This window comes from Triticum aestivum, chromosome 5A, assembly GCF_018294505.1.
Source record: "Triticum aestivum cultivar Chinese Spring chromosome 5A, IWGSC CS RefSeq v2.1, whole genome shotgun sequence".
In the NCBI taxonomy this organism is placed as follows: Eukaryota; Viridiplantae; Streptophyta; class Magnoliopsida; order Poales; family Poaceae; genus Triticum; species Triticum aestivum.
The window spans coordinates 597191536-597262440 of NC_057806.1; the positions used below are offsets into that span (position 1 = coordinate 597191536).

General features: G+C 46.0%; 5 protein-coding genes across 6 annotated transcripts; 4 read left to right on the forward strand and 1 right to left on the reverse strand.

Annotated features, from left to right (window-relative positions):
- The first annotated feature begins 1710 nt into the window (after positions 1-1710).
- On the forward strand, positions 1711-2572 carry LOC123105141 (uncharacterized). The gene is made up of 2 exons (XM_044527144.1): positions 1711-1938; positions 2039-2572. The coding sequence occupies exon 2, from the start codon at positions 2058-2060 to the stop codon at positions 2415-2417; it is 360 nt and encodes a 119-aa protein (XP_044383079.1). The 5' UTR covers positions 1711-1938; positions 2039-2057; the 3' UTR covers positions 2418-2572.
- A 381-nt stretch (positions 2573-2953) lies between these two features.
- LOC123105140 (transmembrane protein 147) lies at positions 2954-8487 on the reverse strand. The gene is made up of 7 exons (XM_044527143.1): positions 8255-8487; positions 5876-5945; positions 5256-5318; positions 5054-5168; positions 4427-4542; positions 4211-4335; positions 2954-3421 (listed from the first exon to the last, which is right to left on the reverse strand). Exons 1-7 carry the CDS (start codon positions 8329-8331, stop codon positions 3301-3303), a joined length of 687 nt encoding a protein of 228 aa, XP_044383078.1. The 5' UTR covers positions 8332-8487; the 3' UTR covers positions 2954-3300.
- Positions 8488-22744: 14257 nt separating this feature from the next.
- LOC123105142 (probable transcription factor RL9) lies at positions 22745-28747 on the forward strand. The gene is made up of 6 exons (XM_044527145.1): positions 22745-23520; positions 23660-23736; positions 24133-24181; positions 24340-24613; positions 27799-27907; positions 28344-28747. The coding sequence occupies exons 1-6, from the start codon at positions 23118-23120 to the stop codon at positions 28566-28568; spliced, it is 1137 nt and encodes a 378-aa protein (XP_044383080.1). The 5' UTR covers positions 22745-23117; the 3' UTR covers positions 28569-28747.
- Positions 28748-38869: 10122 nt separating this feature from the next.
- Positions 38870-39634, forward strand: LOC123105143 (uncharacterized). Its single transcript, XM_044527146.1, has one exon. It carries the CDS (start codon positions 39118-39120, stop codon positions 39349-39351), a length of 234 nt encoding a protein of 77 aa, XP_044383081.1. The 5' UTR covers positions 38870-39117; the 3' UTR covers positions 39352-39634.
- A 7913-nt stretch (positions 39635-47547) lies between these two features.
- On the forward strand, positions 47548-53039 carry LOC123105144 (proteasome assembly chaperone 2). Of its 2 annotated transcripts, none has more exons than XM_044527147.1 (8): positions 47548-47762; positions 47861-48026; positions 49901-49959; positions 50078-50196; positions 50285-50519; positions 50598-50721; positions 50975-51067; positions 52820-53039. In XM_044527147.1, exons 1-7 carry the CDS (start codon positions 47703-47705, stop codon positions 51052-51054), a joined length of 843 nt encoding a protein of 280 aa, XP_044383082.1. In that variant the 5' UTR covers positions 47548-47702; the 3' UTR covers positions 51055-51067; positions 52820-53039. The 2 variants fall into 2 exon arrangements, with proteins under 2 accessions (XP_044383082.1, XP_044383083.1); XM_044527148.1 differs by lacking the exon at positions 52820-53039 and adding an exon at positions 51169-51479.
- The last annotated feature ends 17866 nt before the right edge of the window (positions 53040-70905 follow it).

Sequence of the window (70905 nt, forward strand, 5' to 3'; positions counted from 1 at the left end):
AGCTCAATGGATTTATCGGAAAGAATAACTTTGAGGTGGTTTTGTACCCTACAAGCAATTTCATCTTATGTTCTCCGCGATAGGAACTTTGGAGTGACTTTTGTTGCACGTTGAGGGATTGCCATATGATTTAATTATGTTATCATTGTTGAGAGAACTTGCACTGGTGAAAGTATGAACCCTAGCCTTGTTTCCAAGCATTTTAATACCGATTTTGCTCACTTTTGTTACTTGCTACCTTGCTGTTTTTATATTTTCAGATTACAAGAACCTATATCTACCATCCATATTACACTTGTATCACCATCTCTTCGCAACTAGTGCACCTATATAATTTACCATTGTATTGGGTGTGTTGGGGACACAAGAGACTCTTTGTTATTTGGTTGCAGGGTTGTTTGAGAGAGACCATCTTCATCCTACGCCTCCCATGGATTGATAAACCTTAGGTCATCCACTTGAGGAAAATTTGCTACTGTCCTACAAAACTTTGCGCTTGGAGTCCCAACACGAGTCTACAAGAAGAAGGTTGCGTAGTAGACATCAGTGAACTTGAGAAACACCCGGGATAACTTGCTTGATCAGAGAGGAGCTACGTTCAATCGCGAGGCATGGGAGAAGAGCTGGTCATCTCTTTGGAACACCAAAGTCCCTGGGAAAATTATAACTTTCCTTTGGAGGCTGGCAAAACATTATTCGCTATCGGAGGACATGCGCCACCACAAAAATATGTGCAACGCGGATTTTTGCCAACTTTGTGGAGCTGCCGATTCCTGGAGGCACTCGTTGATTGATTGCACAACTTCGAGGTGTGTTTGTGCCTTAGGTGATGAGAAATTAACTGATCAAATTGTTGAGTCTCATGAACCCAATGCGAAAAACTGGCTTTTTAACATGATGGATTCATTATCACATGCGGAGTTTGTGAAGATGGTTGTCACTCTTTGGGCACTATGGACCGCTCGTCGAAAAGCAATACATGAGTCTATCTTCCAAAGACCAATGTCTACCCACCGTTTTGTCTGAGAGCTTCATCCCCGAGTTGGATGGCCTCAACATTGCCAGGACTTCCACTTCGGCAGGACGTGCACTTGTAATACCAATGAGAAGCTGTTGGAAACCCCCTCCGAATGGACACGTTAAAATCTATGTAGATGGGGTTTTGTCCAATGATGGGCGTGTTGGAGCTGCGGCGGCAGTATACAGGGATGAACACGGTCACTGCCTTGGGTCCTCATCAATTGTTCCACCCGGTGTTATTAACCCTACAGTTTTTTTTTTGCGGGGAAACCCTACAGTTTTAGAGACCATTGCTTGTCGTGAGGCTTTAGCACTTGCGGATGATCTATCTTTGGATCACTTGATAATTGCTAGTGTCTACAAACCGATTGTGGATGACATCATAAAAGGGGTAGGAGGCCCTCATATCACAGTCGTCAAGGAGATAGATAATAGAAGAGCACATTTTACTTGTTTTGATTTTATGTTCGAAAGTCGTGCTTCAAATGATGAGGCTCGCAATTTTGTAAAATTTTCGCTTATTTCCTCTCATGACCCTCTTTGTATCCCTTTGAATATTGTTCCAAATTACTAATAAAGTATGGGATCCTAAAAAAGAAGTAAACTGTACTACTCCTAGGCCAGCGTGTGGATTCCACGAACGACTCTCGCGAAACAACAAAGGGGGAAGCATGCACATGTGGACCAGGTCCGGCCAATGGGGATCCATCTAGCCACCAATTGGACCTTCTCCTTTGGAGGAGCAAGGATAAACTGCCCTCCGGCCACCGCCCGTTGCCTCCCGCACCTTATCCTCCCCTGATCCCCCGTACAAAACCACTCCTTCCTTTCCCTCCATGTGACCCACCCAACCCCAAGCACCGCAGCCGGCCACACTCCCTCCTCCTCCTCCTCCTCCAGCTCCAAGAACTCCAAAAGGTAAGCGATCCAAGCCGCATTCCCGTACCAGATCGCAGCTCGCCACCAATCAGCTGCGGATTACTCAGTCCTTGCTTTGTTTCCGTGGGTTCGCGTGCAGGTTCAGCCGAGCTCGATCGATGGCGTCGCTCTCCGTGGCCACGCTCCCGCAGCTGGCCGGCGCGCCGGCGGCGGCGGCGGCGAAGAAGAGGTCGGGCGTGACGTACGTGGAGGGCATGAACGCCTACAGCGGCCTCAAGGGGCTCAACAAGGTGACCATGCTGGGCGTGCGCAAGAGCGCCGACTACAAGTTCGCCAGGATCGTGGCGTCGCTCAGCCCCGCGGGCAAGAGGCGCGGGGGCTCGTTCGGCGCGCAGTGCAACGCCGCCGGCGAGATCTTCCAGATCGCCGTCGTCATGAACGCGCTCACGCTCGTCGGCGTCGCCGTCGGCTTCGTGCTGCTCCGGGCCGAGGCGGCCTACGAGGAGTCGGAGGAGTGAGTGAAACCCAACCCACCGCCGTGTGCCTGCCCTGACCAGCCGTTTCAGTTCGGTTCAGGCTGCTGCTGTTTGGCTGGCGCGTAAGCCGTGATATATAAAACGTGATGTATGCTATTTTACATTTGGTTTTGTATCAATGACAATTGATTGATGAATACCCCGGAAACACATTTTTGGAGGCTCAGCCCTGCAAATTTGTCTCGATTGTCCGCCGCTTGTATGATTCTTCTCTAGAAAGAGTACACTTCGAAAGGGAAAATGTTCATAGGTCATAGTGCACCATTGTCTAACAACTTTCAGACCCAAAGTCATACATACTTGGTAGTAAGGTGAGAAATCTGAAACAACAGTGTACTCTCTTCAGGCTTGGAGAATAACTACAAGATTTTCACCCGCGGGGCATTCGATTCACAAGAATATGCCCATGTTGACCTTAGTTTCTTAGAATTCCTAGGAGGAATACACTTCGAAAGGGAAAATGTTCTGCAAAACTGATAGCACAACATTCAGAAGTCATAATGCAACATTGTCTGACATCTTCCTGAAACGACGGTGTATTTTCTCGTAAATCTGTGAATGTCCTGGCTTCAGACTAGCAGATGCAATGCTATTGAGCAGAATATGCAATACACAGAACAGGGAATAAAGGTGCTACGTTTTAGCTCGATTCCTACAAGAGCACCTGTTACAGTGGCGCTCATTAGATCATGTGTTTCTGCACTATAGCAGACAAATAAGTAAAACGTTCTGCTAAAGAACCCTCAAAAAATAGTTATGGTAGTGGCAAGGCTCTAAGCAGCATTCTAATTTTGCCCAAGTACAACAAGAGACATCTCGGGAGCGCCCGATCTCCGGTAAAGCTAGCAGTGCTTTGTTCTGTTGATTACATTGGCCTCTGGCAAGCCGAGAACAGCTGCCAGCTGATGAAAGCCATAACCAGCGAGGAGAAGACCTCGAAGCCGACCACCTTGGGAGTCTGCCACTCCAATGATCTCCGTAAGTAACTGCAGCATCGTTTCAGCATGTTTAGCAGCGTGAACAAGAATGAACAAAAAATAATTGAATAACATGGCCGTGAAAGTGCAGCACATAAACAAATGGACCAAATGGTGATGAATACAGAACGATGTTTCAACTGAAAACAGGTAGAAAATAATTTGATCATTCTAAATATTTTAGTACGTATCCACTAAAAATGTCAACATGAGCATGCCTGATTTGAAAGAAACTGCCCTAGTAAACTTGGCAAACAAGTGATATTACTTCCAAGATAATATTTACTCAAGTTGCAATGGCTTGTGATGTTTCATACACATGCTATTGTGCAGCACACGATAGGGCTTTACTTCGGATACCATTAACTGAACTCTCTGTGTGTCCTAAAATTTCAGTGGTCCACAAGGAGAGATAAAGTTCTAAGACAATCATTACTGACTTGTAACTAAGGATATTCCATGGATAGGAGAGATGCACCGACTTTAGAGTTAGCATGATAGGACTGTAATGAAATTTTGGACAAGAATGGCAGTAGGTCAAAAGTTATATGGAATACAGCAGAAATGTTTGTGGATGGATATATTTTTCTCAGATCCGTATTGACCACGTGTAGGAGGTAGGTATTAAGCCAATATACATAGATTGACACAAATCCTGCAAGATTTACCAACATCTACTTGCTAGTACTTCATAACCAAGAACAGTTTCTCAAAAAAAAAGGAAATAAGAACATCAACATATGTTGAAGCATGATAATTATTCTTTTTGAGGATTACTGCAGATAGAAACGGGATTACCTGGTGATAGATGGCATTGTTGCCAGAAGCAGAGCACATGCATAAATTATTGGAATTAAAGTCCTAGGTTTGTTCTTCCTCAGCCACATCAAGGATCCTAATGCGGCAAGGGAGAGGGTCATCACCTGCAGAAGTACAAAAGTAAGTCTTCTGAAATTAGGATAATCAAAAAAAGGAAGCTGACATTATATTTTTCACACTATATAGTAGCATTACAAGATTGGCATTTGCTTCGAGCCCTTGGAATATGTACTCCCAAGTAAATTCAAGCCCTCGTGCCCCAATCCAGAGAGGTGCCAGCCGGTGCAGAACTGAATCAGCAAAAGCCCAGCCTGAAACCCCAAAAAAGTCCAATAGATCAATGGTAGTCAAGATAAGGTTAAATTGCAGCTGGAAATAAGTCGAAGTATTGTATCACTTCCCAATTTATCTGGAGTAACAAACTTAAGGAGGCCCAATTCAATTTAAATAATAAAGTGAAGTAAGAGCATTCAATTTCCTGAGAAACGCTATCAGTAGCCAAAATAAGCATGTCTCTATTCTTTCAATTGTGTGAATGACAAAAGCATGAACACGAAAACAAATTTCAGTACAGCTAAAAGGCAAGCAGCAATTACAAACATCAACATCAGAAATGCATCTGTTTATAAAAAGGTTGACCAGCACAGTATAGAAGGAAAAGTTGGAATTTAAAGGTGTAGTGAGGAAGGTGAACATACAGAATGGAGATGGGAAATAAGATTAAAACAAACATATGTGACTATCGATGAAATGTTATAATTTGACAAGACACACTTCAGCTAAATGAAATCAGAAAGTGAACAAGCACAACTACGAACTCACCAAGACCAACAGCCTGGAACTTATGGTTCTGGGAGATGTTTCTGTGGGTCAACTGTGTCAAAGCAAAATAAAGGCCAGCAACATCTATAAACCCAATTAGAATTTTCATTAATTCCTGCAGGGTTGAAAATAATCGGAAGATTAGATACACTGGCAAACAGGGTAAATCCAGGCATGTTTTGTCAAAGTGCGTAAAATATACCTGGTAGGGATCAAAGCTATCATTCGCATCAGGCACTTTGAGGAATGTTGCTAAGCAAACAAGCTGCCATTATAAAATAGCAATGGTTAGCAATCCCACAAATCTCTTCCATGCAACTGGTGATAAGCATAGAAAACTATATGCCAAAACTAAAACATAAACTAGGCAATGTAAAACATCATGTGGTAATAAAAAGAACCAAGAATAACAAACAGGCTAAGCTGACAATATCAGGATGACAAGCTTCAACTTGTACTGTGATTTTTGGACAAACAGGACTGCATAGCAGGGAAGATAACCAGTACAAACCATGAAAATTGAGATGCCATTTACAACCTTTTAATAATAATGGAATTTCAAAGAAAAAAAATCAGCCTGCTGAGTGGCATACAACCCTCGAACGATCAGTTTGCTGTCAAAACTGGTACATGAATGTTAGATAAAGAAAAAGACTAGTTGAGTGGTCATTCCAAAGAAATATTAATTGTAGAAGTCAAGTAGTTGGCAAGGGCACATTGATCAAACAACTAAAAAGTTTCTCAAGCAATGACAGATTAATGAATGGTGGATTGTTTGGGCATGTCAATCATGGTACTAAAAATCCACAACTAGTTACTCACCTTTACAAGTGCTGCTCCCAGATAAACAACAGCTGCTTTTACACTAGTGCCAATCGTGTCATACTCTGACCTGCAAAAGGTAGTATGGGAAACTTATTACTGCTTTTACACCAGTGTTTAATGCAGCAGATCAATACCTCATTTATGGTTCTTATTTCGATGAGTCACACACGATAGTATGTGAAAGTTATTACTGGACTACACCCCTTAACCATTGGTACTTATCTTTTAACAATCACACACTAGTGTGCAACTCTTATTACTGGAGTATATAACCCGCTCATCAACCACCAGAAGGGACATATGGAAGTAGGTTGGCAGCGTGCTTCCCATATACAGCAGCCTCATCGCCATCATAGTATGCATAAAGAACCTGATGCATGTTCAGCAACATCTGGCAGCTGACACCATGCCCTGGAGCTGCACACAACACTGCTTCCACAGGAAAGACATGGGTTTCCACCTGTGCTGAATGCCACTGCCTATACAGATCCATGGCACCCACTGTCATAATTGGTGGGAAGTACTGTAGATTGGTAGTTGCCATAGAAGCACGGGCAAAAAGAGCAATGTGCGCAAAAGGGAAAGATGTTGATGGTGTATGCTACCATTGATGATACTTCAGATGCTTAACAAAATTGCAAGATGGTGTAGATAATATGGGTGCGTGTGATGGGCTGATGATTGATCATGGACCTATAATAAAAAATATGTGGACTAGCATTTGTGCAGGCCAAGCTAGGTCTTGCCGTTTAAAAAACTACCTGCTGGAGTCCAGATAAGTTAGAGATCATATAGTGTAAGATTTATTTACAAATTTGCTAAGTGATTCTTGGATGATGGGGAGGTGGCAAGATGTGTAGTAGATATTTTTCAAAGGTTGTTTCTGCTGATGCTTTTTCTATGTGTGCCGAAGGATGTTGTTCACATATGAAGGTCATACCACAATGGTTTGCTGTTTATTTTTTGTAGTGCTCTGATTGGTCGTGATCAGAAACTTTGTTGAACTGAATTTGCCCAGGACTTGTAGCATGTCTTACATAACTCACAACTCACACTTGTAACATTCCAGGGACAGGCTAATTGTCATGCATGACTAATCGAGTAGGCAGCTTTGGAGCTTTGTAACTGTGCTTTAGTATAATGCAAACTTTGAAATTCTGTGAAGGTGCTTTAATAGAAAGCATACTTACTGTAGTCACAGCGGCGGCGCTAGGAGTCAGACCCAGTGATGTCAACGCTATATACTTATGCAATATGTGGATCAGCTATAGTTAATCACAAGCCTATTAGTGCAGCTAACCCAAATTTTATGTTGTCACTTGACATCACAAACAAGGACTAGCACCGCCACTGTGTAGTCGTATACATTTGGAGTATTGCTAACAAGAAACAAACCTAAGAGTAAAAATTATCCGGGCGTATGCCTTGTCTATGATTGACGCAACTAAACAACATTTCCATAAAGGAAAAGAATACAAATTGAAAGGAGAAAGTGCCTTCTAGACCTAGCCCAAAAATAAAAGCAAAGTCTTCTTCCACACTCTTTGTAACCCTTGGTTGCTCCTTGTGTGGAATTAGTGCCTCTGTCTTACAAAGTAAAAATGAAAAAATAAAGGAAACAATCATTTTTTTGTTTCAAATCAAATCTGATTAGCTTAGTATTGGTTGGGCGTTACACCAATTACAAATAACGGTGTCTACTTAAATACAGTTACTACCTTCCTAGAATTATTATCAATACTTCAAATGTCTTCACCGCAGCTAGAATGTGTTACAGCTTCATATCACTATCAGACAATCGCATAGTAACTCTTTACTCAGCACATGGATAGAATTACCATGTATTCTCTTGTTTAACTAACATCAAGTTCTTGACGAGGTTCGAGTTCATTACTCAGAGCACTTCATATTGTTAGCGTGCAACTCACACAGGCAAGTCTTCTACTGTATCATCTTCCCATCCAACTTACAAAATGAGCTACAATGCTCTGAACTTACTTGACAGTAGAGGAGACATAAACCACACTAATTATGACTAAACCAATCAGATTCAATTCGAACAGCACAATTCAGCCGACAAAGCCCAAATCCAAGCGAACATTTCAGTAGAAACTCGTCTACACCACGCATTAAACCAATACCCTCCTAACCCTGCCTCAACTGAGCAAAATTCACTGAAACCGCACTGATCAAAACCCCATCCGACGAGCCAAAATCGCACGCGGAACCAACAGTGTCCGGCACTCCTACTCCGCCGTGCCCGGATCACGCAACCAAGCAAGGACCAGACAGCTTGACGGACACAGATCTAACACGTTTGGGATACGGATCTCGTGGATAGAGAGGGGAGGAGGGGGAGAGAGGAAGTTAGCTTACAGGGGGGTGGCGGAGTAGTAGACGACGTGGGGGCCGAAGGTGAGGACCGCGCAGTTGAGGAAGTGGAACACCGTCATCTCGTCGGCGTCGTCGTCTCCGGCGCCTGAGCAACGGCGAGGTCGAATCGCCTGATGCTGCGCGACGATTTCGAGATGCAGCTGGGTAATGGGCTCGAGATGGATCCGGTCGAGCTCTAAGTAACAAACACGCTCGGCGCACGTGGATTGGTTCGTGGGCTTCGCTCTAGTCGACAGGCAGATGGGCCTAAATGAAGTGCTACCCCCCTTGTGTTAGAAAAAAACAATATCCTACTGCCCTTCCCCACAAAAAAATCCTATACCCCTAAAAAAATGTTAGAAATTCCTTAAGAGAGAGTCAATCGAGAAATGCTAAAAAAACATAAAAAATACTCCCTCCGCAACAAAATCTAAGACGTTTTTTATGCCCTATACAAAACCAAAAAAGTCTTACATTTTGACATGAAGGGAGTACTAGTAATTACTAAATGTTCTTTGTTTATGGTAAATGCTAAATGTTATGCTAAAACAAAGAAATGGCAACTACCCTAAGAAAATGCTAATGTTCTAAAATAACTGAAGACATATTAAAGAGACAACACACTCTCTAAAGTACAGAAAACTTGCGTGTTGCTCACTCGCATATGCTAGGAGAGAGATGTAGAAGAAACACAATGGACAAGAAACTATCCCGTGGAAACCAATAACTCGGTGGAAACATCGAAACCCAAACATGAGCCATCAGATCTAAAACGTGGGTAGCTTATTGAATCTTGTGTTTTTGCATACAAGCACCCACAATGCTAGTTATTATTTTGCACAAAGGATCTAAGCTTTTGTGAAATATGCGGAATGTGTTTGTGGGTGAAGCGCCCCTAGATTTTCATATCCAACGACCACATATGAGTTTCCATGTTTCCACTGAGTGAGTGGTTTCCATGTGATACTTCCTCCACAATGCCACAATGGGCATCTTGATGTTGTCTTGTTTTGCTTCTTTAAGAGACGGTTACATAAAATACAATGACTTTCGACCGAGCATCCCAAGTCTTGATTCGTTCTTAGTATTGTACTTCTCATGGCGAGATGTTAAAGACGCAGCTTTACTTTTGCTGATCTTTATGGTGTTTTCAAGTCACTTTTTCATGGTCTATTTTCTAGGTTGAGGACACGGTGACTTGAACCCTCGGTGAAACTGCAATGCACATATAACATGTGTCACCTTTGACAGGAGAACCCTCATTTGGGGTTCTCTTTACTGTCTATATGAAAAATTAAATGCCAAAGATGTTTTGACTTGACATAAGTCAGTATAGGAGTTGTGAAGCATGTCGTATTTGACAAACTACTACCATCGGAGAGAAAAATCGATAGAAAGATCACCTACCGATAGAAAAATAAAAGATGAAGGTAAAAGTAATAGTTTTTGTAGTAGGGTGGAAAGAGTTTAAAAAACATTGGACACACAAGATAGCATCTGTTGTCTACACATGGCGAGTGGTGAGGCATCCGACGGGCGCTCCGCCAATGGAACCCCCACCCTACTCCGAAGAAAATAGAACTATATGTGTGACAGTGTCCTCTTGTTTCACAAATCATATCGATAGAAGTGACTTGTCTTCATACGAAGAAACAAGCTAGTTAGGACCAAATTGGCTATGAGAATCAGCCAAGCCATAGTCCCTAGCCGCCACAGAAGGGGAGCTCCATTATCGTATGTTTCTGATGGTTTCCCTCGTCTTCGGAGGTCTCTCAAACACCAAGAAGCAAGGAAATTATAGGTATTAACATTGGGGGATAGTTTTAGTCCCTTTTATGTCATATTAACATATTATTGGCGATAATCTCGCCGTGATGTCGTACAGATGAAGTCTTATGACTCTATTACCATCCTAGCATGGTCATAATGGTTAGTTCATCTGCCATGAGAGAGCCACAGAAGGCCTCATCTTAATTATATGGACCTTTACATTGCATGCTGCAATGCACATAAAGCTTGTCAACGTGACCGACTATATATAGTCAGACAAAGCATCATCGGCAAATATCTATGCCTATTGGACGAGGCGACGGCCGAGTTGCATACTGCAACATCGGATTCCTATTTCGTTTTTGCCCTTCCGTTTTTGTTTCGATTGTTACCCAGTCTAGCATGTAATTGGTTTCTATTAATCCTGCTTATTTAGATAAAATGAACATCGAGTACAAGCAGATAAGGGGTAGTTTGAATCCACAAATATACAAAAAAGCCTAAAGAAAGAGGGAAAACAACTAAGATTCTTAAGCTTTACAATTCTCGCCAAAGCCACAATTGTACTCGTTGTGGTTGCGCCACCATAACTCTCGTCAATGATGGGCAACATAAAGAAATTCAACTAGGAAGCACTTGCAAAATGACATGTAGAGGACCAAATCTTGTTGATTCGCCACAATAGAAGATCATTGTGTATGATGAAGATGTTGGAAATATGCCCTAGAGGCAATAATAAAAGGATTGTTATTATATTTCCTTGTTCATGATAATTGTCTTTTATTCATGCTATAATTGTGTTATCCGGAAATCGTAATACATGTGTGAATACATAGACACCAACATGTCCCTAGTAAGCCTCTAGTTGACTAGCTCGTTGATCAACAGATAGTCATGGTTTCCTGACTATGGACATTGGATGTCATTGATAACGAGATCACATCATTAGGAGAATGATGTGATGGACAAGACCCAATCCTAAACATAGCACAAGATCGTATAGTTCGTTTGCTAGAGTTTTTCCAATGTCAAGTATCTTTTCCTTAGACCATGAGATCGTGTAACTCCCGGATACCGTAGGAGTGCTTTGGGTGTACCAAACGTCACAACGTAACTGGGTGACTATAAAGGTATACTACGGGTATCTCCGAAAGTGTCTGTTGGGTTGACACGGATCAAGACTGGGATTTGTCACTCCGTATGACGGAGAGCTATCTCTGGGCCCACTCGGTAATGCATCATCATAATGAGCTCAAAGTGACCAAGTGTCTGGTCACGGGATCATGCATTACGGTACGAGTAAAGTGACTTGCCGGTAACGAGATTGAACGAGGTATTGGGATACCGACGATCGAATCTCGGGCAAGTAACGTACCGATTGACAAAGGGAATTGTATACGGGGTTGCTTGAATCCTCGACATCGTGGTTCATCCGATGAGATCATCGAGGAGCATGTGGGAGCCAACATGGGTATCCAGATCCCGCTGTTGGTTATTGACCGGAGAGTCGTCTCGGTCATGTCTACATGTCTCCCGAACCCGTAGGGTCTACACACTTAAGGTTCGGTGACGCTAGGGTTGTAGAGATATGAATATGCAATAACCCGAAAGTTGTTCGGAGTCCCGGATGAGATCCCGGACGTCACGAGGAGTTCCGGAATGGTCCGGAGGTGAAGAATTATATATAGGAAGTGCAGTTTCGGCCATCGGGAGAGTTTCGGGGGTCACCGGTATTGTACCGGGACCACCGAAAGGGTCCCGGGGGTCCACCGGGTGGGGCCACCCATCCCGGAGGGCCCCATGGGCTAAATGGGGAGGGGAACCAGCCCATAGTGGGCTGGTGAGCCCCCATTAGCCCACCCCATGCGCCTAGGGTTGGGAACCCTAGGGTGGGGGGGCGCCCCACCTGGCTTGGGGGGCACTCCACCCCTTGGCCGCCCCCCCCCCTAGGAGATCCCATCTCCTAGGGCCGGCGCATCCCCTAGGGGGCCTATATAAGGGGGGGGGGGGCAGCCGCACCCTTGAGTCTTGGCGCCTCCCTCTCCTCTGCTACACCTCTCCCTCTCGCAGTAGAACGGCGAAACCCTGCTGCGGTGACCCCTGCATCCACCACCACGCCGTCGTGCTGCTGGATCTTCATCAACCTCTCCTCCCCCTTGCTAGATCAAGAAGGAGGAGACGTCACGCTGACCGTACGTGTGTTGAACATGGAGGTGCCGTCCGTTCGGCGCTAGGATCTCCGGTGATTTGGATCACGTCGAGTACGACTTCCTCATCCCCGTTCTTTGTACGCTTCCGCGCGTGATCTACAAAGGTATGTAGATGCAATCCGATCACTCGTTGCTAGATGAACTCATAGATGGATCTTGGTGAAACCGTAGGAAATTTTTTGTTTTCTGCAACGTTCCCCAACAGAAGATTGGCAATCACACGAAGCATGTTAGCGAGGGCACCACACTAATCTAGACAGACAACTGCACCAGTATCGTGAGGCCAATTCGATGATATTGCTAAAAAATGCTTGAAAGGGGAGATTGTTGAGGAAGACGATGTTGTTGATGATGGCGATAGAGTCATCCCGACGAGCATCAAAGAATCAATCCATGAAGATCGACAGGACAAAAAATATCAAGCTCCTCGGCAACACTGCCATACCAAGTGTTGTCGAGATGGAATCAGAGCCAGAGGACTTTTGTGCAAGATAACAATGTCAACCATGATACGGAAACCTAACCAAAGACTTTCTTTGCTCCCAAAGAGAGATGAAAATCATCTCCCCGTCGCCCCGGTGTCGGAAAACTAGAGGGAAGCGAAGATTCGATATGTCCCTAAAGCCTAAACACCAAGAAGAGCAGCTTAGTGTTAATTAACAATGACGGATCGTGTGGCCTGTAACTCTTTTCTTTTCTAACGAGAAAAGCAGAGCATCTGCTATTCCTGGGGAAATGTGGACACTTGTACAGTTACGCTGGTTGGTGTATCCTCAGTTCATGAGTTCTTCTCTTTTTTTTTGCGGGTGCTCAGTTCATGAGTTCAATCGATGCTTAGCTGCACAACGTGGCCAGTGCCCAGTGCCCAGTGGCCTACACCTGGATGCACTCATGCACTTAACCGAAGCGCGGACCGCCAAATGACTCGTTTTTGAACACCTGGCGAGCCGCGCCACTGTCACGCAGGTGGCATGGCCGCTACTCCTTGGACGCGACCGCGTTCTCGCGTAAACACCGCATCTACACCCCGCGTGTTTGAAGAAGACGCGACGAGGCTCCTTTTTTTTTGCGGGTGGACGCGACGAGGCTCCTCCGTGGCCTCGTCACACCAGCTGCTTCCGCCTTCAATTTTGATCGACGAGCTGACACGTACAGATAGTCGGACGCTAACGGAGCTGGCAGCGACGAGATCCGCTTGGATATCCGTGCAGGGCCGGCCCTGAGGGGGGGCAGCAGGGGCGGCCGCCCCGGGCCCCCAGGATCGAGGGGCCCCCTCCCAGGTAATTACGTGAATGTAAAGCAGCCCATGAGCGATAGCTTCACGTAGGAAAAGAAGTAGCCAGATTCAAATAGAAAGGGACGGCAGGCAGCAGCGTACACATGTAAATCGCTTCAATCAGCGTACGATCATGACGGAAAAAAGAGCAAGTACGCACATAAATCACGTTGTGCCGTTATTATTACGACGAGACACTCTCTTTCAGCAAAAGAAAACGATCGTGCGACATCAGTTCATCCCTAATTTCCTATTCTCTGTTTCATGGTTTGAAAACTTCAGATCCCAGGTGGCGCAGGGCAGACCGGTCTCCCGGTGCTGAACGCAGCGACGACGCAGCACACACATCGCCGAGCGCCTGCCACCAGAAAACGCCATCGCATCGTCGCCGAGCGTCCAGCCACTGACTCCGATCTAATCAATCCAAGGTATATTATATTATAATTTTCCTACAATTTTCAGTAAAACTTCGTGCTAGAGGAAGAAATAGTTTGATACTACAATTTTCAGTAGCCAAGAAGGAATTCTAGAAGTTGGAAGGATTTTCATGTTAAATATTTTTTTGTTTTAATTGATCACTTCTTTGCAGAAAAGATTTAAAAAACTCATGGTGTTTAAAGATTTATTCAGATTTACGTACTGTATCGGTGATTGTTGCATCAGCTAAAAGGATGCTTTCCAACTTGAAATTATTGATGAACAAATTATGTATCGAGAAGAAATCGATGGATGAGATTGACATCGACACAATCGTAAGTGGCTTTGCATCAAAGAATTTTACAAGAAAATTTGTAGGTAAATTGTATAAGTTATTTTATATACATATTGGCTTTTGGATGCATTTAAGTAATTATTGATAACATTTTGTAGATGCATATATTATTTATCATTTCTTTTTTTAGAATCGTTATTTATCATTGCTATGATGTTTATATTAAGGGGCCTCAAATTTTACTTTCGCCCCGGGCCCCCAAAATCTCAGAACCGGCCCTGTATCCATGTCGCCCATGCATGCACCGCCCCCTCACCGTCAGTCGGGGTCAGGTCGATCGATCGCCCCACCGCAACCGCAAGCCGGACGGGGAGCCGGCAAAAGGTAGGGAAACCGGGCAATAATCGCGCGGAAAAGGCACCGGCGCCCACCCGAAAGGTGGCCGCGTCGCCTTTGGACGCTTCCGCCGCCCGGTGTACGGCCAGCCGGGTTGGGCCATCGCCGGAGCCCGGAGGGAGACCGGTGGGCTAGGTGCCCTCCGCCTAGGCCGCGCGCCGGGGCTGGCCGGCTCAATCATGGCGCGCTGGTGACCTCGCCGATGCCGCCGCTGCGTGTTGCACATGCACGGCCGCGCTGCAGCTTTAGGCTAGCCAGCGGGCCACGGCGCCGATGGTGCGCCCACTGCCCGGCACCGACCGCTGACACGCACACGCCTTTGGAAGGAAGAAAGTGAACGGGTTCGGGAAGCACTCAGTCGGAGAGGCCACCGCAACAATGTTCCGAGGTCCACACACGCCATCTATCCATGCATCTTTTTTTGCGGGATATCTATCCATGCATCGACCGTATCGAGTAGCGCGCTGCCCCTGTGCACGACCACGGGCGCGGAGATCCACGAAGGTAGGCGTGCATGCAGAGCATATACGTACGCACGTACGTACTCGTGCTGCTGCGGCGCCGTGCCGTGCCGTGCGTGGCGAGTCTACTCCGCGGAATATCACAAACAGAACAGATCGGGCCGGGCGATGTGAGTGAGCAATGTTCATTCGAGCTAGTGTTCCGCGTCAATGCATGCACCGAGCCAGTGTTCCACGTCAATGCGCACATAAAAATGTTCTAGGACAAAGATGGCACATCGTACGTACGTACGTGCGTGCATGGAATTTCAAGGTTGCACGCAAAGACATTCTGCGCAGCTCGATCTCCCATGTCATTGTTCGAGGGTCAACATGAGTTACATACAATACAATGCCACGTCTATGTAGTAGTACTATCAATGTAGAGTTGCAGGCTTTGTATTTCTTTTCCTTTTCTTTTTTGATCTGTGCAGGCTTTGTATTTCTACTACTACTACTACTACATAGACGGGCCAATTCTTTTTTCTCCCCAAGTGGTTATGAGCTAGGCAGCAGCCTATCTGGCACAAGAGACATGGCCTGGCTCCGGACAGCCAGCGTACTGTGCGCCCGACACGGGCTATTGGCGACTTGGACGTGGCAGAGTCGTCCCTCACCTTCTGTAGCTAGCACGTCGATGAGGGTCGCGTGTGAGATGACGTGCTAGTGTAGCGTGTCCTTGTTACTTATTACGGTCCCCATGACAAAAGCTAATATCGCTGTTAGGCGCGCAGCTAGCTAGCCCCGGCCGGCCCATCGGCCCCGCAATTCTGCCGTGCTTTTCAGTGGCGACTTTCGGTCTAGCCAAGACATGGGAATGATGCCATTTGCACCGGACGTACACATCATATCAGGTCTCGTCCCAGGGGAGGCACGCAGATATATAATGTGTGTGTGTGAGTGAGTGAGAGAGAGGGGGAAATAGAGAGATCTGCACAAACGAACGAAGGATTATATATACTAACTAGAGTAATATACTACGTACTGTAATAGACAATGGCAGATGCAGTGAGCATGGACGACAGTACTGCTACCAACTACACAATGCACATTGCGTGCATGCATGCAACAAAGAGAGAGACAGGGGTAGCTACCAACTCCCACAACGTCGACTAAACAAAGCAGAACCGGACCCAAACGATCACCAAAACCAACGTAGAAGCATTCGTTCGACCAGAGCACGCACATAGTCGTGGATCAGATCCAGACACTTGCCATCAACGCATTAACTCGCGAGCGATGATCAGATTCAGACAGTGCCGCGCGAGGAGAACCCGCCGCGATGGGCGCTGATCGGCCGGGGGCGCTGGTTTAGCGCCTCGAGAAGTTCTTCTCCCTTGTTCGCATCCCCCCGGCCAGCTGCATGCACACGCTAGCTACTCGTACAAACAAGCGGATCGAGCCCGGTCGGGAACGGGAATCGGCCGCCGTACGCGCCGCGCGCGCGGACGCCTTTTGCCCCTCTTCGTCGCGCGCGAGGTTTTTGTTGCGACCTCGCGGCCGGCGCCGGCACGCACGGCGGGCAGGGCCCCGTGCTTCTCGAGGCCTTGATCGGCGATTACATTATGGAGATCGTGTCGCCCCAACACGACGAGATCCGAATGTAGGGCTCGTACCTTTGCCCCCTCCTCTCCATTGTTTTACCACTCCCTCCTAGCCTCCTAGGAGATGGAGAGATCTACTGCCCGGCCTCTCCTCGCGGATCACGTGACGCCCACACGTGCGTGCTGGTTCGACCGGCCTCGAATGTGGATTATTAGGACTACCAGATGCAACAACACTGCGATGGCCATCAATTATTCAGCTGCAGGAATAAGCGGATGATCGTGCATGCTAGCTACCGGCCTAGCGAGCTGAATCAATCACGATCAACGGCTCAGCTCTTCCGCTAGCTACTAGCTAGCTAGCCGCTCCGGTCCCGATTCATCTCGTCAGTCGGCCATGCCCTGAGCCTCCTGGCGGATCGTGTGTGTCTCTCTCTCTCTCTCTCTCTCTCTCTCTCTCTCTCTCTCTCTCTCTCTCTCTCTCTCTCTCTCTCTCTCTCTCTCTCTCTCTCTCTCCCTCTCGTACCAGCGAGCGCCCCATGCCGTGTTGTCGCATTCCACGGCATTCAATGGCGACCTGCGGCGTCCTTCACCCTCCACCGTCGCACGGCGCGAGCCCGATCGACGCACGAACCCGCTCCGCCACCCTTTTCATGAATATGGAAAGATCCCGGCCGGCCCTCGCCCGGGGGCGTTATACCTCTGCTTTGCTGAAAATGTTCACTGTCAGCCCCGTCTCACAGCCCCTTGGTCCTGCCCCCTGCCCGCGCCAGGCCTGCTGACTCGCCTGTGGATCAAAAGCTAGGTAGCTTTGCAGCTAGCACGACCCGTAGTCAGTCCCTACCGTGCTTCCATATTGGTCCACTCACTCACTCACCCACCAACAAGGAAGCACGAGAAAGATGCCAAGTCCTTAGTGCTGGCCAGTTTCTAAAAAATCTCCGTTTTTATCATTGTGTTTACAGACTAGCTCGTGGAAATATGTTCCGGTGGTGGCGTTATGGTACATGGTACTACCAGGATTCCAAAATCTTAAACTGTAGAAAATTTTGGGTCAGCACTCTAGGAACAACTATGTCATGTCTCATGTGTGTCTCCTTGAAACCGTCCGGGGTTTGCAAACATGCAACATGTCAACAGATGTTGCACGGAGGTGTTTTTGTGATTATTACTTTAAAACATCATTTTTCGAAGAGTGAATGAACACCAATTTCTTTATGTATCCAAACTAAAAGGTGTAATTAATATTTTTGGCCAAACTTCGGACAGTTTCCTTGTACGCATCATAGAATGTCGCTCTCTTTTCCTTAAATAATCATGCCTTCAATTATTGCATTGCCATGGGACGATCCACGTGCGAAAAATCAATCCTACCACGGTCCGAAATGTAAGTCTCTTAATTAATTTTATTAATAAACATTATTTGGTGTGAGCATTGGTACAACAAGAATTAGAAACATGGTATTGTGAGTGAATTACTGAAAACAACCACATTTAGGGCAGCCCATTGGAGAAAGTTGTGACCGGGCGTTGGCACACACAACCAATGGTGTGTAGGTCTCCTTGTTGGGCATGAGTAAATCCGATGGCTGGCTTAGTGACCACCTTTCATGCGCATCCTGGTGCACCACTTGGGGAGGGCCAGATAATCCGTTACTACTCTACTGCATCAAACACATCATCGACACAACTCTATGCACGCCACCCACCCAGATCAGAGCAATGCTACACATACCGGCGACATATTACGGGATTAACAGAGATACTTAGCTAGGATTTTTTTGATTCGATATAAATCAGGTTGAGGGCCCCACAACGGCCAAAATTGGGGAGGAGGGGGGGGGGGTAGTTATAATACTACTACTAGGTCTTAAATTGTAGATTTTTTTATTGTTGTTAAATTGTAGAGCTGAAAGCCAGAAGTTTGGGTCAACGCTCTATGAACAACTATGTCATGTGTGTCACCTATGAAACCATCAGTGTTTTGGCAACATGCAACATGTCAAGAGATGTTACACGTATATGTTTTCATGATTCTTAGTATAAAGCATCATTTCCGAAAAGTGAAGGAACACCATTTCTTTGTGTATCCAAACTAAAAGTGTATAGGCTTAACTTCACACAGTTTCCTTGTACGCTTCATAGACTGTCGATCTCTTTTCCTTAAATAGTTGTTCGTTTAATTATTGCGTTCCCAATATTACGTGAGTGTGAAGCGAAATATGCGGCTGCCCACGTGCGAAAAATCCATACTACATAATCTGAAATGTAAGTTTTTAAATTATTTTTGTTAATACATTATTTCTAAGTGTGAGCGATAAAACAAGATTATAGCATAAAAACATCATATCATGAGTAAATTACTAAAAATAACCACATTTAGGGCAGCACATTGGAGAAAGTTGTGACTGAGCATTGGCACACACAACCAATGGTGTGTAGATCTCGTTGTTGGCATATGAGCAAATCTCATGGTTGCCTCATAGGCCACCTTGCATGGATATCCCAGTGCACCACTCGGGGAGGGCTAGATCCTTCATTAGTACTTTGTTGCATCAAACACTTCCTCGGCGCAAATTTGGTTGTTGGCGTCCTTGGTAGAACACGAAAAGATGGTGGAAGCACACCCTCATGGAGGAACCACGCTAGATCTCGGTGCACCGAAGCGAGCACCACTCCCTTCTATGAAACACACATACATTTGAGTGCCCCCCCCCCCCCATGACTTAAGTACATGGTAGCACTAGCAAAGGGGACTGACATGGGACATTGCCCCCCTAATCTCTTACAAACACATGTATTACTACTCCTAATCCTCTATTTAACTAAGAAATTAGCTAGATTTAGTTGATTTGGCCCCTCCTAACCTTATACGACTAGTTTGGTCCCCTTTACGTGCAGCTCTGGCTCCACTGATGCGAGCTTGACGATGATACCCCGTAGATGAAGGGGAAACACGGTGGAGGGTCAAGATCAACACTGGCGAGCACGACAACTAGGTGAAGGAGACAAATTGTGGTAGGATACTGCCAATGAGGGCAGTGCAAGCCTTTCATGCAACAAGTTGTGGGAAGTCCAAGGAAGGTCGACGACGAGTCCAAGGGAGGTGGTGGCGTGCCCCGACCCAATGGTCTTGAAACGACGACAGAAAGAAGAGAGCGTAGAAATTCAACTAGTGTTATTGTACCTAAATGGTTACCTAATCAGATGTTCATGTGTTGGGTGGCACCTAATCAGCATGGACTATGGGACTGGGTAGTCTTTTTCATGTTAAAACTCAATCAATCGACAAATCAGTGATATGTTGAAACAACTCGTCCCAAGAGTGGTGGTTTTGTGTTGTTTTTTTGTTTGAATGTTGTGGTTTCATTGGAAGTTTGCCCCCAAAATGTGTTCGTTTTAAGTTATTTGCTCCAGGTTCTTATTTCCAAGTTGGCGGCAGTGCAAGTTGGATGTGTAGCAAGAGGTGGTAAACGCATGGGAGGTATGTGTCGAGTCAAAGGAATGTGCAACGTATCTACAATTTATGAAATATTCATGCCCTATTTATATGAGTTCTACATGGTTTTGGTGCCCTTTTATATTGTTTTTACGGACTAACATATTAATCTAATGCCTAGTGCTAGTTCTTGTTTTTGCATGCTTTTTGTTTGGTAGAAAAGCCATAATTACAGAAGTCCAAATACGATAAAAATTTACAACATTTTTTTATGGAAGGATTAAGACCCGGAAAGCTTCCGGGGGGAGCCGAAAGGTGCTTGGGGGCCCACAACCTTAGGGGCGGCCCCCTAGGGTGCGCCATGTGATCTTGTGAGGCCCTCGAGGCTCCGTCTGCCGGTAATCCAACGCTGAAAAATCCTATATATTCAGAAACCCCCGAAAAGTAAGCTAGAACTTTTACTCCGCCGTTGCAAGCCTCTATTCTGAAGCGAACTCTCGGTACCTTGCCGGAGGGGGAAGCCATCACAGAGGCCATCTTCATCATCTTTACTGACTCCATGGTGATGCGTGAGTAGTTCATCCTCGGGGTTGAGGGTTTGTACCAGTAGCTATGTGTTTGATCTCTCTCTCTCTCTCTCTCTCTCTCTCTCGTGTTCTTGATTTGACACGATCTTGATGTATCATGAGCTTTATCAATATAATTGGATCACATGATGTTCACCTACCTCTCTTATTTTCGTGGTGAATTGAGTCTTGCTCTTTGAGGTTTCTTTATGTTGGATTGAATGTTTTGGATTTGAGATCACTTGATGCATGTCTCACTCGCGGATACTCATGATGATATTGCAGTATCTAGGTGACATTAGAGTTGATTGATGCGTATTATATGATGTTGTCATAGTATGATCTCTAGAACTATCCGTGACACTTTGGGGTGGTTCATAAAATTGATTGGAAACACAACTTTGAGGTGGTTTACTACCTACAAAATTTTATCCTATTTTCTTCGATAGAAATAAAGTCTTTGGAGTGTTTTTCGTCGCACTTTGAGGGATTGTTATGTGATTCAATTATATTAATGATCTTGAGAGATTGCATTAGTGAAAGTATGGACCATAGGCCTTGTTGCTAAGCATTGAGACACCGTTTTCACACACTTTTGTTATTTCTACCATCCATATTACACATCTATCATCACCTCTTTGCCGAATATTAGGTATGTTGGGGACACAAGAAACTATTTGTATTTGATTGCAGGATTGTTTGAGAGAGAACCATCGTCATCCTTGATAAATCTTAGGTCATTCACTTAAGAAAGATTTACTACTATGCTACAAAACTCTGTGCTTAGAGGCCCAACTAAGTCTATAAAAATAAAGTTATATAGTAGGCGTCGATGTGTTGGCCATGCGTGGAGGCCTAATGATCTTGGAATGACGGCGGAAGGAATAGAGTGGGCGAAGCTAGCTAGCATAGTCATACCTAACGGGTTGACGTGCATGGCACCTAGTCAGGATGGACCATGGGGCTGAGTCATCGTTTTTTTTTGTTAAAACCCAATAATCGACAAATTGGTGATGTTTTGAAACAACTCATCCAAAAGCGATGGTTTTTCTATAAATTTGCTCCAATGTACTCCCTCCGTTCCGAATTACTTGTCGCAGATATGGATGTATCTAGATGTATTTTAGTTTTATATATATTCATTTCTGCGACGAGTAAGTTGGAACGGAAGGAGTAGTAGTTTTAGTAATTTGCTACACATTGTTATTTCCATACTGAAATATAATTTAATACTTGTACAATCGTTTCTAGGTGAGGTAACATCTTGGACCTAATCACCACATCTCCAATGTAGTGGTTTATGATTTGCAAAGGAAATATATGGTCAAAATACCATCTTGAAAATTATGTCGCTTTCCCAAAAGAACTGTATTTTGGACCAAAGAACTCCTCGTCACCATTCCTATTGCCGGTAAAATTTTGCATGGGCAGGATTATTGTTCCATGGAAGCTTTTTGTGTCCATGCTCACAGACCTTGACATCTCGCATACAAAGGCCACATGGATCAGTATAGAATAATAACTGAGGTTCGGACGATGTGCCTTGATAGAAAAGTGTGGGTGTGTTTTCCTTTATTAGCGGTGCTTTGTTTGGTTCCGGCATCTGATTTTCCTTATAAACCCAACCAAGTCTCTTCTTCTTAATGTAATGTGGGAGCTCCTCGTCCTCCGATGAGATTCCGTAGAAATACATAAATAACTGACGGCATTTATCTGCAAGAAAGCGTACCACCGTACACATGAACTAGGTAGGATTTGAAGCGTGTAGATCTTGACCGCATTGAAATACCACCGTGTATAGTATATACGTTTACTTGTCAGCTTGCACATGAAGACCAGGAACAGCAACTGTACCTCCATTATGGCCTTCAAAGTATCAGTACCTTCGGCCTATACACCCTGCCCTCTAAAAGGTTCACGTACCCCTACACACTCCTCTCTCTCTCTCTCTCTCTCTCTCTCTCTCTCTCTCTCTTTAAGCGGCATTCCCAAGGGCGACCAAATCATAAACCACTCATGACCTAATCACCACATCTTTTCCCTCCCCTCATCACTGCCCCCCAGCCTCCAAGCCCCTCCTTTTCCCCTCCCTTGTCACTCGCCCGCTCACCCGCACTCCTTTTCACCGCTTCCACTTTTGCTCAAATCCACCACCCCCACCTCTCCTCTCCCCTCGGCTCTCTCTTTCTCAGTGACTGTTCCACTGTCCCGCCTTTTGCCATCTCCCTCTCTCTCCTCACCTCCTTTTCCCTCTTCTTTCCTCCTCTTCTTCTTCTTCTTCCTCGATCGCCTCTGGTGGAAATTAACTCCCTCTCGATCCATGGCCGTGGCCCTCTTATAGTCCGAAGAAGCCATCACACGATCGCTTGTGATCTAGGAGTAGAAAGTAGCGGCGTGCCTGGCTCTGCGGTATCCCGTTTGATCATTGAGCTGTCGTCGGGTTCGACATTGCAATGTTGCAAAGGAACCTGCCCAGTCTCTCCCTCCGGATAAGCCCGCCGGCCGGCTCCTCGACGGCTTCCTCCGGCCCACCTGCAGCTCTGGGGAAGCCGCTGAGGTCGACGGAACCAGCCGACGCGGAGGGAACCGGCCAAGTAGGGTTCTTTGCAAACCCTAGCTCCGGCGCCGATCCCCCGGGCCTGAGCCTGGGGCTCGGGACCTCGACGATGCGCGCCGACGCCGGCCGCCACGGCCACCCGCAGGCGCCGCAGGGATGCGCGTTCAAGCGCGCGGCCGCCGGCAGGGCCTCGCAGCCCGGCGGCTCGAAGAGGAGCGTCCGGGCGCCGCGGATGCGGTGGACCACCGCGCTCCACGCGCGGTTCATGCACGCCGTCCAGCTCCTCGGCGGCCACGAGAGTAAGCTCAGCCCTCTCACTCACGTGCGCGCTGGACTATATCCATTCCTTTTGTCTAAGTTGACCAAGGCGTTAAGCCATGTCCGCTCAATTCCGGCGAGCTCGCCGTTGACCCCAGCTCACTATCTTGTCCCCGGCAGGAGCGACGCCGAAGTCGGTGCTGGAGCTGATGAACGTCAAGGATCTGACGCTGGCGCACGTCAAGAGCCACCTGCAGGTACGTAGTCCGTGCGTGCGCAAGAGCGAAAAAAATGTTAAAAAAAGATGGGGAGTAGGAGAGAAGCTACCGCGCGCGCCATGCATGCAGCAAGGCAAGAAAACATGGCGAATCTTGTGCGCATGATGGCCTCCTTTTGTTTTTCCTTTCACCACTTGTACTACATGTGTGGGTGTTCTTACTATTGGTAAACTACAAATGTACTTTGTCCCCGGTCAAGTACTACGTGACAAACAAACAGCATCTATCTATCTATCTAGCTAGCTAGCTCTACGATATTCATAGCTGCTTAATTTCACCACCTTCACTTTGCATATGTACTCATTATAAACACACTTACCAGTACAAATTAGCACCTGATTTATCTACCTGTTCCCCTTGGGGTCAAATCTGCAGATGTATAGGACGGTGAAGGGCACAGACAGATCGTCGCACATCGCCGCAGGTACACACACACGCAGCTTTAATCTCCCCCCGCATTCGTCCTCGCCATTGCCAAGTACAAGGCGGATACAGACACGGCCGACGCGGCCGTCCTGTTAAATTCCATGCCGTGGAATGAGTGACCGGTGGTGATCGGTCGATGGGTGGATGGTTTCGCAGGCGAGCGGCAGATGGTGGTGGTGGACGCAGGAGGAGGAAGAGGATGTGGTGGCGGTGGCGGTGGTGGAGTGGTGGCGACGCTGCCTGCTTGTGATGTCGACATGGCTGGCTTCTGCGGCGCGCCTGCGGCAGCCGCGGCATCTGCGCCGCCTGCCCCGACGACTAGTTCCGCTGCGCATTTCCTCTGTGCGTCAGCTACAGGAGCCGCAGCAGCTGCAGCGGCTCCACTGGTGGCGCTGGTACCATCGCCTCCTCCTCCACCCATCCCCCCGAGGTATGTCTGGATGTCCACAAACATCGCTTATTAATCTGTCCCGTTTGCTTTTATCCGTGGGCTTTACACTCCGTTTCTAATAATGCTAATTTTCTCCTTCTTCTAAGCTTCGTTTCTAATGCAAATTTATGTGCCTCTGGGCGTTTCTTTGAACCTGTTTCTTTGCAAGTACTTAATGATTAAGCTTAAGGATTTCAAACTAACATTGATCGATGCGTTTGCACTTCATTTTTTTTTTGCATTTTTTAGAAAATGTTGAATACACACATGATTATAAAATTGGCCATCTGTTGGTTTGTTTTCCATTCACTGAATTAAAGGTTACTCCTATGTATTTAAGCGGTGCATCACAATTTATCTACTCTTAGATCGGCGGGCTAGTTTTTTTGGGATGACTAATCTATGTAGATACTACTTACAATGGAAAAAGGACAACATGCGCATGAAATGTGCTTACATGTCCGACTATTTTTCTGCACAAATTATGGTAGCCATAAAAAACTAATTTTATCTGTTAATTATTTTGTAGAAATCAACAGGAGTTTTTTTTTGGCATAAAAAACCCTGACAGAAGGGTTCACCAAGTGTATTAGCAACTGCCCTGATAAAATATGAGTAGAACTAATGACCTTGTTTCCGTACATGTTAACCAGTTGGAGTAGTGTAAGCCTGCTGTCGCCTGCATGCATCTTTAACATCACAATTCACAACAAAATGTATTGAGTTCAGTTCAAAAAAAGTTGGAGTTCAGATAACAGGCATATCCTGCTGTCAATATATAACTGGCATATCTTGTACCTATTATTTACAAATTTATTTTTTTGTGGGAATTTAAAATTATATTATGGCTACGACATAAGGACAGCAGTGTGTGCAGTGCTATATTTAATTAATAGTATGGGCTATCATGCATTACTTAAAATATTGTTTTGGGTGAACCTAAGACACAAGAAGGATGTGGTGGTTACACCTTTCATATATTAAGACAAATTGCTACTCTCTCCGGTCTTTAAAAGGCCGGCATTTTTGAATTTGATATGTATAGTGTCTGAAGTGTAAATTTGACAATGAATCTCTACTACTGTATAATATTAAATTCGTAAACTAATTACAGAATTAATTTTCAAGATTAAAATGTACATATAATTTCCATCGATCGAATCTAATCAGTTTGGAAAATATGGTTGGTCAAAGTTTAAAAACATTTGACCCAACTTATGCACAAATGTCATGATCCAATTCTTTTTGGGAAAATATTGATAGAGAAAACTTTATATTCTTTATGCTAACTACTACCTCCGTCCCAAAATAGATGGCATAAAAATTCAGTCAAAGAGTTAATGATTTCTAAGTTTGAACAAATATATATACAAAAATATTAAGATAAATAATATCAGTATATCCACCATTAGATATATTTTCATAATCTATTTATTCAATATTGGAGGTGTTGATATTTTTCTTCTAGATATTTGGTCATACTCAGAAAGGATTGACTTTTTGACTGGGTTTATGCGCCATATATTTTGGGACAGGGGGAGTATGTATAAAACGTCGTGATTTTCTGAACTGGAGGAGTATTATCCGTTTATTTTTTAAAGAGAAAAAGACATATTTTTCTCTGTAAACTTAATTGGTCAAATTTTGCTAAGTTTGACTTGAAAAAAAGGTATGCACTACATTATTGGATGGAGAAGTACTATTTAGCTGACGGGCCAGCTATAGACTAAAACACAGCATTAATCAGGGCTTGCCGTCTGCTATATCATTAAAACTTGGTACTGTATTATGCTAACCTTAGAGCAATCTTGAAACTGACACTGTAGCTGATTGCAACCTAATTCAGCAAGTTCCTATAGCTGATTGCCACGGGCAACACAGTAGAGCACAGACCAGAAGCACTCACCTAATTTCTGCAGTTAACCAATAATGATGATGGTTCTTGTTAGGACATAGGCGCCCATGTTGAACTCCCCCACCACCTCCATCCTGTACAACCCCAGATCTTTCCACTCTTGATCCCCTATAGCTTGCTGATAAAATCCAGAGCAGCAGTGGCGAGCGCGCGATGAACTGAGCGGCGACAACAGTGCCTCTTTTCCTTTCCTTTGTTTGTTCTGAAGCGGCGACAACCAGCGTTCTCGCTGTAGCCGCTGTGTCCCCTGCCGATCGGCGCCTTCCCGTTGTCTTCCCACGCAGCCCATGCACGGAGCACGCTTCCCCTTGTCCTCGCCCACTCCACTCGTAATCCTAATAATAATGCTCTGCCGGGTGCCGGCCCTGACGATGATCCACCCCTCAAATCTCCCACCCCTCTCCTCCATCGATCGACAGCTTCTCTGGTCGTCGACGCCATCATGACTAACCGATCTGCGGGTGTGTGTCTCGATCGGTGCATGCATGCATGCGTAGATATGGAACGGGAGGTGGTGCCGCTCGCGAACAAGGGCGCTGGGGCTCCTGTGTTTTTGGCCGGTTTGCTGGTGCATGCATGCATGGATCGGTTGAAGTCAGCTTGCGTTTTCCAGCTTGTCCGTGTCTTGTTAGCTCGGTATGTGCGTGGCGTAGGGACAAGGATGTGTCCCCGTGTACGGGGCAACGCCCCAACGCCGTCGCTGTGCGTTGATCACAGATTCAACAGTCGTCGGGCAACGCTACAAACGAGACATGGGAGGGTGTTCGTGCGTGTCGATCTGCAATGATTTACACCTGCATATGTTACAGGGATGGGTTAAGAACACATTACGCCCCACTGCTCGATATAGAGAAGTAAAGTTTAATGACTTCAGACATGCACCGGGGGTTTTCACTTTCACTGAGATGTTGATGAGGTTCACCGTCTTTCGGTAATTTCAGTAGTACACATGAATTTAAATATACAATTTTTGGTTAAATTCAAGTGAATGTTCCGGCCCTTTGGCCGAAATGCAAACCGAAATCACTTAATACACTGAATTATAATGATTTCGGTTGTTGCTGAAATATTTCTGAAACTGATAGGGAAAAGCATCGCATAAGTAGGTCCACGTCCACATAGATGCTAATTAACCTTCTGTTCCCTGTTATTTATGCGGGCTGTGCCCGCGGCTCCTGCAGTACTGGTATCTCCTGCATTTCTGATTCCATTTACTCGTGCATACATCCTGCATTCAATGACAAGGGCGCCCTTAATTTCTCGACTACAGGAGAGCTGACCACGCAGCAGTGGCGCTCGAGAAAGGCGTCGCCATTGTTGACCCATTGCACCGGTGTCAGAAGCTTGATTACTCAGCAGCGCTCCAAGATACTCCTCAGGTACGCACGCACGCATCTACTACGTGTGAGATCACAGGCATAAATAAATGAAAAGGCCGCAGTACGGAGTACGTACGTACGTACGTACCCCTATTGATTCCAGCAGGCCACATATATGTGTGACATCGATCGCTTCTGTTGAACCTCTTTTGGACTTCTGAGCACTAACTATTTACGTGGGCCATAAAACTGATGTGCACATGTACTGTGATCCACTGTTCCTCCACGGAAATTACCATTCATCGTCTTCTTTTCTCCATGGTAAAATTACCATTCATAATGTGCGTGATCCCTCGAATGAAACACAAATTAATTTTTGAAGAATGCAAAGTCTTGGCTTATAGTATATCAGTAAATCAGACAGCTTCATATGTATGTACTGTATTTGTTCTGTATAGTGCTGACATTTGCATTTGCATTGTTTTATGGTGAATAGGAAGCTAAAGAGGAGGCGGCCGGTCACCTGCCGCTGGGGGTACATGGGGGCGTGGAGGGGGCAGTCTCTGGGAACTACTGTTCAAGCCCTGCGAGCTCGTCCCCATCTCTTGCAAGCTTCGAGCTGCTCGCGGACGACACCTTCGCGCCCAACCTGGAGATATCGCTTGGGAGGCACGACTGGGGCATGGAGCACCCGGAAGAACTGAGCCTGAAATACCTGTGAAAAAAGATCTTCTTCTTCTTCTTCTTCTTCTTCTTCTTTCTTTCTTTCTTTCTTTCTTCTTCTTTCTTTCCTTTTGGGTTAATTTCACTCTGCTAACCATTGATCATTAATGGCTGTGACGACTGAATTTCATTTCAGTATGTTCAGTGAGAGAGTGAGCTTGATGTTTGGCTTGAAAACGGTGAAAACCTGGAATCGAGTGGGTTGGCCGGCTTGTTTGTGGGTTCGTACTACGTGGTTTCGTCTTCTTGCAGCATACATGGGTGTGGTCGTGTGGTGCATCTGTGAAACATGATCAAGAAAAAAGAGGGGGGAATTTTGAGAAATCTCGCGGACTGAATAGGGGATCGAGAGGTCGCTCCCATGACGAGTCCGCCGTGGAGAAGCCGTATACATTGAAAGAAGAGACCTCTTGAAAGAATGGAAGACGGACGAGTCACTCGGAGCATCTCCAACAGCCCTATTTTAGGACGGCCAAAAGCGCTTGGTGTAAATCTAGGGCATAAAAGGGTGCTTTGTAGGGCATGACAAAATGAGTGTCTCAAATAGCTACTCTAAAATAGGGCATCAAAAACATTGAAACTCTTTTTTTCTAAAATTGATACGCAAACTACTTCGGGAAGATCACCTCGTGCAGCAGCCGGCCGAGCCTCCAAATGGCGATGTCGTAGGCGCGCGTGGCTACGACCGCCGTTTTGAAGGCACCTAGACAGTACGATCGGCCGTCACATTGAAATTCAACACCAAAGCGACCAGATGGCCGCGGCTGGCCGGGTCTCCAAATGGCGATGTCGTAGGCGCGCGTGGCTATGACTGTTGTCTTGAAGGTGCCCAGACAGTACGGTCGGCCGTCGCACTGAAGTTCAACGCCAAAGCGACCGGATGGCCGCGGCCGAATGCCGCGGTAGCCAGCCTGGTCCTTCACATGTTTTGGCTCCATCTAATGGTGCGGCGCGATGGCGGATAGAAATCGATGGTGCGCGCGACAATAGATGCGGTGGCGGCGGTGGTGGTTGTGCGGCCAATCGGAGAAGGGGGCAGCGGATCCGGGTGGTGGGGTGGTGCGGCTGAGATTCGGTCGGATTCAGTGGGGGCGACGACGACACGGGAGAGATATTGGTTGTGGTTGACGGAACCATGACATTTTTTTGGGCTAATCAGGATTTCATTTTATTTTTTTGCAAACTATTGCAATTAGGGAAACTATTGGATGTTATTTTTGGGTCCAAAAGCCCTAAAACAGTTAGACCGTAATAGGGCTGCTATTGGAGATGCTCTAAGATGGTCATTTGACGTGGGGCACAACCGATGTACGACCTCCATCTTAGGCTTGATGAAAGTCACGGAGCCTCGGCTCAATCAAGCCGACGTGGGGGTCTTCGGCGAATGACATTGTGAATTGTGTAATTGTTCGTACATGCTTTGGTGATTTTCTTTGGGCTAGCTGCAATTTGATGGGTTGTTTGAAAGTTGCGCAATAGACATGTCTGCAATCTGAAGATGAAGAGTGGCGCTAGAACAAGGAGCTTACATGTTGCAAAGGGGGGGCTTTGACTGCTCACGGAGATGGGTGTGGAAAGGGAAGGGGGCAAACTCAACGATTCGAGGTAGGTAGGGCTGGAGAAAATGAAGAGGGCGACAGAAATGATGAAATAGCTAGGACAAAAACTGATGCTTCGAAAATTGTTGATGAAAATGATTTTTGGGATGATCAAGAAACTTACTTGTGTGGAGTTTGATCTTTGGGAGATGATCTGAGGGTGCTACATTCCAAACATGTAATTCAGGAATGCTATGTCTCAGTCGACTCAGACTTCGTTATGCCTCAGTTGATGCTATATTCCTTTGATCTTGTATGAAGATTCGTACAAAAAAATTCTTTTCAGTTTTTTTCTTTTTATAAACTATGTCACTTGACTGACACTTGGTAAGTCTTAGTCAACTGAGATCTAGTCACAACCCATATAATTTACACTATGCTATGTTGTGTTCGCTTTGTGTAGTCAGCTTAGATGCGACAACGGTCCGTGAGAAATTGTTCACAAGGCCTTTTGATTTCTTTCGCGTTTGCACCGTGATACTTTTATACTATGTTTTCAAACAAAATTTATTTTTCGAATTGTATGAAAGAAATGAGTCGGTATGGATTTGAACAGCCCAACCAGCTAGGCTGGTTCCTTGGCTCGGCCGTCGAAGTAGAGAAGGCCGTTTTTTACAAGAAAATGGTTTACTACATGTGAGTTGTACACTCGCAAATCCTTTGTCTCGCTTACCGCTGACTTGTAGAGTTCGTTCGAGTGGGCTAACCCAATAGAAGTTGTGCATGAGTGATCAGGGCCGGTCATAAGATTTTGGGGGCCCGGGGCGAAACTAAATTTCGGGGCCCCTAGTATAAACAACATACAATAATAATGATTATACTTATATATGAAAATTTACATATGAACACTTGAATGCATCCAAAAAAATACATATGCAGAAATTATACATATTACCTTAAAAAATTATATCATTTTTTATGCAAACTCAATTCTGATGAGGTTCATGTCAATCTCTTTCAATAATTTCTTCTTGACGCACATTGATACCAAGCCATTAAAATTCTCATTAGTCATTCTTGACCTCAAATAGTTCTTTGATAATTTTAACTTTGAAAAGCTTCGTCTTTAAACTGATGCCACCGTCAGATGCACTATAAATAAGATGCAATATAATACAAACATTAGGATAACAAATAAATTTAGTGACATGCTCAAAAATCTCCATAGCATTATACCATCTGGCAATGTGAAATTTATAATCTTTAATAATTCAGAAAAAGGCAAATTTATAATATACCTTGGATGAGTCGGCATCGGCGATCGGGCATTCAGCGATTTGTACTCGTTCGCGTCTAGCTCTAGAGCTCGACGGATCGGCGATGATGTGCGTGTGCTTGACCAGTGCCCAAGGTGAGAGCGCAAAGCGCGTTCTGAATACTGGCTAGACACTCGAGCGATTGGGAGGCCCCGGAATAGAAATCGGTGAGACCACGTACTGCTGATCAGAATTAGGAACGGAATTTGAAGAAAATGAGCAGGGACGCAAGTTCTTATCGCGAACAGGACGGCTGCTTCAACGCATCTAACCTCCTTAATTTTTCGCGAAGTGACTCCGGCGGTGTATGCAAGTTGGAAACTTGGAATTAGGTATGCCGCATGATTTCAGGATGGCTACGTGATGGAACATGGAGGAAAGTAGGAAACGAATCGCAAAAATAGAAAAGGAATAGGAAGGCCTCAATACGTCGTCTGCCGGCGTCCACGCATGACCACGACCCATGATTTTCCTAGCGCAAGCCCACAGGCTATCTGGGGAGGGGCCCCTGGATTCGGGGGGCCCGGGGAGGTCGCCCCCCTGCCCCCCCTCAGGGCCGGGCCTGTGAGTGATACATGAACCTTCCATCCAGTTTTGGGAAAGTTTGATGCATTTTTTTCCTTTTTCCTGTGTTTTCTACATCGATTTTCCTCAGATTCTTTTGGTTTTTAGTTCCTTTTTCTATTCGTTTATTTTTGTATTTAAAAAAACATGTGGACTTTTTCAAAATACACAATGAGCATTTTTTTTCTCGTACACAAGTTGATAAATTTTCTAGATAGTAGATGCACGTTGAATATTTTATAATATAGACTATAAAAATTTATGCGAATACATGTCAAACATGTTTAGACAAAAATGGACATTTTTAGACACAAGTTGACCAATTTTTGAAATGCTCATGATTTTTTTAAATGTGTGTACATTTTTAAATGTTATGAACAATTTTTGAATGGCACTAACATTTTTTACATGTTACAGGAACAATTTTTTTACATTTTCATGACCATTTTGAGAAAATGTCATTAACGTATATTTAAATGTATGAACATTTTTTAAATGTCAGAGACTTTTTTTGAATGGTATGAGCAGTCTGCAAAATTACATGAGCAATTATTCATATTTTATAAACTTTATTTAACATGTGATCGTATGGTTAAATATTTTTGTATATGAAAGAATTATGAACAAAAAAAGGAAAGCAAACATACGAAGAAACTAACAAACACAACAATTAGCAAACTGAGACACTACAGAGTCTTCTTGAGGCGAGATGAACGTCCCTCTAGCTAGATAAAAAAGCTCCTATCCTTCTTCTTTTTTTTGCTTCTCGAAATCTTATAATCGGCCCATAATAGCTTGCAGGGTTCAGGCTACCAGCAAAGGAAAAAACAAGAGTCAAAGATCTCCAGGTCCTAGCTCAATCACATGGAAGCCCTAAAGCTAAGCAGCCGCGCTTGAGCCAGTGGGTGCCACCCCGGGAGGGAACCTGCAAGATCAACGTCGACGCTGCGTTGATGACAAACAGACCGATCGGCGCAGTTTCAGCGGTGTGTAGGGACCGGCATGGAGTATTCTTGGGCGCGTCCACGATTACCTTCCAGGGTTTAGACGATCCCACGACGCTTGAGGCCTTGGCAGTTCGGGAGTCACTCGCTTTAGTGGACGACCTCTACGAGCACAGGGTCTCGGTGGCCTCGGACTGCAAAAATGTTATTGATGACATCAGACAGGGGAGTGTAGCGGCCTATGGTGCTATCATTAGGGAGATTGTAGATCGTTCCAAGTTTTTTGCTATGTGTTCTTTTAGCCATGAATTTAGGAGCTCGAATGTCGAGGCTCACAATTTAGCGAAGCATGCTCTCTCACTTGGGGTCGGCCGCCGTGTGTGGTTAGGCAACCCGGGTGATCTTTCTTTCGTTCCTGTAAACATTGTAACGAGTTAAATAAAAGCTTCGCGGGATTGTCTCAAAAAAAACAAAGGAAAAACAAGAGTCAATAGGAGAGGCTTGCAGCGAAAGCCAAACCCTATTCAGCAGGCACCCCCTATGAGGGGAACCCAACAAACATGCAGGAAAAAAGACACGATTATGCTTGACGAAAAAGCACAAACGTGCTCCCCGCATTTGTGCTTCTCGAAATAGTGAAAACCACAACTTTGCTTTCACATGCACCACAGTTGTGCTTCTTAGAAAGTGAAAAGCACAATTGTGTTTTACGGTGAAGCACAGTTGTGCTTCCCGAAAAATGAAAAAAAATCACACATGAGCTTTCAAAAAAGTGAAAAGCTTAGATATCCTTCCGGCTTTGTTTTTTCGGCTATCACTTTTTCGGTTTTTTTGGTTTATGCTCTTTTTGGTCTTTTTCTTTCAGTTTTTGGATTTTTTATTTTTGGGTTAGTCTTTTTTGGGGGAAAAGAAGCCCGTCCAAAAATCTAGTAACATGGGATCTAGTTTCAAAGATCTTGATGGAAGAGATACAACGACAAGCAGTTGAATGCACGGTTTAAAAGATAAAACATTTAAAAAATGAACGAACGAAAAAAGCATTAAGCTCTCATCTTGAAGTGTCACAAATGGAGTGCACCACTTGTGACCACGAGAGATGGGAGTGACATTTGCAAGGGCCCTTGATCACTTATCTGGCCTTTTAACTAGTCATTTCTCTATTCGGCGCTTAAGGTATCGCTTTCTACTGTTTGGGTATAAAAAGCACAACCCTTCCGACCTTGCGCCTTGGCCCATTTACTTATTCCCACCACATGCTCAATTTTTTTCTTTCTTGTCACATTTCAATTTCGGGAACCTCGAACCTTCTAGAAGGTTCCCTCAGTTTTCTGGGCCAGGTTTTATGTATTTTGAAACTCTATTTTGGCCAGTTTATGTTAGGTCTTTTAAAGTTCCTTTTCTCTTATTTTCTGTTTTATTCTGTTCCTTTTTCAAATTCATGTTTTTTTAAATTTGCAAAACTGTTTTCGAATTCGTGAATATTATGAAAATCCACAAGCAAGTTTTAAAAGCTGGGAGTATATTTTAAATCCATGATTTTTTTGAAATGCATTAAATTTTGGAAATTCGCAAACTTTTTTCCAAATTCGTGCATGAACTTGTTTCGAGCTCGCGAACTTCTTTTCAAATCCGTGAACTTTTTCAATATCGCAAACATTTTTACAAATTCATGATTTTTTAAAAAATTCAAAAAAAATCATGAACTTTTATCAAATTCATGACCTTTTTTAAAATACCTTAGAAATTCTGAGTTTACAGTTACTTTCAATGGTATCATAAAAAACCGGGCAAATTTTCCCTTCCAACCCAACGACAATAAACTGGAAAGGAGCCCAAGAAACCCACTATGAAGTCTACTAAGCCATCTGCTAGGGCAGCTACTGGCACTAAGGAGGTACATACTTCTGTTAGAGGTGTCGCTTCTGCTGCGAAGGCGACCCCTCTGATTTTGCTCAGAATATGGTGTCTTCTTTGTTTTGCAAGAAGGAGAAAAATATGCTCATTCGTAGTTTTAACAATATATTCAACACATGCAAGTCCACTTATGAGCGCCATGTCAGAGACATTAATATGGGCAAGTAGTTGTGGAGAGATCAAAGGCAGTCAAGGCACACAACTCAGGAGGGCCAGCACCACCTAGGCGAGAGGACATTAGCAGTTGGGCTACTGAATACTCCAGCCCATGTCTCAAATACAACTTCAATGACGAGCATGATGATGTAGATAGCGCCTCTCCCACCGTTTAGGTCTTTGCGTTAGCATTGCTTTTTACCCATGTTGGTGTCTTGATGCCAAAGAAGGAAAAGAGTTTTTTTTGGATCGTGTGCTTGGAAACATTGCAAACCCTTGCCTTTTATTTGATTCTTATGTGGGCATGTAAACACCTTTTTTTAAATCCGTACTCGTGGTTCCGGAGCTTTGGCTTCGGCACCGCTGCAACAGAAATTAGCAGTCACCAAAGAGTGTGAACTAGGGGATAAATCCACGTCCTCGACTCACTTGTGGTTAATCCTTTCCTGTCCCTTACTTGCTTTCTATGCTTGTTAGCTTGCTAAATTAGGTGGTTAAACCTTTCCCGTACCTTTACTTGCTTTCTATGCTTGTTGGCATACTAAATTAGTTTTTTCCTAGCTTCCTTTGCTTTGAGCTTGTTTGCCACGCTTATTGTGTTCATCTAGTTGCACACTTAGAGAACCTACTTTATTCACATTAACCTAAAATTAGAAAGTTACGATTAATATCTGTAGTTTCCTATTCAACCCTACTTTAGTCAACCTCTCGATACTCTCAACTAGTATATAGACTTAACTCTAAGTTTTATGTGTGAACTAAATGTGGGCATGGGTAGTTCGGATCGAGCCCAACTGGTAGGCCAGGCTTGAGTTCCTATTTTACGCCCGAAGCTCGACTCGAAACCTGAAAAATGCATATGCACAATACATATATCAATTTGCTTAAAATTTATTTAAACATTTTTAAAATTCAATAAAACAAATAAAAATGCACCAAATGCAATACACATATCAATATGCTTTACATATTTTTAATCATTTCATAAATTTAATTACATCAAGGGAAAAGACTATGTCTTAATGTTTTGGGCCAGACTTGTCTTGGTATGTTTAGGTTGGGCTAAACATTGGCCGCCACCAAGGTCTCCTCAACGCCGTTGCCTTGGTTCCCCTCCTTTCTTCTGTCCACGATTCGACAACAACCAGAGGCATGGGGACCCGCCCCTTTCGTTGTTCTCGCTGCTAGTAGGTTCTTAGTTGTTTCGCTTAGGTCATGCCGTGCCGGTTCTCCGGTGGCATGGACAAGGTAGTGGTAGTGATGGCGCATTGGAATAAGGTCTTTCTAACACTCCCTACCTCGACACCGCCTTATAATACAACGACGAAGGGGCTTGTGAGGGTAAGTGTTGCCTAAATATGTTGGCTCCCTTTAGATCTTGCCAACCTGTGCGTGAATCAAACGAGTAGTGAGCTGGCTCATGGTGCGGTGAATTCGACCCCTTTTTCGAGTTGTTATGCGTCGTGGCCCAGTTTTTCCAAACTCTGGACTGATGGCGAAGGATTGCAAGCCCTCGCTACTGGGGTGATGCCCCAACCAATGTATCTTCAGTGGTTACTAGATAGCGTTTTGTTAGTGATGAGTGGTTATTGTGGCCTACAAAGCATGGTATGCCAAAGGCGTTTGCAGGTGCCCCTTTCACTTACTGTTGATCCAATGCATTTTTCAACCTCAAGCGGACAACATACAACCAAGGAACAAGCCAGGTAGTATGTTTTTGACCTAATTTTATATTTTAGTGGTCATTTGATGTCTTGTTGTCTTTTCATTGTACCATGTATTTTCTCCTTGATAATTGACAGATATAAGATATTTTTTGGGTGTCTTTTTCTCAAAGGAGAATATATCAGCTTGGATGGATCATAAAAATCTCATTCAAAAAAGAGAACCTTGCCAGCTTGTGGTAAGTTTGTACTACTAGCAGTCGATCAGTACAAATACCAGAAAAAGCAGTCATCAGCTAGCCTGATAAACGTGCTACCAGACTACCACACCAGTAGGACCTGCCATGGTTGGCTAGCTCGGCTTCAGCTTGGAACATGAAGGCACCACAAAAACTGCACAGAGAACAGCATAATTCACACAGTTACAAGAAATTACCGCCTTGTAGAAAGATTCTAGACAGAGAGTTGGCGTTCGTAAGCAGCGAGAGTCAATTTCAGCAGCAGGAGCGATGGCAACAGCAGAACGGTCCCCCCGATATACTTCCGTAGTTGTCGCAGTCAGATAGCCCACGGTACCGCCGCGACTCCACCCACGGTAATGCCCAACGGCCTGCCCCCGCTGGCCCGCTGCGCCCACCATCAATCAATCAGAAACAAACACGTATTCTCAAGCGGCGACCTCCTCCCGCTCCCGTGGGCGCGCGCTTCCAGAGCGACAAGAACATTCCTCTAAAAAAAGTGACAAAGCTGCGATCCTGTGTGCTGAAGCACCAAGTATCCCCTGGTTCCAGCAGACTCCAAGAGCCATTCCAGGCCATGGCGCCTCCGCAGAGCTCCTCGATTGGTCCATCGTTGCCTATTTTTATCAGCACATGCAGCCTCTATAAAATCGCATCGCTCTTGCTGCCCACTCGCACTGAAGATCTCCCCGATCGATCCTCGCATTCAGCTTGTCACTCTCTGTCTCTCTTGTAGCTCGGCTCAGTTGTCTGTTCCCTGCAAGCCGCGGCCGACCCATGTCGAGCCTGATAGATATTTGGACGGTGGAGGTGGACAGGATCCGGGCCATGAGGAGAACGGGGGGGCCGTTCAGACCCACGGCTTCTCCCGGCGCACAAGAAGCCGGCCACGTAGCTCGGCCGTCCGGGTCCGGCGACGGAAATGGAACGCCAACACCTGATGGTGCCACGGCTTGGCCGGCCAGGGATCAGGCTGCCGGCGCTGGCTCGCCGTCGTCGCCGGTGCTCGTCCGGGAGGACGCCTTCTTGTCCATCCTGGTCGATTGCTTCGGTCAGTAGATTGCACCGAGCGCTTGAACATGTAGCAACACGTTCCTGAGCTCTAGCTAGATGCGGTGCAACTAAAGTGTCTTTCGTGATTGCTGTAGCCTGCTGAATTATCAAGTTCGGCGCCTTCTGAATGTCTCTGTTACAGTACAAATCTCTTCTCCAGTCAGGTCCGTTTTCATGATGGTCCCTGGATGGGAAAAAAGTTCGTTTTCGTGGGTACGAGTACGATCGATCGAGACGGTGCAGCCAAGTGGGAGGGGAGATGTAATTCATTACCACCACTCGGGCGGCTGAAGTAGTAGCGAAATATCTCTCTTCGCCGAGATATTTTGCTTCAAAATTGTTGCCATGCATACTGAACGTTTTCTCTGAACCTCAACGTTCCAGTTGCTCCTGCACCTCGCAAAACGTTCGACCTCTGGCGCGGCCCGCGATCCGGAGCATAAACCTTGCTCAGATTCTTCGATTCCCCGGATCAAATGCTACGTCCGGGTGGTGCGGCGAACCTGGATGGCAGAACCATGCGGGCACGGGGCGCGGTGAGCACGTACGTGAGGGCGATGGTCCGCGTCGCCGGCCGCTGCACTTGCACCCGCCCCAGGGCAGTCAATAGTCACCGCGCGCGCAGCATCCTGGCAGCGGCATCTCTCCCCGGATCCGCCCGCGCGCCGAATCAATGGTACGCGCGAGGATATCCCCTCCCCTCTCCACCGCGCGCGCGACGGCAGCCTCACGTTCATTAGCTTGGCCTCCGATCGCGCGTCGCGCCGCGCCGTGCGTCACATGGCAAATGCACGGCACGGCATGGGCCTGCGCCCCAACGGACAAAGCCGATGAGCTGTGGCCGCTCGCCCGCCACTCGGCGGCACCCAAACAAAACACCGGCCCGAGGAGGCGCCTACCGTTCCGCCCCGCGCGCAGTTTCCTCCACTTTTCCCACCGGCAGTGGCAGGCAGCTCGCGAGTGCATGCCAATAGCCGGTGCCTTCCTTCACACCTGCGAGCTGTATAAGTAGAGCCGGGCACCCAGAGTTAAAGGAACGCCCACTCATCCAAGCAGTGAAAGAGAAGAAGCTAATCAAGCTCAACAGCCTTCTTTTCCATCGAGTGTGTGCGTAGCAGACCCAAGAGTTAGAGAATCCAAGAAGAGTGTGGACCTAGCCATGGCTGGGGTGGTCGGCGTCTGGTTCGCCAAGTTCGGCCGGGAGGCGGCGCCGGCGGCAGAGGCAGAGGCCGAGGTCGTCGGCCGGCGACACCAGGGCGACGGCCTGCTCGAGGTGGAGGCCGTGAAGAAGGGCGGCGTGCAGATCCAGGAGAGGAGGAGGAGGACCAGCGCCGTCCTCGCCAACTCCGAGGACACGGTGTGCATGCTCATGGACCGCTTCGCCCCGGCCTGATGCGCCGGTGAACCGGCGGTGTCCGTACGTACGTGTAAATTCCAGGGCACGTACGTCCGTAGGGGCGCGGGCACAAGGGAGGAATCTATACCTTGTGCTGTGATTGTACATAAGCTTTTTTTCATCGCTAATCGAGTGATCGTAGTAGTACTGTAGTAGTGCTCATGCCTTCCGTTAAAAAAAAGGATAAATAAATTATGCGGCCAGTTGAATCAACTGTATCATATCATGTGCTCCTATGTATGACTGTATCCTTTGAATGGATTGTTTGGTTTCTATGGCATCTCTGTTGCTGCTGCTGCTTTTTCTTAGTTGGTGTTGGTGCTGCTTTTGGTGATTGTTCGACTATGTATAGCTTCTGTACCTATGTACGTATATGGTACATATTGTAACACAACCATTATATATAATGAGATAAGCCACCCCTAGAGGGTTGTGCTGGTTCCCCAAAACTTATTGTCTTACATGGTATCAGAGCAACCAGGCGGCTGTTTCATATAAACCTCTTCCTCCAAAAATCCATGTAGAAAAGCATTCTGCACATCAAGTTGACGAAGTGACCAACCACGAGAAACAGCAATGGAGAGAAGAAGCCGAATAGTGGTAGGCTTGACGACAGGACTGAAGGTGTCCTCATAGTCAAGACCATGACGCTGCCGAAAACCGCGAGCAACAAGTCGCGCTTTGTAACGCTTAATAGATCCATTTTGAGTCAATAACATTTACCCGTGGTGGTGGAGGAACGAGAGTCCATGTCTTGTTACGAAGAAGAGCATGAAACTCCTGCTCCATAGCCTCTCCGTCACAGTGGCATGCTCGTCTTGGTCACCCGGCCACACCTATTGTCCGTCATATTTTGCGTCGTCATGAGCTTCCTAGTTTGTCTAGTCATAAAGATGTAGCAGTGTGTGATGCTTGTCAGCAGGGGAAGAGTCATCAACTTCCTTTTTCGGAGTCCAGTCGTGAGGTGAAACATCCTTTAGAACTTGTGTTTTCAGATGTATGGGGTCCTGCTCAGACTTCTGTCAGTGGTCATAATTACTATATCAGTTTCGTTGATGCTTATAGTCGCTTTACCTGGCTTTACCTTATTAAACGCAAATCTGATGTGTTTGATATTTTTGTTCAGTTTCAAAAACATGTTGAACGTCTTTTCAAGCACAAAATTGTTCATGTCCAGTCAGACTGGGGGGGGGGGGCGAGTATCGCAACCTCAACTCTTTCTTTCAGTCGCTTGGGATAGCTCATCGTTTAGCATGTCCACATACACATCAGCAGAATGGTTCAGTCGAACGTAAGCATCGTCATATTGTTGAAGCTGGTCTTACTCTTTTGGCCCATGCATCTGTTCCGTTTCGGTTTTGGAGTGATGCTTTCACCACTGCATGCTTTCTCATCAACCGTACTCCTACTCGTGTTTTAAACATGAAGACTCCCATTGAGGTTCTCCTTAATGAACAACCTGATTATACCTTTCTCAAGGTATTTGGGTGTGCTTGCTGGCCGCATCTTCGTCCATATGACAAGCGCAAGCTTGAGTTTCGTTCTAAGAAGTGTGTTTTTCTTGGCTATAGCTCTCTTCATAAAGGTTACAAATGTCTTCATGTTCCCACTAATCGTGTCTATATATCTCGGGACGTCGTGTTTGATGAGCATGTTTTTCCCTTTGCCAACCTTCCTGTGTCCACTGTCGAACCACCATCCCTGCATTCATCCTCTGTTGCTTCTGACCAATTTGATGATGTTGCATACTCTCCTTTGCTGTTACCTAACCATGGTGCAGGAACCGGACGTGAAGCTCGTTTGGAGCTGTTGGAGGATTCACCATCATCATCGTCGTCTTCTGGTGGGCACGTCGATCGCCCTATGTTGCATGGCATCGATTCGCGTGCCCATGCATGGTCACCCGACGAGCCCGTCGCGCCGAGCATCTCCACTGCTCGGTCCGTTTCGCTAGCGGCCGCCGAGTCACCCGCGGCTCGGCCCGTCACGCCGTCTTCGCCTGCGGCTCGGCCCGTCACGCCGTCTTCGCCCGCGGCTCGGGTCCTCACGTCGCCTTCATCAGCGGATCGGCCCGCGACACCGGCCGCGCCACGGCCCACTATGCCGAGCTCGCCATCGGCCCGGTCTGTGATGCCGGAGTCGCCAGCTGCTTTGTCTGCTCTGCCGGTTTCGCCGGTGGGAAACAGCCGCCTGGTTTCTCTGATCCTGATCGTCCTGACTATATCTGTCGTCTTTCCAAAGCACTATATGGTTTGAAGCAAGCTCCTCGTGCCTGGCATGCCCGCCTTGCCTCTGCCCTTCGTGCTCATGGGTTTGTGCCGTCTACTGCTGACACTTCGTTATTTCTTCTACAGAAGCCAGAAGTCACTATGTATCTTTTGGTATATGTCGATGATATTATCCTTGTCAGCTCTTCTCAGTATGCTGCTGATGCTCTTGTCTGCTCTCTTGGTGCTGATCTTGCGGTCAAAGATCTTGGGAAGCTTCACTACTTTCTTGGAGTTGAGGTCACTTCTCGTGCTACTGGTCTTGTCCTTACGCAGAAGAAGTACTCCTTGGAGTTGTTACAGAGAGCTGGCATGCTGAAGTGCAAACCGACCACCACACCCATGTCGTCTACCGACAAGATAACAGCTGTTGATGGTGAGCTTTTGTCTCCTGCGGATGCCACAGAGTACAGGAGCATTGTTGGTGGACTTCAGTACTTGACGATCACGAGACCAGATATCTCTTATGCTGTTAACAGAGTTTGTCAGTATCTTCAGGCTCCCAGAGATACTCATTGGGCTGCTGTTAAACGCATTCTTCGTTATGTTCAGTTCACCCTGACATTTGGTATGCATATTCGGCCGACTTCCTCTCGGGTCCTTTCGGCCTTCTCTGATGCAGATTGGGCTGGTAGCCCAGATGACAGGCGATCCACGGGGGGTTATGCAGTATTCTTTGGCTCTAATTTGATCGCCTGGAGTGCTCGGAAACAGGCTACTGTGTCACGTAGCAGTACTGAAGCTGAGTACAAGGTTGTGGCTAATGCTACTGCAGAGATTATTTGGGTGCAGTCTTTGCTTCAGGAGTTGGGTTTGTCTCAACCACAGCCTCCTATTCTTTGGTGTGATAACATCGGTGCTACATACCTTTCTGCAAATCCAGTATTTCATGCCCGAATGAAACACATTGAAGTTGACTATCACTTTGTACGGGAACGTGTATCACAGAAGCAACTCCAGATCAAGTTTATCTCATCTAAGGATCAACTTGCAGACATCTTCACTAAGCCTTTACCGCTGCCACAGTTTGAGGCTTGTAGGCGCAATCTTACCCTTCTCAGTTCTTTAGAAAGTGGCTAAGATTGAGGGAGGGTGTTAGACTATGTATAGCTTCTGTACCTATGTATGTATATGGTACATATTGTAACACAACCATTATATATAATGAGATAAGCCACCCCTAGAGGGTTGTGCTGGTTCCCCAAAACTTATTGTCTTACAGTGATACATTTGCTATTGTGGTTCTGCTCAATCTTCTTCCATTTCTTTTTTTTTTAGAAAAACGGGGAGTTTACAGTTCTTGCAGCATTTTGTCAAGGGCTGTTTATTGACAGCTGGCATGATCCAACCTATGTTTTCCGTTGCTGAACTACTCACTAAAATTGGGGAAAGTGTTTAGCAGCCAAATGATAAATAAGTACTGCACGAGATGCTCCAACGACATAGAAGATACCATGAGGATTTGGCAACACATCGGCATCATCCCCACCCCCACCTTCGGTGATCTATAGGACTGTGTATTGCCCTTGGAGTCGAACACTCTACTTTGAGTTACATCCTACTGGAAATGGCTATTCTTTGAAAGATCTGAGATGCACGAAATGCAAGACTTTTAGGGACGGGGACATCCATACTGCGACGACCTTCATCTTTGGTATCACCGTCTCTCCAAACAACACGACAAGGTGGTTGTTTTCTCATGGTAACTTTACCTTTCTTCGTGAGTGTTCATGCCCTTGTAATTCAGTTTGCTTATCCAGAGAGTGGCGATGTGTTAACTTAGGTTGTGTTTGGCACAAGAGCGGAAGTGCCACTCTTAAAGAAATCCACCAAAATGTCAAACACAACCAAAATCGTTCAGGTGATTATCTAAGAGTTTGGTACCAATATTCAACCTTCGCAATAAATTTTGTAAGGCCTAACCGCTCATGTCACAGCATTGGTGTTTGAGTGTACCATACCCTACTTAAGAACTGGATAACCAAACCAATTTGACCAAAGACTTGGGTGCCAACCTTTGGGCCATGATGCCGAAAGGATGCATTTGGCATGGGAAATGCTGAAAAAAGCTAATGACCATCGAAACAAAAGTCAAGTATTTGAATATAGCGTGTATGGTTTTGACTGAAATCAAACCTGTCAGAGCTATGCACCTACTTTACAATTGTTATAGTTGTAAATTGAGTTTTAGTAGAGTTATCGAAACAAGATCTCATCCAGGTTTATAGATAAAGCAACAAGCAAAACAGAAGTCCAAAAGCAAAAAAAAAAGTTGTCTAATGAGCCGACAACACAAACATGCCCAAAATATGAAAAGAAAATGGAAGAACGATCAATCATGGCATCAAGCAAAATTCCGCCCCATTGGTTAGAAAGCTGCCAACATTGCTGCATAAAAACCAATAATTTAAACATAGTGTCAGTAGCACGAGACAAATAACCTTCTCAATAAGCAACTTATTACTATTTGCCCACAAGCTCCAACCCAAGTCAGCGAAAACGTCTCCTACAGTTGTCGTAGAGTTATGCATGCTTTGTGGCATAGTTGTTTTGTTAGGGAAACCTTATATTAGGTTATGTGCACATATATCCCTAAAAAAGGATTATGTGCACAAATTTTCGGGCATACATGATGTCAATGAAAGAACCTTAAGTGTTTAAACTATGATTTTTGCGGACCATAAAAGAGCTGATGACACATCACTTCTTTTAAGGGAAAATCTCAAATGATTTTACAGAAAAAAAGTGGCTCGACGAGGTTATTTCCCACCAGGTAGTCCCACGACTACATAAGACCCAGCTAGGGCCTAGGGAGGCCTAAACCCGCACATGTTACAACCCAAGGCAACGTCAGCAACGGGGTGGCCTACCAGTTGAAGTGGGCAACAACCGAAAAAATTCCCTCAGTCGATTCATCCGTCAGTTGGATTATTGTCACTCGGATTATATTAGTAGCTAGGTCCATTCATTTTGTCAGATTTAGCACCATGACACATCTCAACCCCTCTTTTCGTTCTATTCATGTTAATAGCTGCACCATCCACTCTGCATGTGGTGATCTAGCATTTCACTGTTACTCTTTTGAGACTGAGCCAACATATCATCTTGATTTATGAAGTCATCTTAGACGACTCGTCGTCGACGGAAACATCTTCTCCACTGAAAGCGCATCACTGGAAATCCTGAAATAAATTCAGAAATAATGCAAGCACCAGGACTTGAACTCTGGTGGACTGGGATATCACTTGTCACCTCAGTGAGATATTCTGTAAAATTTAATGGAACCCTCTTGGATTCGTTCGCACCATCGCGTGGGCTTCGGCAAGGTGACCCCCTATCCCCGTTTTTGTTCTTGTTTGTGGCTGATGGCTTGTCTGCTCTGTTGAAGGATGGAGAGGCTCAAGGAAAATTTACTCCCATTAAAGTTTGTCGGCGCGCGCCTGGGATCTCACACCTACTTTTTGCTGATGATACGTTGTTGTTCTTTAAAGTGGATGAGGGGCAAGCCAGGGAGGCGAAGAAAATTATAAATACTTATGAAACTGCTACTGGACAGCTCATAAATCCCACAAAGTGCAGCATTTTGTTTGGTAATTCTTGTTTGGTAGCTGACCAGGAATGTGTCCGCACAGCATTGCAGGTTTAAATGTCCACTTTTGAGGAAAAATATTTAGGCTTACCAACACCGGAAGGACGGATGTCAAAAGGTAAATTTCAGAATTTACAGGCCCGCCTCACAAAACGCATTATCACGTGGGGTGATACGCTGTCCCTAGCAGGAAAGGAAACAATGATCAAGGTAGTTGCCCAGGCTATTCCGACGTACATAATGGGAGTGTTTAAACTGCCTATGTCGGTGTGTGATGACTTAAACAGAATGGTTCGCAATTTTTGGTGGGGCGCTTCAGATGGAAAGAGGAAAACTCATTGGATATCTTGGCCGCGTATCTTGGCACATAAAATGAGAGGAGGATTGGGATTCAGAGATTTCAGAGTCTTCAACCAGGCGCTGCTTGCTCGGCAAGTGTGGCGTCTTCTTACTAATCCTAATAGTCTTTGTGCGCAGGTCCTCAAAGCTCGCTACTATCCAGAGGGACGCATCGAGGATACATTATTTTCTGAGAATGCCTCGTCAACTTGGCAGGCTATCCAGTATGGGCTTGAGCTCCTCAAGAAGGGGCTGGTGTGGCGCGTGGGAGATGGCCAGAGCATCCGTATCTGGCGTGATCGATGGCTACCTCAAGCTCCGTCGGGCGTTCTGATTTCCGCCCAAGGTACCTGCCGGCTTCGCCGAGTGGCCGAGTTACTCGACGAGCGCGGCGCATGGCGTATGGACCTACTCCACCGACACTTCCATCCGGCTGATGTCAATGTTATCACGAATATACAGACGTCTCCACGCCTCGCCGATGATATCCTTGCATGGGCTCCTGAGAAGAACGGTATATTCACTGTTCGGTCCGCGTACCGCTTCGCGATGGACGAGCGCGAGCGTCCTTCCGCGAGCGCATCTAGCAGGACACCGGATGGTCGGCGCGCCATCTGGAAGACCATATGGGGGTGCCCTGCCCCCCCCCCCCAAAGGTACGTGTGTTTGCATGGCGGCTTGTGACAAATTCTCTTGCAACATGGGTGAATAAGTTTTCCCGTCATTTGGAGACCACTGACATATGCCCCCCGTGTGGTTTGGAACGCGAGGATGGGTTCCACGCGATGTGTAGGTGCCCCCGTGCGATGGAGCTTTGGAGGGCGATGGCTAAGGATTGGAAGCTCCCGGATATAAAGTCAGTTCGGCACACAAGCCCGGAGTGGCTTTTTGATGTGCTTGAGCCCCTCTCGGACACGTCCCGCATGGTGCTCTTGATGACCATGTGGCGCACGTGGCATGTCCGCAACGAGATCACCCATGATAAAATTCCTCCACCGACTGAAGCCTCTCGACGGTTCCTGCATAGCTACCTGATGTCGCTACTTTGCATTCAACAATTCCCTAAGGATGATCAGAGGAAGGGGAAAATGGTTCTGATGGACCCGGCACTAAGGACGGCGCCTTGCAGCAGCAACAACGACGCACTCGGAAACGAAAGAAACAGCGGAGCGCTGTGCACGAGTACGCACAGCGGCACGCTGGGAAACAACAACAACAACGGTGCACTGTGCATAAGCATGAATCATGACGAGCTACACACATGCATGAACATGGGCAATGTAGCTTCTGTGCACAAGCATTCGTGTGTGCGCTGGCGGTCACCTGAGCCTGGGTGGCTTACTTTAAATGTCGATGGATCCTATATGGCGCATACTGGAAATGGGGGCATCGGCATGGTGCTCCGTGACAGCTTCGGTGGTATTATCTTTACCTCGTGCCGACATCTTTTCACATGTGATAATGCACTAGCTGCAGAACTTGAGGCTTGCAAAGAAGGAATTGCATTGGCGCTAGAATGGAGCTCACTCCCATTCACCGTTGAAACGGATAGTGTTGAAGCTGCTACGATGATTTCCAACCCCTTGGTTGATAGATCACAGTATACTGCCCTTGTCCAGGAGATCTCTGCTATGATGAGAGGGGACATACAGATTAAGGTTAAGGCGATAAAGAGGGAGTGTAATCTTGTTAGCCATGAACTAGCTAAGATTAGGAGGGTTGAGGTTAAGACGGTCGTCTGGTTACGGTCGGGTCTTGAGAGGGTTGTAAAACTGTGTGCACTGGATCATACTGATCCGGGTTAATTAATACAGAACCCTTTCCCCCTGAAAAAAAAAAGCTATCAATGCAAAGATAGGCAAGCTCTTGCGTATTCGTGAAAAAGAATGCGGCACACTTCCTCGGTTAGGAGGTTCGTGGGCTGGGCCACTCTCGCAAGTTCTCACAATTTTCTTCGTGTAGTCCAGCCTGGGAAGGTACGAGTCCACGACCCACTAGACTCGGAAGACTCGGCCCAAAACGAGTCAGCCAAGGGCTGCGTTCTGCTCCTCCGCTCTGTTCCTCAGACTCTCGTCTCGCTTGTTCCTCAACTTCCGGCGCAAGCTGAACCCTCGGACCCGACCGCGGCAGCCGCCGATCCAGCCCCCGCCGCGATGGAATTCTCCCTCGTCGACGGCGAGAAGTTCTCGCCCTCCTGCTTCACGCTCGTCATGGTCTGTTTGCCAATTTCTGCTGACATCCATCTTTGGTACTGGTGTCTCCTTCCTTCTGCTTTCTCACGTTGCTGATCCGCTCTCCTGGCCGCGTGCAGCCCGCGCTTTCGATCGGCAACGTGGGGCAGCTCGCCGTGGACCTGCTGATTCCGTCGGCGAAGGCGAGGCGCGTGGCGTACCTCGACGAGCCCTCCGTGCTGCCCTGCATCGGCAACGACGCCTTCGGACCGGACGCCGCGGGCGACCTCGCGCTCGCGCTCGAAGGTTGGGCCTCTAGAACCCCGAAAACTTTGCCCTCCTGTGCCGTGCTCGCCGATTGTTTGATGGATTGTGTTAGTGGTGCTGCTATTTAGTTGCTGCTATTTAGTTGCTGCGTGCACCGTTGTCCTTTATTTTGTGCATACCATCTGTTTGACGAAATGCGGTGCTGCGTGTGCTCTGTCTGCTATGCACGCTGCTGTTTGATGAAATGCGGTGCTGCGTGTACTCTGTCTGCTATGCACGCTGCTGTTTGATGAAACGCGGTTACGACGTTGCATGTGTACTTTGTTTGCTATGCCTGCCACTGTTTGATTAACCGCGTTTCGGTGTGACGGTGCTGCGTGTACACTGTCTGCTATGCCTGCCACAGTTTTTTTTTTTGAATTATGGAGCTGTTCGCTCCCGATTTCCATTTGAAAAAACCGTAAGACAACAGCAGTTTAGAACTTACAGACACACGGAACACTCCGGGTGCTGCCATTGGTCACCTATCCGGCTCCAGGGCTATACCCCATCGAGCAAATTACGGTATTACAAAGCACTAAGTTTTAACTTCTCAAGAAACAGAATCGAACCATCCGAACATCAACATTACAGGACGGCAAAATAACAACTCCAAAGGTAACTACCGATCATGTGAAACGTAGCATAGATCTGCAAAACGAGGCCCACGCGTCCATCATCTTTAGGATCATCCCACGCCAATCCTGAGAATTGTTATTCCCCAGTCTCTGCCTCGATTGTAGAACTCCATGGCCACCTCAGAAAGCATCAGTGCTGCAGATTGTAATACTTGTTTGTTTCTTCCTCTCTGCAATTCAGCCTACTATGACACCCAGTAGGAATTCTGTACAATTATTTGGGTACGATCATTAAGTTACAAAAAGAGGTCCTATTTGGTCATTAACCATAACAGCTACTTTGCCGCTATTTATGGTTTGCATAACCTATTCTATATATTTCTCAGGAACCCTCTCTTAACCAGTACAAACCTAAAAAAAGATCAGTTAATTTTTGTCATAAGCTTTTACAAAATCCACTAAAATAGCTACTATATGATTCTCTTCTATGAATTTCATGTAAAACCTCATGCAGTATACTTACATCATCTAAAATGAACCTATCCTCAATAAAAGCTGTCTGTACTGGAGCAATTATTTTCTCAGCAACATCTACAGCTCCATTATTCACTACTTTTGTAAAAATCTTAAACAGAACATCGGATAAGCATATAGGTATGTATTGTTGAATAGTGTCAGCTCCAACACTCTTTGGCAATAAAGTCAAAACTTTATAATTAAATTTGGCAAGTCCAAACCTTCCATGATAAAACTCATTAAACATGAATAATAAAGCATTACCAACTATTCCCTCCGTTCGGAAATAACTGACGTGGTTTTACTTCAAATTTGAACTAAAACTACATCAGTTATCTCCGAACGGAGGGAGTAAGTGCCAATAATGCTAACAAAATTCAGCAGGAAAACCATCTGGCCCAGGTGATTTATTGTCTTTCATTTGAAAAACTGCTATTCTAATCTCTTCTAATGTGAAATCCTCTACTAAGCAAGGTCCTATCTATATCATTAAGAACAACAGGTGTATCAAGGTCAATAGAAATGTTTAAATTGTTATTAGCAGGACCAAATAAGTTTTGATAAGAAGAGGCCGCAGTGCTGTGCATACTGTATGTCTGCATCTGCTATGCACATCAATTGTTTGATGACATAGATTGTTTGTTCGAGGCAGGTAGGGAGGGAGAGGTAAATGATAAATACACAAATATGAGCTGGTTTTGGAATATGTCTCTACCAAGTTAGTTACTGAAATACTGGCACGTCATGCAGGCTCACCTGCTTTCTCATTTTTGCGTGCAGAGTATGAATCAATGTCTCATGGGCTGGCTTTCATTCAACAAAGATCTCCAATTATTACAGTATGTTGATCTTACCTGTGTTGGCGCATGCTGCCATCTTCCTATAATTTACGAATCTGTAGCAGTATCTAACCGGTGAATATAATACGACCACTTTGATTTATCATTACAAATGCAGGGGATGATGGTTTCGTTTGCAAAAAATGTTGCTAATTTCATCAGTAGCATTGGGAAGGACCATGTTGTTATCCTTTCAAGTTTAGACTCTGGCAAGAGAAGAGTAATTGATGCATCCAGGTATTTGAAATGTCTTGCTACACAGATTCCATATTTTGGATTTGGATGTTCTTTCTAGATTGGGCCATTAACACGTTTCATCATGCAGTGATATGCTGTATTACCTTTCAAGTTGCAATGAAGATGGTTCTGATCCAGAATGTGAGAAACTAGGGTGGAAGAAACTTGAGGAATATGATCCATCTCAACGACTGTGGAAATGTCTTGCTAGTCTAGTTGAGGGCGGTGTTCTTTTAGAAGACATGGCTGATGATCCTGAAGAGATGACCATAAGTGATTACTATGCGACCTTGCCATTTGCAGCTCTATTCTTCGCCTGCAAGGTATCTGATTTTATCTCAACTCTAAAGTATTTTGTCATTTGAACTTGCTCTTTTTAACATCTCCCTATGTTATGATAGGCCAAAGGCTTGAAAGTTAGCTGTGTGTTATGCTACTGTTCAGAAGGGGACAATATGCCAGAATCTTTTCACTTGGCAGAGGCAGTATGCAAACTTCTAGGTCAAGACCCTGAACAGTTCAACGGTATATATCTCTATATCACCTCGAACACTTATCCCCTTCTTACTCTGGAGTGAACCCACTAATTACAAAATATAGTCATGTTTATTCATTTGTCTCAAAGTGACCAACTTCTCTTGCAACGACTGCTCTGGTTTACAGTGCTCCCTTTTTATCGGTTTACAATACTGTTTTAGGAAAGCCAGTCCTCGGTATTCTGTGATTAAAGTGAATAGTTGAGTTTTCTGTGTAAACGAGTGTTTCTATGAATTTACAGGAAATGGGTCAAATGGATGGACTATTCCCTTGTCATGGAAATCAATTTATGGACCACCACCTGATATGTCTATTTTCTAGACTGACTAACCTAGTAAGTCAATCTCATCTATCTTTTTGAACCTCGCCTTCAGCGATTTTTACTCCAAAGGCAAAACAGTTTCTGAATGAACAAAATCTCATTCTGAAAACCAGGGATAGCATCAAAGCATAATACAGGGACGCTCAGTTTAGGGAATAGCGTGCACAAATGTGTGTGTGCCGCCTTGTTTGCTTCTCTGCAGATATGACTAAACTTAATCCCTTGAAAGTTAATCTCATATCGAGTATGGCAATGTTACGCCCAGTAATATTTGAACATCTTCGCTACAATTTCATGCTCTCTGGATTTTTTGTTCATTGGCTTTGTTTATTTTTGTTGTTTTGTATGAAATGATCTTTCTTGTTACAAACTGTCATATTTTTCATTTTGAATGATATTATTCCGCCTTTTCTTGTTGGCATCATTGTCGCTAGGTCTTCTGTGGACTAGGTCTTCTGCTTCATATAGAATTACAATGTACCGGGAAGCTTGTTCCACCCATCTATCTAAATAATGAATACTGTAGGAACTAATGCCACATAAGAAATACATGAACCTCGCAGTTACCACTCCATCACTTCAATCGAATGATGGACTTTGTTGATACCAATACCGAACCTAGCTTTATGGACATTGTTTGCAACCTCGAGGCATGTCGTTAACCGATGCCGAGAGAAAGATGGCTTAAATGAGCCATAATGAGCACATATCTCACTCTACAAGTAAAGTTTGATGAGCTCCTAGTGAATCTGTGCCTACTGGTATCTACCAAGTGTGTTTTAGGGGAAGAAAGCAAGCTGACAAGTTCTCACTCTGTCTAGTGGCCAAGAAGGCTTAAAGAATACCATAAATTGATCACTCGAACCTCATATTAGGCCAAGTTAGTCATGTCATTGGAGGAATATTTTATGTTTGGAGATCTGACCAAGTTTTCCGTTTCCCTTTTTTGCTGAAAAATTAACAGAATCATTTAGCATGAAATCGTTTTTCTCAAGTATTTTTCGAGGTTTGCTAGAATAAAACTGGTCCTCATAAGATTATCATACATTAGTACCATTGATCACGTGCACAGTATGCAGTAATGGGCCGCGCAAGTTTGTGCTAACCAACATCAACCCCCTAGCAATAACAACTCCAGTTTGTTGATGGCTTTCTTTAAAGACCTTATTAATACTGTCGTACCATTATTAATATGGCTGCTGCCGTGTTGCCATAGCACATTATTCCCTGTGACCCATGATATTAAACGAAGGCCACTGTTGGATCTTGACAGCAAAGCTGTTGGTCCATAGTGCAATGTGATATACTCCAGTAAAAACTACATGAATACTAGTAAAACCTACTCCCTCCGTTCCTAAATATTTGTCTTTTTAGAGGTTTCAAATGGTGTCTACATACAGAGCAAAATGAGTGAATCTACACTCTAAAATATGTCTATATACATCCGTATATGGTGACCATTTGAAATCTCTAGAAAGACAAATATTTAGGAACGGAGGGAGTATTAACCAGCTCACCAATTGAAGTTTCTTGACATATCCCATGGTTGGATATCTTAGTAAACCTAGACTAGTCCAGTTAACTAGAGATAGCTAACTGTATGAAAACTGAAATTTATGGTTTCCACCACTACATCCACAAGAGCTAGTTCGGCCTCCTGAATTTATGTTTGCTTGCAGTGAAGCCTGTCAAACCTGATTTTGATTAATTGTATCTTGCATTTTTGGGTTGATTCGTGACGTTCTTTTTCTCGCGGTTTGACAGGTGAGGTTGCAATCGTGGACAGCGCTGTGTTGAGAATTAAGGACATTAGCTTTAGGTTGTGTACCAGAAATCTCCAGGATGTTGAGTCGCCCACCATCTTTGGTCAAGCAACAAACAGTTTCCAACTTCCGTTTAGAACTCAGGCATCGTGGTACTTGGAACATGGAATTTGTGTGTCCTTACAAAGTCAGTATCCATCTTTGCCATTCAGCCCGCATCATTTTTGTTTGTTTGTTTGTTTGTTTGTTTGTTTGTTTGAAAGACACCCAAAGATGCGCCGGATTGGGTGTCGTCGAGGTAGGAGAGACCGAAGAAACCTTATTGAAACATGCCATCATCACCACCACCTTGTTGATGCCGCCAAAGAAAACCAAAGCCTAAGAGGAGAAATGGACATGCCACCGCTCCTCTTGCGGCCGACGAGGCTGCTGAATGGATGAGAGGAGGGAGACCAAAGCAGCGGCATGGAGAAGAGCCTAGGCGACGATGACTAGGGTTGGAAACGACGTGCCAAAGGGTTGCTGGAGAAGTCGTTCTTAACTTATGTTGTGAACCCACAACAATTGACATGACATTTAGTAAGAGCAACTCTAATCGATCTCCTAAATTTCAAGAAGTAAATGACCGAGGATACTTTTGAGGAGCACATTTGCTCCTCTAAAAAATGTTGTTTCTAACCGAACCCCAAAAACTTGACGGAGCAAAAAAAATTCCGAAAGGTGCATCAACACAAATTCGGTGCTAAATTAGGTTCAAACTACTACATAAAAGATAAAACTTACTAAAATGAAATTTGATGCAAATTCAATTTTTTTTACATAAAGCTTACTAAAATGAGATTTAAATTTTAGGCTAGAATCTTGATCAAATTATGGAATTTTATACTCCAATGTGCGGTCAATCTTTTTATTCATTTTTGCGGTCATTCTTGTCGCCACCATGCATCCGCCTTTGTACACTCTGGTTAGATTGATTTCGATCTGACACAAGATTCCGTGCCGTGTTAGTGCGCGCCGCTTTATGAGAAAGTAGGCGCCAAAAGTTGGTTCTGCTTAGGGGTGGGCACTTTTGAACCGAAAACCAAAAAACCGAACCGAACCGAACCATATTAACCGATTTATCTATTAATTCGGTGATTCGATTTTTTGTTCGGTGGGAAATTTTAAGGTTGTTCGGTGTTTGGTTTTTGTTCGGTTTCCAGTGTCTAAAAACCGAATACACCAAAAAAACCGATATGTACGATACCCCATGCAATACCTTGTTTTCGAAAGTGCAGCGGGGGCGCGTCCTCTGGCAAATACTTGTTGGTTGTGGCAGACGTCAGGCCAGCCGCTAGATGAGTTTCTAATCTCACAATCTAACTAGTACTCGTAGGAGTAGGTATGCATGCCCAGCGCTTGGTTATGAAAGTAACTAGCAATTAGTGTATCAATTAGTGCATGAGTTGCTTAGTTTACACGCATCACACATATTCTTCCGTACATAATACATGTAACGCCCCATGTGATTTTTCACTTAGTTATGTTCACTAGTTTGCTTGACCGAATAAAGCACGGACTGATGTTAAGGTTGCTAGCTCTTGTGATATATACTGATGAGTGCATGTATTTTGGTTTTTCGGTTAACCGAATAAACCGAACCGATATATTATGGTTAATATGGTTCGGTTTCTAAATATTGTGTGATTAATTCGGTTTCCATTTCTTCAAAACCAAAATTATAAAACACCGAATAAACCGAACCGTATTAACCATATAAACCGAATGCCCAGCCCTAGTTCTGCTGGCGAGGCCCTTGCGTAGGATGCCCCATTTGCTCGCCAGGGTAAACCTGAGGATCACACGCCCTTCTAATTCCAAGCACATGTGTATGCAGTTAGATTCGGGCTGCTGCACTTGGTCTCCGTTCTCTTCCCCTTCTGACCGTTGACAAGCTGCTGAGCCCAATAAGGGAAGATCGGCTGTCAGGCCCCCCTTAAGACGAGGGTATGAGTGATACGCACTGCTCAACAAATTCCGAAAGATGTTAGGCACAACCCGCAAAAAAAAAAAAGATGTTAGGCACAAGTTCTTTGAGGCGTGCCGTTTTTTTTTTTTTGAACGAGGAGGCGTGCCGTTAACCATCGTAACAGGATTGTCGCCGCTAACCACCTGCATCATGCTCCACACTGCTGTACTGTAGGAACAATATACGACCTTCATTGGGGATCAGTATGGGACTGTTTTGGGCGACCACCTTTGGATCGGTGAACCAATCACCTCTTCAAACCATCGCTATGAATGCATCAAATTAACGTGTCTACGTACTACCAAAATTATCACTATAATCTTCAGTTAACCAGGCTTCTTTCATGATGTTTTTCCATGGTGGAGATGTGATATATGGACCTAATAATTTAACAAATTGCAAAAGTTGTTACGCAGAATGTTCTTAGAGGGTGCTAAACAGTGTGGGTGTGCTGTTTTTTCTTTTTCGAAATGTGTGAGTGTGCTGTTAAGTGTTAACATCGTAACAGGATTGTCGCTAAGAACCTGTGTGGGTATGCTCTGTCAAGGTCGCTTTCGGTTTCAGGTTGAGGGGCTCCAGGTCATAGAACCGTCGGATTGCCAGATCCGGAGTTTTCATATTGCTACTCTAGGATCATGTGGCACCTTCATTGGATATATCATGAAGTGGACGTGTCAAGACAAGTTTGACACTGCAGTGACCATCTCTAGTAATATGAGCGTGTCTCTGCACGGAGCAAAAAGAACTCGCAGTTTGTTGCTAGGTTTGTGCCATGTTTTTCTTTTGCCACACGTTTTGTCTAGAATACTCTAGAGAAAAGTATACTTTCCGTCCCCCAACTCTTGGCGTAGTCTAGATTTGTTCCTTCAACATCAAAACCGAACAACTTGCACCCCCAACTACTGAAACCGGACAAGGTTCGCCCCTGGACTAGATTTTGACCGGTTTTGGCGCTGACTCACCCCAGTTTTGACCGTGTTGACTCAAATTCATGTACTTTTTAAAATCCGTGTACTTTTTTCAAGTTCGTGTGTTTTTTTTTCAAACTAGTCAATGTGTACGTGCAATGCACGTTAATTTAGAAGTATATTAAGTCCATGTGGATATTATTTACGTGTTATCATGTGATTAGCATTATATTTGGCATGAAATTAACTGCACGCTAAACGTGTTGAGCGTTCGACATTGAAGCAGTCTAGGTCGTTGGATTGACATAATTTGATAGCTGAGATTAATTGGATCTACCCCTTTGGGTCTTTTTATATTGATATAGATTCACATACTTTTCCAAACCCGCATAGTTATTTGGAAAAAAAAACATCAATTAGAAAAAGTACGCAAACTAGAATAAAAGTACGTGGATTTGAAGAAAAATGCGAGCTTAAAAATGTACATCGTTTTGTAAAAAAATACGTGAATTACAAAAATTACGAAATAATTACAGGAACAGTATGCAAACAGTACGTGAATTACAAAATTTATAAATGTACGCAAACATTATGCTATCTTGAAACAGTATGTGAATTTGAAAAAATTTACACGAACTCGGAAATGTGCGCAGATTATAAATAAGTGCAGAAATAATAAAAGAGTTCAGGGATTTGAAACATTACGTTAATTTGGAAACTTCACGTGAATTTCAAACAATTACACGAACTCGAAAAGAATACGTGAATTTCAGAAAAGTTCATGGATCTGAAAAGGTAAGCACTTGTAAATAAAGTACGCGTATTTGGGAAAATAAACAGATACAAAAAAGTATGTGAATTTAAAAAAAACGTGAATTCGAGTCAGCACCGGTCAAAACCGAGGTGAGTCGGCACCAAAACCGGTTAAAACCAAGACCAGGGACAAAACTTGTCCGGTTTTAATAGTTGGAGATGCAAGTTGTCTAGTTTTAAAGTTGAGGGACCAAATCTAAATCCGGACAAGAATTGAGAGACGAAAAGTATACTTTTCGTAATACTCTATGTGTTTGTGCCATGTTTTTCTTTCACTCAAAAAGTTTGAGATGGGTCACACGATCATTTCGGTATGGGCCCATCACTTTCGGTTTGCCTGTCTAATTTCCTCATCAAACTATTCGCTATGAATGCATAAAATTTAATGTGAATGTGTATGTACGTATAGGCTAGGGTCGTGTATTGTCATGCTTTCTTGGCTAGGGTCGTGTATTGTCATGCTTTCTTTCTCCTTCCTATAGTGTACAGTTTGGAAGAAAGTCGAGGTCGTGCACCCTTGTTCCTATATATGTGCGCTTGCACCTGATCAATCTATTGTGTGACATGTAATCCCATCTTTTCTAATAACATGGTACCAGTTTCCGTTTTCTCTCCCGCGACCTAGCTTCCGCTCCAAGTCGCAGCTGCACCTTGCCCCCGCTGATGCAACCTGCCGTCGCCGCCCCTTCCTCTCCCCACCGCAGCCGCCGCGCCTACTGCCGCCACTGCCTCTATCCATCCCTTCTCATCTCCACAAAAACCCGAACCCTCATCCACTTTAGCCACCACACCTTTTTTACCCATCACCATCTGTTGTTGTCGCCATGGACTCCTCCCTCTTCGATGCCTCCAACCCTTTCGACGGCCCACCACATGTCGGTTCCTCGCGGCCCCGCACCGATCCTCCTCGATCCGCGCTCGACCGACCATCAGGGGCCCCTGGTGGCGGCTACACACTGTTGCCTGCACAACCGATGACAGGTGGCTACCCGCTGCCGCCCCCACCCCAGCCCTACGAGGGCCCTGCCATGCCGCCGACCCCCACGCCCTAGGATCCTGCTCCTTTTGCGGCGCTGCACTCGGCTCCTTCACCGAGTAACTACGGCGGGGGTGGTGATTGGTAAATAGACACGGGTGCTGCGGCCCACATGTCATCACATCCCGGTGACATCATCTCTTCCTATCCGGTTAACACATCCACTCTCATCACCGTCGGTGGCGGCTCCTCTTTACCTATCACACATATCGGTCATAGTTCTTTTCCTTCTACATCCATACCATTATCTATGTCTAACATTCTTGTCTCACCTGCACTAATTAAGAATCTTGTTTCTATTCGTTTTTTTACTTGTGAAAATCATGTCATTGTTGAATTTGATGAAATCATTTTTTGTTAAGGACGCCCGTCCCCAGATGGTTCTTCACCGGTGTGACATCCCAGACGAGCTCTACCCATTGCACTCATCCTCCACCGCCACTACTGCCCGAGTCGCCCTCTCCGTCGGTGTGGACCTTTGGCATGCTCGTTTGGGTCATCCAAATTCAGCCGCACTTCAACATATTCTTCAGAGTTCCTCATTCACATGTAATAAGATCGATGATCACACTTGTCATGCTTGCTGTGTCGGAAAGCATGTTTGTCTTCCTTTTAGTGCATCAACCACCATATCTTCTTTTCCGTTTCAATTACTTCATAGTGATATATAGACATCTCCAGTCGCGAGTAATACTCGCTATCTTTATTACCTCATAATCTTAGACGATTTTTCACATTATGTGTGGACGTTTCCTTTACGTCGCAGGTTTGATGCACTACCAACTCTTACGTCTTTCTATGCCTATGTCTCCACACAGTTTGGTCGTCCCATACATGCACTCCAAACCGATAACGGGAAAGAATTTGACAATCTTGTCGTTTGCACACTTCCCGCATCACGTGGCACTATCTTTCACCTCCCATGTCCTTATAGATCACAAAAAATGGCCACGCTGAACGTGTGCTAGGCACTCTCAATGATTGCATATGTACCCTTCTTTTTTATGCCAATGTGCCTCCTCAGTTTTGGCCCGACGTGCTCGTCACCACATCTCTTCTGCTTAACATATGTCCTACTCCACCCTCGTATGATGAGCTTCGTATCTTCGGGTGTCTTTGTTACCCTAGCATCGCCTCCACCACCCCTCACAAGCTTGCCCCACGCTCCCTTGCTTGCATATTCCTTGGTTATCCTCCCAACACCAAAGGTCCGGTGCTACGACCCCCCCCCCCCCCCGCGTATTCACTTCACGACACGTTTACTTTGACAAGAAAGTTTTTCCCTTTCACCCGGTACAACCAGCAGCGGTATTTTCGCCAGCTCACCTCGACGTGCCCCAGTCATGGCATTCCAACTGGTCCCAGGCTACCCCTGCTCCTGTCCATGACAGGCCATCCACGCCGCCGGATCAGGCCTCGGCTGCCACGACGGTCCCCTCGCTAGCCTCTTTGGGCATGGCCCCCTCGGGCGCAGCTGCCTCGCTGGCCTCTTCAGGCGCGGCCGCCTCGCAGCCCCCTCAGGCGCAGTCATCTCGCCGGCCCCCTCGGGCGCACCTGCCACGGCGGCCTCTTTGGCCGACACTGACATAGTGGCGGACTTATCAGTGGGCTCCCGTTCGCCACCCACGGGTTCTGGATCCACGACGGGCTCGCCACCACCCTCGTCCACATCTTCATCTGCCACTTCGGTCGCACCGTGCTACTTCTTGAGCTTGCATTGAATTTTCCCTTGAAGAGGAAAGGGTGATGCAGCAAAGTGAGATAAGTATTTCCCCCAGTTAAGGACCAAGGTATCAATCTAGTAGGAGGAACACACAAGTCTCCAATAGATGCATCTGCACAAACTAACAAACACTTGCACACAATGCGAAAAAAGGGTTGTCAATCCCTTCACGGTCACTAGCAAAAGTGAGATCTGATAGAGATAGGTATAAAAGATAAGTAAAAGTGGAAAATAAAGTAAATACAAATATATTGCAGCAAGGTATTTTTGGGTTTCTGGTTTTATAGATCTGAAAATAATATGATACAAAATAGACCCGGGGGCCATAGGTTTCACCAGAGGCTTCTCTCTTGAAGAAAGCATACGGTGGGTAAACGAATTACTGTTGAGCAATTGATAGAAAAGCGCATATGTCGGTGTCAAAACCGGCGGATCTCGGGTAGGGGGTCCCGAACTATGCGTCTAAGGCAGATGGTAACAGGAGGCAGGGGACACGATGTTTACCCAGGTTCGGGCCCTCTTGATAGAGGTAATACCCTGCATCCTGCTTGATTGTTCTTGATGATATGAGTATTACAAGAGTTGATCTACCACAAGATTAGAGAGGCTAAACCCTAGAAGCTAGCCTATGGTATGATTGTATGTTGTCGTACGGACTAAAACCCTCCGGTTTATATAGATATCGGGGGGCTAGGGTTACACAAGGTCGGTTACAAAGGAGGAGATATGCATATCCGTATTGCCTAGCTTGCCTTCCACGCCAAGTAGGGTCCCATCCGGACACAGGATGAAGTCTTCAATCTTGTATCTTCATAGTCCAACAGTCCGGCCAAAGGATATAGTCCGGCTGTCCGGAGACCCCCTAATCCAGGACTCCCTCAGTACCCCCTGAACTAGGCTTCAATGACGATGAGTCCGGCGCGCAGTATTGTCTTCGACATTGCAAGGCGGGTTCCTCCTCCGAATACATTATGGAAGAGTTTGAATACAAGGATAGTGTCCGACCCTGCAAAATAAGTTCCACATACCACCGTAGAGAGAATAATACTTCCACAAATCTAATCTTCTGAAGCGTTTTGGCAGCATGACATCATGCCATGGCCCGGTAATTATTTGAATCGTTTTTCTTTAACCAGCCCCGGACATAACGTGAGGCGGTTTCTTGACACGTCTTGTCAAAGCAGAGATCGTGTTCCCCTTATCACGGGATTCTCATCAATACAAACGTGGGTAACCTAACCGCGCCTGTTGTTATGACTCCTAGATCTTAGGTAAGTCTAGAACGGCCACGAGGAGGACGCCTGATATTCATCCCCTTTATAAAGGGGACAAGGCCTTTTCTTTTTCCCTCCTGTGCTCAATCGAATCCTTCCCCCGCCTCGAGTTCTAACACCCCAAGCTCAGGTCAGGTGTTTCGGACCTTCAATCATGTCCGGATCCAGCCTTCAAGGCCGGTGGGTGCCTTCCTCCGTCACGGAGGAGGACATCAAGAAGTTGAGGGAGCCCAGATATCTGACCGCCGAAATTTCGCATAGGCTGCCCGCCCAAGGGCAGGTCGTCCCTACTCCCGAACCCAACGAGAGCATTGTGTTCGTCTCCCACTTCCTCCGTGGACTAGGCCTCGCTCTGGATCCCTTTGTTAGGGGTCTTATGTTCTATTTCGGGCTGGATTTTCACGATCTGGCCCCAGATTCCCTTCTTCACATCTCGTCTTTTATTATCGTATGTGAGGCCTTCCTCTGCATTACCCCTCATTTCGGCCTGTGGCTCAAGACCTTCGATGTGAAGCCGAAGATGGCCGAGGGGCCATACGCAGTGTGCGGAGGTGATCTAATAAGCAAAATTGCTGACGCTCCATGGCCAAAGGGTTCCTTTCTAGAGGTGTCCGGACTGTGGCAACGGGAGTGGTTTTACGTCATAGCTCCTCGAAGTGCCAAATGGGTAGCCGCCCCCACCTTTCGCTCCGGCTCCCCACCACAACTGATGTCATGGATCAGCAGGGGGCTAAGCTGGAGTCTAGCTAAGGACGTGCCAATACTGCAGAGCCGTATCCGAGATCTCTTCGAGGGAGATTTCAGTCTGGTTATGGTAATGCAAGTTATGCTGGTTCGTCAAGTCCAGCCTTGCAAACGCTGGCCCCTCCGCATGTGGGAACTCAACCCGAAAGGACCGCACACTATTCAGCATTTACTCAGCATGACACACGAGTAGATGTACAGATTGTTCTTCGAACCCCAAATAGAGTGTCCGAACACTACCGAGGACGTGGGCCTGAGTTGCAACCGCCCCGCTGCCCAAGTAAGTAATCCCATGGCCGAACACACCGTCCCTTTATTTATCATGACATCATTCTGAAGAATCACTCTTTGACCAGGACTGGATAACAAAGACGAAGATGATCCGGTGTTCGTCCCCCCTTCCCGAAGGCTTGGACAATCCGGTGCTGGAAAAGATGCTCGAGCCAGCACCTTGTCTAGTGCCCTCAAAGGAAGATGAAGGGGGGAAATAAAGAGGGCGAAAGCGGGCCTCCATCGCTACCTACTCCAATCAAGGGGAAGGGCGCCTCCGCGAGGGAGGATAACCAAGGGGAGGAATTTGACATTCCCTCTCCTTGGGGAAGGAAGAGGACTACCTCTGAAGATCCGGAAACTAAGGTTTCCAAACGGGAGAAGAAATCTCTGCCAGAGGGTCCTGCCCCGGAGGGCATTCTTGCCGCACAATGTCCGCGCGGGGATCAGCCCTCTACCGAGCTGTAAGTAATCAAAAAGTACTTAATAGTGAAGATACTCTACCTTACTTCCGAAGACAATAACCGATGCTTGTAAATTGTAGTCCGGATCGCAGCCTTTCTCGACAGAGTTCATCTTCGAGGGATCTTCTTCCGGAGATGATGGAGAGCGAAACGCCTCCCACGGACTCCCTAGCTCAAGAAGCGGGCGACCTTGAAGTGTCGTCACGAAGGGTACCTCCGGATCCAATATCGCCAGAGAATAACCCTTTGGCTGCCCGGCATCCCCAATATCTGGCTCCTGAGGAGAGCGACAGCAAGGGTCCGTATAGTGTGCGATCGGACGCGCTGAAGGATCTTCTGGGGCAAGTTGTCGTCTCGGAAGCGCATCGTACGCTAATGGGTATGGTAATTGAAAGGATTTCATTCGCAGAAAGCGGTTTGCACGAAGCTTTTATGAGTCTGCTGAAAGGCTTCGAGGTACGTGAAATAATGTATGCCTTTTAACAGTACCACATACGTTAGGTATGCCCATGCAGATAGTAGCCCCTGAGACTCTGGTTGTCGTCGAGAGCAGCGGCAAACAGAGGATCATAGTCCCAGGTAATAACCAGACCACCTTTATGTGCAGGTGGTTGAAGCTCCGGTGGCTAGCCGGACTGAAGAGTTTGCCGAACTAAAGCGGCAACCAGATGCGGCAGACGCCGACATCGTGCTTGTCAACAAGCGGCTTGACGAGGCACAGGGTGAGTGCTTTTTTTTCTCTGGTGATAGTCACATAGTAAGAGCAGCATGATGTCAGTATCTTTAATATGTTGTGACTGCAGATGGAGCTGCCACCGTGGAGACCCTTCGGGCGGAGCTTGCCCGAGCCAAGGAGCAAGCGAGGAGTAGCAATGCAGCCGCTTTGAAGGCGGCCGAAGAGTTAAGGGCCGAACAGGCCGCGCATTGCGACAGCAAGGAAAAAATAGCCAAGATGGCTGTAGAGTTAAAAGATGCAGCTGACCGTTAACAGCTTCTTGAAGAAGAAGACCAGGCGAAGGCAACGGACCTAGAGAAGGCCCGGGTGGCTGCCAAGGAAGCCCGCTCCAAAATTAGAGCGACGAAGGAGGAGCTGAATCAAGCTGCAGATATCGTGTCTGGGAAGCCCTTCTTGTTGCGGACTAAGTTCGGAGATCCGAGGTATGCTCCTCTGGACCGGCTATGGAGTTCTGCGGACGAGTACATGGATTTGGCTGCAAGTGCTGATGATGCAGCCGAGCACTTCAAGGATCAGAAAGGTCCCGGAGTGGAGAAGCTGTTCTGGTCACAGTTTCACGCTCCAGTCCGTCCGCTGCTGCTGAATGAGCGATTGACCGGTTGGGCCGAGCTCCATAGGTTGTCCGGACTTGCCATGAGGTCCGTTGTGGATCACCTGTGGCCGGGAGGGCCACGGCCGAGTAGCTACTTTAGCTTAGTGCAACAATTCCTTGAAGTTGTGCCACGCATCGATGTTGTAAAGAGATCAGTGTGCATAGAAGGTGCGTAGATGGCCCTTGCCCGTGTCAAAACATACTGGGCGGAGATGGAGGCCACCACTATTGCGGCACAGGGTTCGGCCATAGGCCGACTGGCTGCCGAGCACTACTTTGAAGAAGTCCTTGAAGGCGCTCGTTCGATCGAGGCTCAATGCTCGAAGAATATTATTTTCCAGTGACATGTAGTCCCATTGTACAAACAATGTTTTTCTGAATTAATCAAGGCTATATTTATACTTTTGCCCGAAAGTACTATGATGCCTCTTGTGCGGCCGTTTATGTATATATGTATATAACCTGAAAGTTTGCAGTCGCCGGCGTCCGCCCCCACGCATATAATGCGGGGGTGTTCGCAAAAGATGCATATCCACACTTGATCCAACGTCTTGGTCCGTTAAGGAGGTGATAGCGTAGCGAACGAGGCAATCGGACTATATTGCTTTAACACTTTCACTTAGCCATAGGAGTTTGCCACTGGGGCTACTATATAGCCCCTGGTACTTCCGCCCCGTCCGAATACGGCGGGCGTACGTACATGACTAGGAAACGGTCCTTCGTTAATGCGAAGGACTCCCGAAGATTCCAATTAGTCATCGAGTGGTTGACCAGTCTCTTGCTATATCATGACAATCAGTTTTCGGCTTTCTCTACTGAGGTGCTCGTCCGGATGAACCAGGGCACAATCGCAGTAGTTCTCCTAGTGCTACCTTAGCCGATATAATGGAACGTAAGGTACCAAAACGTGGGACCCGGGCAAACCCAACATTTTACCAAAGACATGATTCGGAGCTGATGCATATAGGGCCAAACTCGTGACGCCGAACAGTCCCTAAGGTGTTTGGTCTTTATAACATATACCAGGCTAAACAATGCCCTTTATAAGAAACCCCTTGTGTCCAGGTACGTGCAAAATCCTGGTGTGGCCACATGCCAATAATGCCAGCATCCTTCTCGGTTGTGTGGAGTATCCGGAGGATGTGAGCAACAAGAGACAGTAAAAAAGGTTTACGCATGGCTTTAATCCAAAAAGAAACCTTTTGGCGGGTCCCTGCTACACGTCTGCGCCTGTGTCTCCGTTGTGCCGTGTCTTGGACGGGTGTAGCACGATTATAACCTGCAAAAGGAAAGAATTTAGGTGAAAGTTGCCGTGCCGAAAAGGAAGAATGAGTTATCAGAATTCCAGAGAAGCCTAGTTAAGCCGGGCTGGCCCTCATTACATGCAGGAAGCCCCTGGTATCGTTTTATGAGGGTTCGAAAACCAATCTCATGCATGTATGATGGAACACCAGACTCGTCTAACCGTGTCCGTGGTCTTGACGACCTACCATTTTTCTGGTTGGTGAGGCCGCCTAGTGTGCGGCTGTTAGAGCCGCCGCATCCTCTTCCGTACGTGGAGAAGGGTTGGTATTTCCGCTAACTGTAATGACGCCTCGTGGACCGGGCATCTTGAGCTTGAGAAAAGCATAATGTGGTATTGCGTTAAAACGAGCGAAAGCCGCCCTTCCGAGTAGTGCTTGAAAATCACTTCGGAATGGAGCGATGTGAAAAGTCAATGTTTCATTTCGGAAGATATCGGGAGAACCGAATACCACCTCTAGTAGTAGAGATCCCGTGCAGTGGGCCTCTTGGCCTGGTATTACTCCCTTGAAGGTAGTATTACTGTGGCTTATTTGTGTCGGGTCTATCCCCATTTTGCGGACTGTGTCTCGATATATTAGATTTAGATCACTGCCGCCGTCCATGAGGACCCTTGTGAAATGGTACCCATTTATTATTGGGTCTAACACCAAGGCCGTTAGTCCTTCACACCGGATATGTGTATCGTGATCCTTATGGTCAAAAGTGATCGGGCAGGCCAACCAGGGGTTGGACCTGGGGGTGACGGGTTCTATGGTGTGTGTGCATCGGAGTGCGTGATTGCTTCTCCGCCTTGTCATTTTGATCACGTTTACTGTTTTAACCTCCGGTGGGAGCTTTTTCTGTCCTCCGGCGCTTTGCTGGCGAGGTTCATCCTTGTCTTCGCTTGGTGTCTCCTCCCCTTTGTGTTCGGCGTTTAGCTTACCAGCCTGCTTGAAGACCCAACATTCCCTGTGGGTATGATTTGCAGGTTTGTCTGGGGTGTCGTGAATCTGACAGAGCTTGTCAAGAATTTTGTTTAGGCCAGATTGTCCTTCTCCGCTGCCTTTGAAAGCCTTTTTCCGCTAACCTGGTTGGGAGCCCCTGAATCCGGTGTTTACCACCGTATTATCTGGGCTACCTTCTTTATTTCGACGCTTGTTTTTGTTGCGTCGTGGTTTACCATTGCCATCCCTTACTTCGGATGTGCTTGGGCCATTGGTGCTGCTACGGGTCAACCAACTGTCCTCGCCCGCACAAAAGCGGGTCATGAGGCTCGTTAGGGCTGCCATTGTTCTCGGTTGTTCTTGACCGAGGTGTCTGGCGAGCCATTCGTCTCGGACGATGTGTTTAAAAGCTGCTAAGGCTTCGGCGTCCGGACAGTCGACTATTTGGTTCTTCTTGGTGAGGAACCTGTTCCAAAGCTTTCGGGCGGACTCTCCGGATTGTTGGATTGTATGACTTAAATCGTCTGCATCCGGAGGTCGGACATAAGTCCCTTGAAAATTGGCCCGGAAAGCGTCCTCCAGCTCCTCCCAACTTCTAATTGAGTTTTTGGGAAGGCTTTTCAGCCAGTGCCTAGCTAGCCCTTTAAGCTTGAGGGGCAATTATTTAATGGCATGGAGGTCGTCTCCGCGAGCCATATAAATATGGAGGATGAAATCCTCTATCCAGACTCCATGGTCTGTGGTTCCGTCGTACGCCTCTATGTTCACCGGTTTGAATCCTTCTGGGAATTCATGATCCAACACGTCATCAGTGAAACATAGTGGGTGTGCGGCACCGCTGTATTGGGATGCGCCATAGTGTTCAGACGGTTGTAGTATTCGGTGTTGGTTGTGTACCATAGCGCGCTTCCTAGATCCATAGATAGATCTGGTCGTGCCAGATTTTTTACGCAAATTCTCACGTAGAACGTGTGTTGAGTTATGCGTGATTTTGTTAGCCGCTCTATCGCGTTCACATGGTGGTGGATCCGGCTGGTTGGCCGTATCACTTATCGGCTGTATGGGCTCTAGGGCCTCCTCGTCAAATTCCGCTAATAGCTTGCGCTTTGGATAGCTATTTGGGTGGTAGCTTCTACCATACTTTGTTACTTTGTTCCACTTGCTGTTGAGCGTATCTTGTGCGACCTTGAGCCTTTGCTTCTATTTTTTCAGGTTTCTCGCTGTGGCAGTAAGCCTTCTGCGGAGGTTTTCTTGCTCCAAGTGTGTTTCCGGGACGATGGGTACATCTTCGTCCGGACTATTTTCTTCCCTAGATGGGGATTGATGAGGCTTACCTTTGGCGTCATCGTGTTTGGACGTCGGATCCGTACTACGTTTGCTGTTTGCATCTTGATCGTTTTCTGCCACTGGGGTGGTGGAGTTGTCGTCTTTTCCGAAGTCGCGTGGACTATTGTTATCACTGTTTTTGCTATGGCGGGACTTAGGGCGGCGCCACTGACGTCGATGCTTGGGTTGCTTCTTGGAGGGGTCATCCTCCGCTTTCTCGTCGCCGTTGGCTTCGTTGGGGATGTCCACCATGTACACGTCATGTGATGAAGTAGCAGTCCAGCGCCCTGTGGGCGGTGGTTCCGATTCATCTCCGGCTTCGTCGTCCATACCGTCGAAGTCTTCGGAGCCGAAGTCGAGCATGTCGGTTAAGTGGTCGACAGTGGCTACTAAGTGGGTGGTGGGTGGGCAGCGAATTTCTTCGTCGTCCGCATCCCATTCTAGCCGGACATAATTCGGCCAAGGTTCTCCTGACAGGGAGAGAGACCTTAATGAATTTAGCACATCTCCAAAAGGTGAGTGCTGAAAGATATCCGTGGAGGTGAACTCCATGATCGGCGCCCAGTCGGACTCGACGGGTACAGATACGAGCGGCTCGGAGTTCGTGGCCGAAGATGAATCCAATGGTTCGGCAACACGGCTCTCGTAAGGGGTGAAGTCAGTATCCGGCTCTATCGCCACTGAGAGTGCGGCCTCCATGGTGGGGGTCCATCCCCCACTCTCGGATTGCGCGACTTGTTCCAGGTTAAAAACTGGAGTAGCTGCGGATGCGATCTCCCGAACACCGTCCGACGGTAGAGTTACGTCTTGCTCGTCGTGACTGCGCGGCGCGTCCGACGTGGGCTCGAATCCGTCGAAGATCAAGTCTTCGCGGACATCGGTCGTATAGTTCAAGTTTCCAGATCTGACCTGATGGCCAGGGGCGTAGCTCTCAATATGCTCCAGATGGCCAAGCGAATTGGCCCGCAGTGCAAAGCCGCCGAATATGAAGATCTATCCGGGGAGGAAAGCCTCACCCTGGACCGCATCGCTAGCGATGATCGAAGGATCCATCGAGCCTTATGGTGACGACACAGAGGAACTCTTAGTGAAAGCACAAATGTCGGTGTCAAAATCGGCGGATCTCGGGTAGGGGGTCCCGAACTGTGCGTCTAAGGCGGATGGTAACAGGAGGCAGGGGACACGATGTTTACCCAGGTTTGGGCCCTCTTGATAGAGGTAATACCCTACGTCCTGCTTGATTGTTCTTGATGATATGAGTATTACAAGAGTTGATCTACCACGAGATCAGAGAGGCTAAACCCTAGAAGCTAGCCTATGGTATGATTGTATGTTGTCCTACGGACTAAAACCCTCCGGTTTATATAGACACCGGAGGGGGCTGGACTCCCTCAGCATAGTTAGGACGATATCTAAGGCAATGATCATGAATATAGGCATCACGTCCATGACAAGTAGACCAACTCCTGCCCGCATCTACTACTATTACTCCACACATCGACTACTATCCAACATGCATCTAGTGTATTAAGTTAACAAGAACGGAGTAACGCCTTAAGCAAGATGACATGATGTAGACGGATAGATCCAATCAATATGGTAAAAACCATCTTTTTATCCTTAATGGCAACAATACAAATACGTGGCTCGCTACCACTACTGTCACTGGGTGAGGATACTGCAAGATTGAACCCATCACAAAGCACGTCTCCCATTGCAAGAAAGATCAATCTAGTTGGCCAAACCAAATCAATAGATCGGAGAGAAATACAAAGTTATCTTAATCATGCATAAAAGAGTTCAGAGAAGACTCAAATAATATTCATAGATAATATGATCATAAACCCACAATTCATCGAATCTCAACAAACACACCGCAAAAGAAGATTGCATCGAATAGATCTCCAAGAACATCGAGGAAAACATTGTAGTATTGAAGATCAAAGAGAAAGAAGAAGCCATCTAGCTACTAGCTATGGATCCGTAGGTCTATGGTAAACTAATCACACATCATCGGAAGGGCAGCAAGGTTTGTGTAGAGGCCCTCCATGATCGAATCCCCCTCCGATAGAGTGACGAAAAGGCCCCAAGATGGGATCTCACGAGAACAGAAGCTTGCGACATCGGAAAAGTATTTTTGGTGTGCCCCCTGGTGTAAGGGGAATATTTGGGTATTTATAGAGTTCCAATTAGGGTTAGGGTGCTACAAGGGGCCCACAAGCCTGGGGGGAGCCCCTAGGACTTGTGGCCGACTCGTGGCTCCTCTGGCCTCCTCCCGAAGCTTCGTGGTTGTCGTTTGGTCCAAGAAAAATCCTCAAAAAGTTTTGTTCCGTTTGGTATTGATTTTTTGTAAAAGACAAAAACAAGGAAAAACAACAACTGGCACAAGGCACTAGGTTAATAGGTTAGTCCCAAAAAATGATAGAAAATATCATATTAATGCATATAAAACATCCAAGATGGATAATATAATAGCATGGAACAATAAAAAATTATAGATACGTTGGAGACGTATCGAGCATCCCCAAGCTTAATTCCTGCTTGTCCTCGAGTAGGTAAATGATAAAAACAGAATTTTTGATGTGGAATGCTACCTAACATGTTTATCAAGTAATCTTTCTTATTGTGGCATGAATAGTCAGATCCATAAGATTCAAAACAAAAATTTAATATTGACATAAAAGCAATAATACTTCAAGCATACTAATAAAGCAATCATGGCTTTTCAAAATATCATGGCTAAAGAAAGTTATCTCTACAAAATCATATAATCTTGTCATGCTCTATCTTCATCACACAAAGTATTTATCAAGCACAACCCCGATGACAAGCCAATCAATTGTTTCATACTTTTGACGTTCTAAAGCTTTTTCAACTTTCACGCAATACATGAGCGTGAGCCATGGATATAGCACTATGGTGGAATAGAAGGTGGTAGTAGACAAAAAGGAGAAAGAAATTCTCACACCAACTAGACAAATTAATAGGCTATGGAGATGCCCATCAATTGATATTGGTGCAAGTGAGTAGGGATTGTGAAAGTGCAACTATCCCCGGGTGGTTTTGGTAATTCCTAACAACATATAGCTCATTGAGCTAACATTATTCCAAGATTAATATTTCAGGAAAAGCTCAATGAATGGCATGGCATGGATGAGGAAAGTGGATCCCTCAAAATTCTAAGGACAAAAAGTTTGGCTCAAGCTTCAAGATCAAGACTCTACATTTTATATTTTAGTGATCCAAGATCACATTGAGTCTATAGGAAAAGCCAATACTATCAAGGAGGGATGAGGTGTTGCTTAATGGCTTGCTTGCTCAAAGTGCTTAGTGATATGCTCCAAAACCCTCAACTACCTTCCCACATCCACATATGACCTAAACCAAAAGTCAAACTCGGCCCCACCGATTCTATCTATCCGGCGCCACTGAGTTTCAAATGTCATAGCCACTGCCACAAACCCTAGCAATTCGGTTTCACCGATAGGGATCTCAGTCTCACCGAGATGGGATTGTAATCTCTCTATTTCCCTTCGTAACGTTTCGGTCTCACCGAGATGAGCGATCGGTCCCACTGAGATTGCAATGTAAACTCTCTGTTTCCCTTTTGTAACATTTCGGTCTCACCGAGATGAGTGAATCGGTCCCACCGAGTTTACCTAACCAACTCTCTGGTTAACTTATTACCAAAATCGGTCCCACCGAGTTTGTGCAATCAGTCACACCGAGATTACGTTATGCCCTAACCCTAACCATATCGGTCCTACCGAGTTGCATCTCAGTCCCACCAAAAATCTTAACGGTCACTAGGTTTGCTGAATTGGTCTGACCGAGTTTAACCATTCGGTCCCACCGAGTTTGGCAAATTGTGTGTAACGGTTAGATTCTGTGTGGAGGCTATATATACCCCTCCACCCACTCTTCATTCGTGGAGAGATCCATCAGAACATACCTACACTTCCAAT

Excerpts from the sequence above, each read along its gene's own strand:
- LOC123105141 (XM_044527144.1), top strand. The coding sequence starts at position 2,058 with ATGGCGTCGCTCTCCGTGGCCACGCTCCCGCAGCTGGCCGGCGCGCCG.
- LOC123105140 (XM_044527143.1), bottom strand. The coding sequence starts at position 8,331 with ATGACGGTGTTCCACTTCCTCAACTGCGCGGTCCTCACCTTCGGCCCC. Across the intron at positions 4,336-4,426 it reads TCGAAGCAAATGCCAATCTT|GTGATGACCCTCTCCCTTGC; the intron begins GTAATGCTACTA and ends GTACTTCTGCAG. Across the intron at positions 3,422-4,210 it reads ACAATGCCATCTATCACCAG|TTACTTACGGAGATCATTGG; the intron begins GTAATCCCGTTT and ends ACGATGCTGCAG.
- LOC123105142 (XM_044527145.1), top strand. The coding sequence starts at position 23,118 with ATGTTGCAAAGGAACCTGCCCAGTCTCTCCCTCCGGATAAGCCCGCCG. Across the intron at positions 23,521-23,659 it reads GCTCCTCGGCGGCCACGAGA|GAGCGACGCCGAAGTCGGTG; the intron begins GTAAGCTCAGCC and ends TGTCCCCGGCAG. Across the intron at positions 24,614-27,798 it reads CCTCCACCCATCCCCCCGAG|GAGAGCTGACCACGCAGCAG; the intron begins GTATGTCTGGAT and ends TCTCGACTACAG.
- LOC123105143 (XM_044527146.1), top strand. The coding sequence starts at position 39,118 with ATGGCTGGGGTGGTCGGCGTCTGGTTCGCCAAGTTCGGCCGGGAGGCG.
- LOC123105144 (XM_044527147.1), top strand. The coding sequence starts at position 47,703 with ATGGAATTCTCCCTCGTCGACGGCGAGAAGTTCTCGCCCTCCTGCTTC. Across the intron at positions 50,197-50,284 it reads AGAGTAATTGATGCATCCAG|TGATATGCTGTATTACCTTT; the intron begins GTATTTGAAATG and ends TTCATCATGCAG. Across the intron at positions 50,722-50,974 it reads AGACCCTGAACAGTTCAACG|GAAATGGGTCAAATGGATGG; the intron begins GTATATATCTCT and ends ATGAATTTACAG.